At 34.6% G+C, this 72,089-nt stretch overlaps 2 protein-coding genes across 2 annotated transcripts; both read right to left on the reverse strand.

Moving 5' to 3' along the window:
• Positions 1-11,423: 11,423 nt before the first annotated feature.
• Positions 11,424-26,276, reverse strand: LOC128551016 (fibropellin-3-like). The gene is made up of 8 exons (XM_053531264.1): positions 26,269-26,276; positions 20,637-20,749; positions 19,855-19,968; positions 18,995-19,108; positions 17,197-17,310; positions 15,977-16,087; positions 13,568-13,681; positions 11,424-11,674 (listed from the first exon to the last, which is right to left on the reverse strand). Exons 1-8 carry the CDS (start codon positions 26,274-26,276, stop codon positions 11,424-11,426), a joined length of 939 nt encoding a protein of 312 aa, XP_053387239.1.
• Positions 26,277-26,565: 289 nt separating this feature from the next.
• Positions 26,566-57,184, reverse strand: LOC123542975 (ficolin-1-like). The gene is made up of 3 exons (XM_053531075.1): positions 57,071-57,184; positions 29,109-29,270; positions 26,566-27,369 (listed from the first exon to the last, which is right to left on the reverse strand). Exons 2-3 carry the CDS (start codon positions 29,248-29,250, stop codon positions 27,110-27,112), a joined length of 402 nt encoding a protein of 133 aa, XP_053387050.1. The 5' UTR covers positions 29,251-29,270; positions 57,071-57,184; the 3' UTR covers positions 26,566-27,109.
• Between the last annotated feature and the right edge of the window lie 14,905 nt (positions 57,185-72,089).

The raw sequence follows: 72,089 nt of genomic DNA on the forward strand, positions 1-72,089 counted from the left end.
AAATTTTATTCAATTTAACAGTTCTTTTAAGTCTGTCTTTCTGTAAAGTTTTTTTAAAAATATTAACATCTTGTAAAAAATATTTCAAGATATATAGGGTTTGGGAAAAAACTTTATGCCCTTTTACTTCAGATTTTACCTTAACGAAAATTAAAGCTACTTTTTTCCCTTTTTAGCTCCCCTTCGCGGCAGCGATTCTTTTTAAAAGGACGATTTAATAGAAACGAAAATAAAGAAATATAAGTCGCATACGTTCTTGTAAAACCAAACATATCTTTTCGGTTAACCTCGCCCGAACAACCAAACCTATTCAACAAACTAAAAACAGACTCTCGATACCCAAAAAAACAGGGTCTTTTTCACAGGGAATTTATGTCATATTATACATTTCTTGTGAAAAAGTATGTTTTTTTTCGAAGTCTAAAGTCCTTTTCTCGTTTTTTTTTTCTTATTTTCTCTCCTCCTTTTTCGTTTCCCAAAAGGTTTTAATTAGAGGGAAAATAGTTTCACGCCCGTTTCTCTTTTTTAAAGTAGCCACTGCTTTCCTTCCAATCTCGATACACCTTTCAATTTTAGCCCTGATTTAAAATAATGTTAACCTGATTTCCCCCACCACAAGTCCATGAGTTATATTACTGAATCCAAAAACCCCAACCCCCTTTGTATTGATACATACGTTCCCGATCATGTGTTTCAAAAAAAAATGTAAACATGATCTTTATAAAAAAAAACCATGACATACACCAATTCTGAAAACAAAACCTTTTAACAAGAAATTAATAAAAAGCATATATTACAATTTAAAAACAGAATTTGCATGACGGTTTTAAAAAACCAAAATAGTGATAAAAACAAAACTTTTTTAGAAATTTAAAACCCTGGGTATTATTTTTGGAACCTTGACTTCAAAAAAAAAAAGAAGCCTCTGTTGTTAAAAAAAGGGGACTGTCAAAATTAAACCCAGGCATGAAAGGATCCCCTTTTTATCATACGAAAGATTATCAATAATTTGTACTGTTTTTTTGGGTCCCAAAATATGTAAACAACATAAATTAATTTGAAACAAAAAAATAAATTTGTATAAAAACACAAATGGGTTTTATTTTAAAGCTGCTTTTAAAACCCGAACATTACCACGGAGCCCTTTGAACATTTTCCAAAAAAGAAAACACTCTTCAAGGCGAATGGCGACTTAACCGTTAAATTTGCATCTTACGACGTAGACGATCCCAAAAACTGATGACAGTAAATTAAAAATGAGTACACTTTTTTGTTTATTTTTTTTTTTTAAATAAGATTTAACTTTTTGTATCGATCACGTTCTTTTTTCCCATTTTTTATGCCATTTAAAATTTAAGAAGGACCTTGCTTCTAATAACAAAGATGGTTTTTGAAAATCTTCACTGTTTTGGCATGAAAATACTACCTTATTAAACATGAACTGCGTGTTTTTCGTGCCCCTTAGAAAAAGGGAAACTTTGTATATAGAAAGGAATCTTTAAAAGGAAATTTTAAGTGAAAAAATACATACAAATATATTTTGTATCAAATGTTATAAAATTAGTTGAAACAAAAATAAATAACCTTTAAAGCAAAAACGCTATTCTTTTTTAAAGTCAAAAACTCAATTTTCATAGTATGATAGATCCTAACCTAAGTTTCTTCTCGCGTCATTCTGTTTTAAATTTTTAGGAAACTAAAAACCAAACTACAATTATGAGCGTTTTAATAATTAGGGGGAACTTTTATTCTTTGATTTACTGAAAATCCTCATTAACTAAAAAGCGGTCAAAACGTTGTGAATTTTTTTATAAAACTTGCGCATGGCGCCGGTAACTAGTTCATTTTAAATGCTTTTGTACATTTTTTGGTTAAGTATGAAATCCAATTGACATTAAGAACAATATAAAACATATTCATTGGAATTATAGTATATTTAATTTGCTTCGGAGCCCCCATTTTAAAAAAATCCGATAAGGGAAAACTCGATTGTTCGTCATTTTCGACTTTTAACGATGGGGGGTTTACACTATGGTTCATCACAATATTAGTGTAGTTTTAAAGCCAGGGTTTCGATTCAACTTTTTTAATTATTTCATGTAGAAAATGCAAATTTGGTTACTCAGAAACGATGAGAGAAAACTGTAAAATCCGTTTAAAAAATTGCATGCACCTTACCCCAATTTTCGCACAGTTCCCTTACCATCGGACAAAATTGTTTTTTTTTGAAAACACAACTGTGGATCTGCTCAAAACCAACAGATTAATAAAATGGGAAATAACCTTCAATCAAAAAATAGCTACAACCCCCGGGAATTAGGTAAAAAGACCATTTTTGCAAGCGCATATTCCTTTTCCCGTGTTTACCGGAATTTTCCATCGATTCGAATTTCTGACCAATTCCCGAAAAAATAAAGTGCGTTTCCAAATGAAAGGTACCGGGAGAGGGGAAAACAGTGGAGCAGGGTTTTAGACTGTGTTATTGCTAGTAACCTTGAAAAAGCAAAAAGTAAGAAAAACTCACATTTTTTGTTTTGGCCGCCATTTTTTTTTTCCCTGGTAAGGGTGATCGAATAACCCCCCTTTTCTGGGTCGTAGAAAAATTTAGGGCCGCAAAATCGCACGTTATCTATAAGAACACACATATACATGGACGAAACACACTTTTTTTTGTCAATATCAGCAAAAAAATTTTAAATTTTAAAAAAATATTCGTTGATAGTTATGAAAGTCGGTATTAGTTTATTTTGAAATTTAATTGTATTTCAAAGGCATTTTACCAACATCTGAATGCAATGGCTGTGTAATTTATGGACTTCATAAGTTTCCGTGTTGCAGAAATTTACGTAAACCCGGCTTTTCCATGGGGGTTTGTGTATATCAAGTTTTACAAAAAAACTTTTTTAAGATACTTTTATTTTTTAAAAAATTTTTAAAAGTTTTCCATAAAGAAAAAAGTATCGCAGTTTTAAAACAATGTTAACAACTCATTTGCAGAAACATCGTATTTTTAAGAAAAATAAGTCCCAAAACTGGTTTTTTTCGTAAATAACCCCATTTTGAGTTATATACAGCCTTCGTATATTTTGTTTCGCATAAGAACGAAAAACTGTGTTATCTCAATAAAAAACACTTGGGAACTTACATTTCGATTCTAACCACAAATAGTATCAACGGTTAGAAAAAACGGTAACTACTTTTTTTACCGCGCTACTCACTTTGACGGATGACAAAAATTTCACGCGGTGGTTTTTTGCAGAATAAACCCGAGAAGATTTTTTCTTACATTATGGGTTGTTCCTTGTTGTGTTAAAGAATTTTAAAATATAAGAATTTAAGATATTTTTATCTGTCTTACCTACAGAAAAAGGGTTTTCATCCGAATGTATTCTAATGATAATCCCCCGGGCACGGTTCCATGTGATAAAAAATATTACTTAGCATAGTGGGGAGTTAAAAGTAAAGTTTTATGACTAATCAAGTCTATACAATTATATTTATCAAATCTGTAAACAAAACTGAAAACAAAACAACCCCTACCCCCAGGAAAAAGAGGAGGGGGCCATGGGTTCTTCGGGGGCAGAATTGGCCAAGGGCAGCGCGCTTAGAAAAAAAATACAGATATAAATCATAAAATCGTTTGCAGGGATAAAATAAAAAAAAGTTCAAATTTTCCAGTAAAAAGCAGCGACTTCTGAGGTCAAGCAATTTAATGACATATCCAGGGGTAATATAATACATGTATCTCATTTGGATTATCGATATATTTACTTCTGAATCCCATATCGTGAAAGTCAAAATCACAAAACTAAGATGGTGAAAGTCGAGAAAGCGATAGTAAAAGTCGAAATCACGATATGTAACTGCCTGAAGATATGTACAATTAAAAGCGGTTGCAGTGAAAACTTAAAATCATTGAAACAAACTCATACGTTAATGTCTTTTATGTGATTTTGACATTTACTATCATATTTTCAACTTTCACCATCTTAGTTTTGTGATTTTGACTTTCAAGATATGGGGTTCAGAAATAAATATATCGATAATCCAAATGAGACACCGTATTTTAATACCACTGGTTGTAGGTGTGGATGGAAATATCCAACTCTTGGAAGCTTCTTTTGGTAACTCGGCTGAGCCTCGTTACGACCTACACAGTCATCCTGGAGCCAGAAAATGCAATTCGCTCCTCTATACGGTAAATGATTGTCGAACTATGTACTGTTCTCTTCATCCACGGTTTTTCAACATTCAGGCAATGAAAACTTCAATTTTGCATCTTAAATTCACGTGATGTTTACACAGATATACAGTCAGATTAAATTGAATGTTTTGTAACATTAAATATTAACCACAAAATGTATACAATCTGTTTGCAAACGACATTCGCGTTATTTACAAGTAAGTTATTCCGATGCACTGAACGGTTAAATATCTAAGTTTTAAGAACGAACCGTGGAAAATCAAACGATAAACGACAGGACTTCATTGCTTATTTTCATTCTAACATGCTTATTTAAACACAAATTGAATGATAAAAAGCAATGAGTCGGACATTGACATCATAACGTTCAGGTCAACAATGATTTATCGCAGTCCTCACTCTTTTCTCCGACTTTGATTTTTTTTTACCAGTTTGAATGTTTTTATTTTACAAAAAAAAAAGTCAAGGTTGTGTTACTTTTAACTATTCTCGTATATTTATCAACCTGTAAACAGGTAAAATATGATACCTTATGACCTTGAAAGCTCGACTATGAGATAAATGATAAATTTGCACGCCTTTATGCACTTTAATGTGATTCTTGTTTTAATTTCACTTATAAATAGAAAATGTTTGTTATTAGTTCAATATTCCATGCACCATTTTCAAGGCTAACGAATAAAAACGATAGAATATTGTGTTCGTGATAAAAGATATCTTAATCTTAATATTAAGTAAATAAAGTCCCGGGCTAAATTCATAAAACAGTAACACCTTTGCCCATTGTGGCAGTAATTATGTTTCGGACTTTGATCAGTTACTTCAACAGGAGGCTTTCCTATATTTTTGAGGATATTGCCTGATTTGGTTTTAGATTTAAATTTCTATGACTTATAACTGAAAGCCTTGAAAACATATAATAGTTCAATGACCTGAAACAAGTTGTTTTGGGTGTTGTATGTTGTTTAAGAACGAGAAAACAGATAATTTGCTACATACATGTATTTGCACAAAAGACCGTAATTATTAATAAGTTAAACTTATTTGAGAAATGACGTTTAAATACAATATTATATTAAGTATGGTTTCGGACCTTATAAGAGCCATTTAATAGTTTCTTTTCAGTAAATTAGGTCGATATATCACGTTTTCCTTTTCAAATTAATAAAATCTAATAGGTTTAACATTTTTTTATCTTTCATTAATTGAATAAAATATGTATTCACGGTGTTTCAGTTCCTTTTTATGTTACAATTCTACAGTGTATTTTCTCTTGCTATATCTGTCTCTGAATCGTCGACACTACAGTACAGTACTGATCAGGTTAGGTCAGGACAATACAAACACAAATGCAGGCCTAGGTCCTGTACAGGTACTGGGAAATGTACAGTACAGTACAGGTAATGTAAGGTACAGGTAAACATACAGTACAGTGCAGTACAGTACGGTACGGTACGGTACGGTGTGGTGCGGTGCTGTGATGTGCGGTACGGTACGTAACGGTACGGTACGGTACAGTACAGTAGTACAGTACAAAACAGAACAGTACATGTATTTACAGGTAAATATACAGGAATTTTGCCGGGACCTGATGAGCGAAGAACTATCCGAGTTTGGGCAGTACAGTACAAGCGCAGGTAAAGTACAGTGCAGTGCAGTGCAGTGCGATGCAATGCAGTGGAATGCAATACAATTTTGATATATGGTCTACCTTACAAATGGTACATTCAATATGGAATCACATAGTGCACAAGGTAGTAAGACATGGGAGCGTTTTGAAATTACTTGTAAAAGACTCTTAAATATCATTAATGTTTTCATTGTTTCGTCTCAACAGCATTGATTTATTTCAAACACTAACAAACAAAACGAAGTACAATAAAAAAATCAAAGAGGTTTGGATATGGACCAATTCATTATGTACCCATAACATTTGTGCATACTAACCACCTGAGCAGCCGCAGCTTTAAATAATTTTATTTATATTTTCACATACATTGTGCTTTGTTTATTACATTTACTTTTATTACTAATTGCTCCTGTAACCAACAGCAGTTTACATTTTAAAGTGCAGTCACGGCTTAATGCACAGGGACGACCTATGTAAATGTATACTGTAAATTTACCCTGATCAAAAATTACACTGATGATATTTGTACTTTAAAGTTGTTTATCAAGACACCAGACATAGTGCATTCAGTCACGGCTTTATACCCAGTGACGACCAGCACACCTGAATATTGTAAATTTACCTTGATGAAAACGTATCCTGATGGTACTTGTAAATTAAAGGTGGTTAATCAAATTTCGGCATGTAATGGCAATCTTAATATCTGCTAATATAAAATCATGAGCGTTCATATTACATTTGCACTGGAAATATCATTAAAATTTGAATTTCCTATCCTGGTTTCCCAACCAAGAAAGTGTCTTCTTAGCATAAGTAAAAATTTAATAAACATACTTTGCATATTAAGGAAAGACGTCAATGTAGACCTATCGTGTTATTTTTCTTAACCATTAAATATTAAGCAGAAATTCACAAGCAATGAAGGATACAAAACATATTTACCTCCATTTGCCTATCTATCTATTTATCTATCTATTCAGAATCTACATGCAGTAATTTAGGTTCAAAATGCAAGTTAACCTTTACCCCGATAGATTTCTAAAATGGTCTGGTCTATCATTCAATTAGGGCGGTACCACTTGTTTATCAAAGGGGTTTTCACTGAAACTTTACTGACTGAATAGCGAACATGGATGTGAAGGTTGATCTTGGTTTGCACTGGTCGCAAAGTCAAATTTACTTGCCACTAGCAAACTAGAGATAATATTGAAATAATGAAATTTTGATTTTTTTCATATTCTAGTGGGGATGGGAGTGGTAATTACTTTAACAAAAACCACTAAAACAAGCACTTCTAATTGGGATATAACTATATACAATAGATTTATTTGATCCTAAAATACTCCTGTATCAGAAAATTACGAATTAAAATGTTATTAAACTCCTTCAAGCAAAAATGATTTATGCAAGTATATGTGCATGCAGTTTAACCTTTAGCCTGCTGCCGGCGAGTGATTTTGTCCTTGCGACCAGTGCAGACCAAGATCAGCCTGCACATTCGTGCATATCTTTTAACAGTTAATGGTACTGTCCAAATTGAAAGATGGCCAAGTTCATTATAGAAATTTAGCAGGGTAAGGGTTAACATCATAATCTCGTTGTGTTCGTATTTATTTGCATTGTATACTTTGTTTAACCTTTACCCTGCTAAATTACTAAAATGGACAGTTCCATCATTCAATTTGGACAGTGCCACCTATTATTTGAAGGGGTGGTCACGGTGAAATGATTCAGACGACATATTTCATGGTAAAATCTTACATAAAGTCTAAAAAGTGTAAGAGAAGTGTCCCCCTTGGAGCATAGAGCACAGTCATAGAACTTCTATAATTCTATGTTAATGCACTTGTTTCTATTTTTTTCTTGTTTATTTTGTGTTTGTTAGTTTGTTTGTTTAATTTTTGTCTCAATAACTCGGGAGTTCTCTATAGAACATGTTATTAAAATATGCTGTATTCATCTTTCACTAAAGTATTTCATCTTTAAATAATAACTTTAAATATAGAAAATCCTCTTCAAATGTAGATGAATATATAAACTACCTACATAGGTAGTGTTGCATTTCACAGTTGATTGCCATATTGTAACAGTCATTTGTTAAATAAATGCTAAGCTTTATAGGCGGTGCCAATCCATGCGTGTTTAATTATCTTTTATCAAGTCTTCTTAATAAAAAATAACTAAACACGCACGAACTTATAGGTTTCTCTACTCCTTAAATAACTCAGAACATTACGAAAAGTGAAACATATCATAAAATGTGACTGATCGCCTTTAACACAAATGTTTTATGCAAGTATCTGTGCGGACAGCTTCTCATATTCTCTTCTCAAAAAAAAAGAAGAAGAAAAAATCCGAAAAAAAAACTGGGATATAAACCTTTTGTGCATTAGATCAACGTTTTCTTTTTCAATACAAGCATGCATTAATAGTAAAAGTATGCATTAATATTAACATTGCAGAACACATTGAATACATGGGATAAAAGAAATGCCAGTCGGCATACTTTAAAAGGATAATGAAGTACAAAAGTTCACAATTTAAAAATGCCAATATTAGCACTTTATACATTCAGTGCTTTTTTCTGCTAAAATCAATACATAGTTGACAAAATAACAACATTAAAAACTCTTGCCTGATTATCTTCAAAACTTAATATAACATACATGAACAGTCCAATGTTCTCATTTCCAGGTAACAGATCTCTCTACGACCACGACGTATATCGTTACAAAAGCAAATTGTCAACATAAACTTAAACTTTGGTTTATTGTGTTTGCCCGAAAGACAGTAAAAATATAAAGAAACCTAACCAAAGTCTTTCAAGTTCGCTCACAATGGAATATGAAATAGCACCGCTTAGAACTGTCTTTCAGCCTCTTCAAGCGAGCTAACAAACACAAACGTGGAACTCACCGTAGTTCTGTCGGTCCGACAAGGCATTGGGGATACCAGGTTCATATCGTAACATCTAACAAGACACCCTAGATAGGCCTGAAATAGAGAATATGTTTTATCACTTCAACAAGTGTCCAAACTAATACGCTACCGACCGTTGAGTTAATCGCCAGTAAAAGTTTCGAACAACTGCGTCCTGTATGGAATACACCAGATTCAAGCAGTAGAATAACTGTAAGAATACAATATAACACGTATGCAATATTTGAAGCAAATTTCACCATTATCAGATTAAACTGAGCTAATATAGGAAAGTCATGGCCAGTACCAGTAAACAGGACCAGTTCGTGATTCAAGTATATGATTGGTTAAATTTAGAGGGGTGGGGCGCCACGGGGAGATGATCAGTTTATGTCTAATTGGCCTTATTACTTATCCCCTGTCCGTGCTACTGACCCTCGAATTTCGACTTTGGTGAAATACGACCACCCCCTGACAAACAACAATGCCAAACGATGACATGCTATTTTTTCGAAAGAATATGATAAGAAAGACTGATAAACAAGTCATAATGTAAAACTGCAAGAAGCATATCTTTATGGCTGTTACTTCTGTTGAATGATTCATTTTCACGCCGCGTATATTTGGAGGTTTGACAGACATTAGACATAATCACGATGCCAAGCATTTGTAATATGACAGACATAAGACGTATTTGCGGTAACAATAATCTGTGATTTGACAGAAATTATTCGCAATGGTTTTATAAACACAAGACATATTTGTAACGACAAAAACGCTTGATTAGATAGACATTAAATATATTCGCACTGACAAGAATTCAAGATTTGATAGACATTACACGTATTCACGGTGACAAGACACAACACTTCATGATTTGATAGACATGAACAATAACGCGAAAAACAATAATATTAGTTTTTAAACTCAAATTGGGGACAAAAATAGTGTAATTCCTTTTACTATTGTGTATAATCCAGCGCTTCCACGTATTGGTAACACTATTAATAAATACTGGAGTATTTTGAACCTATCAAAAAGCTTTACAACTAAATCCGTTTATGAGAACTGTAAACCTGTTGTTGCCTATAGACGTCCGAAAAATTTACAAGACTATTTGATAAGTTCAGAGTTCAATAAGCAAAGTGATAAACTTTATCTCTCACAGAGATGTAATGGTAGCCGATGTTCGCATTGTACCAATATCGAAACAGGTTCAGAATTTACCAGTCAAATGACTGGTCAAGCATACAGTTTACATCATAACGTAAACTGTAAAAGTAACTGTGTAATTTATTTGATTACTTGCAAAAAATGTGACAAACAGTATGTGGGACAAACTAAGCAACCTGTATCAAAACGCATGAACAGTCACCGATTTGATATTAATAGTTTTACTGACCCTACTTTTTCCTCAATGGTTGCATCACATTTCAATTTACGAGATCATTGCTTAAAGGACTTTTCTTTTATGCCTATTGATGTTGTAAGAAATGACATTGATCGTCTCTGCAAAGAAACAGTGTGGATACATAAACTGAAAACGCTCTATCCAGATGGTTTAAATTCTAAAGTTTTATTTGATATTAATTGACCAATTAACTAATTGTATTGATCTACATATATAGATATGTAATGCCGAGTATATCGTTGTTTTTTCCTATTTCTGTTTTTTATATACATAAGTATAGGAAATTTTGTATAAACACTATCCGACAATTTACTCGGTATGTTTGTTAAATCCGTTTAAAGGAACGTTATTTTTAATTTATTTAACATTGTAAATAATGTAGATCTAAACTTTGTATACATTTTACCGCCTTTTTACGCGACGTTGTTTAACGACGTCACGTCCGTTGTCTTTATTGTTATTCTTCCCTGAGGAAGGCTTAACGCCGAAACGTTGGAAGTTAATAATTATCTATGAACAAACGCTACACGTGTTGTTGTTGATTTTTCTTATTTGTTAATGATATTTTTAAAAATATAAATTTTATGGCCAAGAATATGTTTCTCTATTTTGAGTTCTTCCCCGTGAAAATCTTCTAAAACTGTTTTTATTTCAAAATTCTTCTGAAGTTTTAAAGAGAGATGTTGATTATAGGCTGAATGATATATCCTGAAAGTGGTTTTTAACACTGAGATATGTACAGGGTGTCTGCAATTTACAGTTATGAAAAAAATGACGAATATTAAAAAGTAGGAAAAATATTTTGATAAAAACCCGAAACAACAACAATAACACACGCACGCACGCATGCGAACACGCACACGCACACACACAACAACAACAACAACAACAACACATAAAAGTTTCTATCACCACTCTATGACTCTAACACAAATATGTAATACTAATGGAATTGTCATATATATAAAGAAATGAAGAAAAACCCTTGTTCATCAAACAGACTTAAGTAATTAACCCTTAGCCTGCTGGCGGCAAGTGATTCTGCCTTTGCGACCAGTGCAGACCAAGATCAGCCTGCACATCCGTGCAGTCTGATCATAGTCTGCACTGTTCGCTATTCTGTCAGTAAATTTTCAGTGAACACCCCTTCGAATAATAAATGGTATTGCCCAAATTGAATGATGGACCAATCCATTATAGAAATTTAGCATGGTGAGGGTTAAGCACTTGAATCTTTGAACGTTACACTGGTAACACTATCAGCATTCTATAACATCACAGTTTTCCCATTCCTTAGCGGCATCAGTTGTAAAACACCAGGGGGTGTCATAGCTACTTTCCGGGTTTCTGCAGTAATTTTGGGCGTCAGCAAGCACGGTTTCCGGGAAGTACTGTAAGTCTGTGCACGTGTGCGAGTGAGGGGTTTGGGAATCCCACCTCTGACACTGTCGTCCCGTTAGTGTCAGGTTTATTGTCCCAGTGTAGTTCCATGGTGACCCGGTGAAACAGGCTGAGTAAAAAAGATAATAAATCGGTAAAAATAATTTACAAAGTTTAAATAAATAAATAAATAAATAAATCATATTGTTCGTGGCTACAGATATGAGATACGAGTTGCTGAAAGAACTGCCTATCGTAACAAGGTATAATGCAAGGAGTTATACTTTGTTCCCTTAATGTTTACTGTATTTCATAAATAATTAACTGCTTGACAAAACCATGCTACAGAAAGTTGGTGACTGGCTTTCATTTTTTGCTCTTATTCGTGGACTGACAGGGAGTATACTCCTTTAATCATAAAAAGGAAGTAATAGAATCAAAACAAAAGATCCGAGATACAGTTTCCTTAATCATAGGCTGTGAATGAAATGTAGTTAAACTCTTAGGTATGGGAGGTTATCCCATGTTGTAAGCGTACTTTAAAAACTGACAGGTGAGAATGCATTTTATTCCCTTAAGTGACCTACATATTTTTGTAGACCTAAGCTATTTGATCAGTTTTTTTAAAACTCTGCCTAGAGATTACAAAGTCCTGCTCTTGAATATACAGGCTATATACTTTACACATATTTTTGCATAAAAACTTCTTATTTCACTGGATCTGGAAGAAAAATCGCTGTGTCATGGCCGGATAATTTTTCATGCTTCGTTGCTTACACTCGTTCGACAGATTTCGCTGATAACGGTGAATGTATTGAATCGCATACATCTTTTACAATTGTTAACTTTTGATATGTCACAGAACATAAATCTTGGACGTTTGTGAACATGTTGGAAATGGTTCGTACTCGAAACAACTCGAATGTTAAATTTTTGTTCTTGAAATTGTGTTCCTGTTTAGAAAATTAATATGCAAAAATTTGATTAATGTCAGGCTTGAATTACAGACAAATAAAACAAAACGTCCAAGAACCTTGAATGCATGCTTTGGTAGTGTTGTTTATGTGTGCGCCCCGGGTATAGATATTAACCGTTTCCAAAAAAACAACAGAATGGTAAGTAAAACTTGTACCGGAATCGAATAGTCATCTTCTATGAAAACGATACATTCACTAGTCTTCGTATCATGACTTTTAATGCAAACATAGCGAGAATACACCTATATTTTGTGTATTAACGTCTGCAAAAGCCCTTTGGATATGTTTGTGACCGAAACCGAAAAATACTATGAGCTTCTGCAGACGTCAATACACTAGAAACGTGTATTATCCATACATCATTCTACATATATATTTTGTATAAAGTAAACCTTGAAAAATTTAGAAAAAGACCAATTCAAAAAACGTTAAATACCACCTTAATTCAAGTCAACAAGATCAAACGTGTAACTTACACTGAAATGACTGTAAGTCAATTGTTAAATAAATCATGAAAATTCTGTACCAGATTATTCGAGCAAGAAATTCAGAAAGCTGTCGATCTTGCTAAAATTGAATATTGGTAAAATATTTAATTTCATTTTAATGGCCAATATTTTTATGCAGCTTAAAGTTTCGTAATCAGTTCCTTATTAGTTTCTTTTTATCTTTTCAAAGATTTGAATGACATAAAAAATTACAGTTTATATACTTTCTGGTTATAATATTATAATATAATATTACGAATGATGAAGATTTTATCGAATAAAATTTTATAAAACTTAATACGTTTCCTTAAGGGTTTATCAATTTACTATTAATAAGTTAAAATCTAATAAGATATTTGCCTTTTTAATAAAAACAAAACTTCTGTTGTGCACTTCTGTGACTTATTTAAAGATAGTTAGAAGTGGTATAATGAATCGTGCCAAGATATGGAGACTGCAGAGTGGGAGTACGCGCGTAGGGGTGGCGGCGCCCTTTAAATAACGTGAATCTGAAGCTGACCAATCAAATTCAATAATTCAATAAAATGGAACACAAACCTTGTTCACAGTGTAATCCCGTATATTCTGGCAGGCACGTGCACAGATAGCCGAAGAGCATATTAACGCACGTACCTCCATTCTGACACGGTGAGCTCGAGCATATGTTGATTGCTACAAAACAAAATTATGTTATAAAACACTGAGCATAACATCGTTCTAGCTGACAGTGTTGAAATGAAATGAGTGACTGTATACTGTAGGCAAAAGAGAGGTTTAATAAAAATGATTATTATATTTTGATTATCAGAAATATTTTCAACCTTTTTCACACGTGGCTAAGGGAGAGTGACTGCCAGGTCATGTGACCTTGCTGATATTTTGATTGTCATATAAGGGCAATTAACTGCTTCAATATTTAGCAATATCATTGCCTCCCTTGTTATCATATAGTAGTGACGTCACTATGCTAAAGATGAAACCGTTAAATTAAACGAATTAAAAACATTTTTAAACATGTACATGTACAAATTTTGTTCGGTATAATAAAATAAATATCATATGGCAGCGTATGTGACATTGATATTGTCAATTCTCGACACAGAATGGCACCACTGGGCTTCCGCCTCGGGTGACATTCTGTCATCGGGTTGACAATATCAATGTCACACACGCTGCCATATGATATCCATATCACCTATATCAACTTGCAACAACGAAACATATAACGTGACAGAACGTAATAATTTAATTCGAACTAGCCCAAGACATCCACAAAATCATGCTGGTTCGATGACGCGCGTGAGCCAACATGAAATCAAATGTTTCAGTGTTTGTTGTAGTCGTACATTTGTACGCACCAATAACAAATATTTCATGTTTGCACACTGGCTTGCGTGCCGATATGAAATGAAATTTATCATTATGAAACACTTTTCAGTATGTCGTCCTAGAGCGAGCACCACCATGAGACCTTTATTTTGTCATGGCGCGTTAAACGTTATTCTGAAATACTTGTTAATGGCACAGGTTTACACGTTAGCTGTGTTATTGCTCATAGTTCGTTGTAAAAGCACAATGATATCTTATAATAGAACAAGGCAGTCTGAACGACAGCTAAATCGTCTGCCACTGCTATGGATAGTGAAAGGGTAAACCTTTGATTTTAGCTGTGACCTTGACCTTGAACTGACATGGATGACTCATGAATTCTGCACAACGTCTTGATGAGGTGATCATTTGACCAAAGTTTCATGAAAATCCTTCAAGGGGTTTAGGAGATACAGAGCTGAAACCTTTGACCTTCAGTTGTGACATTGACCTTGAGTTGACATGGCTGACTCATGAGTTCTTGATGAGGTGGTCATTTGACCCAAGTTTGATGAAAATCCTTCAAGGGGTTAAGGAGATACAGAGTGGACAGCAAATGGAAGGCTCAAACCTTCGACCCATAGTTGTGACCCTGACCTTGAGCCGGCATGGTTGACTCATAATTTCTGCACATCGTTCTGATGAGGTGATCATTTGACCCAAGTTTTATAAAATTCCTTCAAGGGGTTTAGGAGATATAGAGTGGACACCAAATGGAATGCTCAAACCTTTGACCTTCAGTTGTGACCTTGACCTTGAGCCGACATGGCTGACTCATAAGTTCTGCACATCGCCTTGATGAGGTGATCGTTTGACCCAAGTTTGATGAAAATCCTTCAAGGGGTTTAGGAGATATAGAGCGGACACAAAATGGAAGGCTCAAACATTTGACCCTAAGTTGTGACCTTGACCTTGAGCCGGCATGACTGACTCATGGGTTCTGCACATTGTCTTGATGAGGTGATCATTTGACCCAAGTTTTATAAAATTCCTTCAAGGGGTTTAAGAGATATAGAGCGGACACAAAATGGAAGGCTCAAACTTTTGACCTTGAGTTGTGACCTTGACCTTGAGCCGGCATGGCTGATTCATGGGTTCTGCACATTCATCTTGATGAGGTGATCATTTGACCCAAGTTTTATAAAATTCCTTCAAGGGGTTTAGGAGATATAGAGCGGACACAAAATGGCAGGCTCAAACGTTTGACCTTGAGTTGTGACCTTGACCTTGAGCCGGCATGGCTGATTCATGGGTTCTGCACATCATCTTGATGAGGTGATCATTTGACCCAAGTTTTATAAAATTCCTTCAAGGGGTTTAGGAGATATAGAGCGGACACAAAATGGCAGGCTCAAACGTTTGACCTTGAGTTGTGACCTTGACCTTGACCTTGAACCGACAAGGCTGACTCATGAATTCTGCACATCGTCTTCATGAGATGATCATTTGATCCAAGTTTCATAGAAATCCTTCAAGGGGTTTAGGAGATATGGACCGGACACGACTTTGTTACGGACGGAATGGTGTGAAAATCATACTTTTTCTTTATAAAAAGAAATAAAGATCATTTCAAAATTATGTAAATGGATAGTCTCAAACCGGCACAGTTTATTCCGTAAAACCCAGCAGTGCATGCACAAGTGTAGAGATTTACGCCACTGACACACGTGCCTCCATTCTGACACGGGAGACTCGCGCATTCATCGATGTCTGAAAGAAGATTAATCAATCAAGGATGTAACAAACGTGCGTACATTGAAATACACTCGAATATTAAAATAAGAAAGTTACTGTGATACAGTTACTATGAAAGAAACAAGCCATTTTAATTTTATTTACTTTTTCATATGAATCAGAAAAGTAAGATGAGATAACTGGGACACAATGTATCTTAATTAATCGATTCGGAGAAGACATTTGTCGCCGAAGGATCGAATTCACGATCTGGGCGTTCCCTACTGAGCTAACCGTGCCCGCAATCGAGGGAAAATTTCTCCCCAGTCAATATTCTGCTCAATAATGTGTATACTAGTATAAAATTTACGAACTACGTCACTTTATTGTGATTATATATTAGGATTATTATAACAGTAGCTGCATTCGACTATAATAATAGTTTTTCAGCCCGGATCACACTAGGCGCGGGGTGTTGTCCGGTCTGACAAAATGCACGAGTGACGAATAAAACATCCCAGTTCAAGTTACTGTTACTGAACCTTTTATTATATACTTTCTACTTTTTGTTTCTTTTAGCAAAATATGACAAAATACACATTTTCAACATAAATACACCACACACAGGAATATATATATATTGCAATTTTTGATTGCAACCTGTTCACATCCGTGAAAGCATTGATTACCGGCCGTTCAAAACCGTTATTTTATAGCAATAACAGTAAGAAAGATAGAAATTCTGATCATTTTCTATATTTAACTAAATATTTCTGATGAATGCTTTTAATGTACTTTTAACACTTTTATTTTATCACAGCAGAGTTTAAGCAACTGGTTGCCAAATCATAAAATATAATAAAAAAAATATCAGTTTGTTGAAAAATAAATTTCATTTCCTATCACAGTTTTCTATCACAGTTTTAAACTAGTAATATTTTAAAGAGAATGATAACATAAAAATATTTATATTTGTTGATAAGCGCTATTTATAGAAATAGGTCCGGAAACATGAAAGACAAAGGTACAATACGGATTTTTTTCTGCCTGTTCGTATTCAATCATGAAATACAAGCCGCATTTTTTGACATAATTTTTAAAGGTATATTAAAACTTTAACTGATCATTATTGAAAAGCTCCAAACCTTGTTCACAGTTTACTCCGGTAAATCCAGCAATACATGCACAGGAATACTCATTTATTCCGTCGACACACGTGCTTCCGTTCTGGCACGGGGAACTCGAGCATTCATTGATATCTGAAAATGAAAAATGTGTGTAAATGATTGGTGTTGAAATAAATGAACGCATATTTAATTGAGTAGATAGTTTAAGAAATAAACAAATAGATATCCTATTAAGCTGTTCTGCAAAATAATCAGAACTATTTTAACCTTAAGCTTGCTGTAAGCAAGTTATTCTGCCTTATCGACCAGAGCAGACCAAGTTCAGCCTGAAGACTGATACACTGTTCACTATTCAGTTTGTAAATTTTCAGTACAAACCCCTTTGAGCGATAAACAGTATTGCTCAAATTGAGTGACTAACCAGTCCGTTTTAGAAATTGAGCAGGGTAAATGTTAATGTTAACGATACTTTGATAGAGTACATTTTATTACAAGATCTTCCCTGATTTCTCGTTGTAGCACTGATACAATACACCATTGGAAACAATCTAGTAAACAACTCCCAGTCTAGTAAACAACTCCCAGTATAGTAAACGACTTCCAGTCTAGAAAACAACTCCCAGTCTAGTAAACAACTTCCAGTATAGTAAACAACTCCCAGTCTAGTAAACAATTTCCAGTTTAGTAACATGAACTTTTCAGTCTTTCATTATGCATTGATTACTTTTTAATCTATCGTCAATAAACGACGATTTGTTTTATTGTTATATAAAAAAGAATATGTTAGGTAGCATCAAAGCAAAGTTTCTATGCAAAACATTGTGTTTTATTACTTTTTCCATAAAGGTCAATAATACTGGCACATTAAAAGCAATGTGACATTTTTGTTCTTATGTACATAGAGGATATTACATGAGTGTCATTTCATATTAAATTTACGAGCTGAATACAATTATAATCGATTTCATTTGACAAGCTTAATAAACTCAACATGGAAAGTCACAAATGTAATATTCTTTTTATCACATGTTAGCTTTTCCTGTTGAAACATCAAAAAGTATACTTCCTTTAACTATTATAAACAAGTCAATTTGACCAACGACTCCTATACTATAAACTACGTCAACGTCAAAGCTTTATTACAGAACAGAACAGAATAGACTTAGTCTAGCGTATTATGAGTTTTATGTAATGGCTTTATTTTACACTCCCGCGATGTAAAACATGTGATAACAAACAAATAAAGACGTTTTGTTTTCTTTTTCTGTATTTACGCCATTAGACTCTATACACAACTTGAAGACTATGTAAACTGTATATCAAAAGAAAATGTTAATTAATTAATTTTAAAGATGTATATGGACCGGGGTGTTATTAGATTCTGGGTTATGACAGTTTTCAAATAGTGAAGTTATTAAATTATCTAACAGTTCTTAAGCCACAATGCATGTTTGATGTTTTCCGCTAAGTGCCCCTCTTTAATTGTGCCTCGCTGTTCCAACTGAGGCAGTTTGCAAAGTCCGCTGAGACTGAGCTGATCTTATACTAGTCTCATGTTTTGTTCCGTTTGATCGAATGTTAAGCAGCAGAAAGCCCTATCTCACATTTATGGTCAGACAATGGTACGAAATGGGTCGCTTCGCACGCTCCAAACTATGTCAATGACAATAAATAGCTCAAACAAATGGAGAAAACAGTGTTACCAATGAAACAGAAATGTGCAGAAATCCTAGACTTGATATAATATGGTCAAAACATCTATTATCGCATAAAAAGAAGAACACAACAACAACAACAACCATCTGAAATATCCTACCTTGTTCGCAATGTATCCCGCTGTATCCAGGTACACAAGTACATGTGTACCCGTTCAACATATCAACACAGCTGCCATTATTCATGCACGGTGAACTTTGACATTCGTCAATATCTGTAGGTTGTATATGTAAATTCTTTAATGCATTTTGAAGGAATTTGAAAAGCACAACCTAATATTTGCTTCAATGTAATTCAGATTTATAATATTAAGGAGGACACGACAGACAATTCAGAATAAAAACGTGATTCGGTATAAGCAAAAGTACACAAAAGCTACGACCCCATCATTTCCTCGTCCCCACCAGATTAATCGTATATCAGTCGTGAAAACTGACAACTGTACTATTCTCAAAGTGAATATATAAATATTAATTTTGAAACACTAGTCCTCGTAATGTCCGTGTGTATATGTATTAAAGCTTATTTGTTGTCGCTATTGGTAACCCACACGGGCAACTCCTCCAGAAGAATGTCAGTAATTTCAGCATGAAGATAATGAAATATTCTATAGCTGTTAAGCATTCCAGAAGTGCATGAGTCCCTAATCGAAATAGACCGCACCATGAGGAAACCAATTTAGTGCATTTGCGACCTTCATGGATCCAGACCAGCCTGCGCATCCGCGGAGTTTGGTCAGGATCCATGCTGTTTGTTTTCAAAGCCTAACCGTTAGCGGACAGCATAGATCTATGCTGGTCGCAAATGCACTATGTTGGTTTCCTCATGGTGTGGCTGAAATGTATTTTTTTGTTGAAGGAGAGGGGGTTCGAACTCACTATGGTACGGTAATCATATCGATCAAAACTAGCCACATACCTTATGTTCATGCGTTTTTAAGATACAAAGAATAAACTATACCTTGCTCACAGTTCAAACCAGTAGACCCTTCAGGACAGATACATGAATATCCGTTCACTGTGTCAATACATGTCCCTGCATTTTGACATGGGAAACTCGTGCATTCATCTATGACTGAAAGGTATATATTATCTATTAACAATATGTAGGGTAGAGTAAAATGATGAACCTATATTGTTTTGCTATATGAGCTAGCTTTTATAGTGAGTTGTAGTGTCATCCTTAACTCTAAGAGGTCCCAGATTCGATTCCTAGTCAGGACTGAACTATCTATGTGTTACAAAAAAAGGTGACTTATATAAAATGATAATCAAATATTGTTGAAACGCATGGTATTTAGAAATAATATATACCTTCATTATAAAGCGAACATGTTAACGTGAACATCTTGAGTCAAGAGTCTACTCTTGAACTAATATGAAATAAGGTACTGCCTCAATCGGGAATCGATCCGACTTCAGCTCATCCCATAACATTTGAAAAAAATACTGTCTAATGACAGCACGGATGGTCGACAGTAAATATCTCATTCGGTATATCCCATGTCGATCCCGATTTTCGCCGCTACGCGTAGGATCGATTCCTTATCAATTTAAAGGTAGGTTTTGGAATAAAAACAACACTGCTCGTATTTTGTTGTACATATATCTAGTTACTGACCTTATTCATGTGCACATGCCGGAAGTACACACTCTTTAATTCGATAGTATATTTCTCATTGGGTATATCGCAAGTTACCGTAGAGTGGTCGATCACGATTTTCAGTAGGATCGATTACCTACTATTATAGTCTAATAATATGAAATAAGGCACTGCCTCAATCGGGAAACGACCCGACTGCCAATATTTGTACTGATGTGCACTATGAGATGAGACAGCGATGATCAGAGACCAACTATAAGCAGAAACAATATATGCCCAGAGCCCAACTATGAGATGAGACAGCGATGATCAGAGACCAACTGTGAGCAGAAACAGTATATCACCAGAGACCAACTATGAGATGAGACGGCGATGATCAGAGACCAACTGTGAGCAGAAACAGTATATGACCAGAGACCAACTATGAGATGAGACAGCGATGATCAGAGACCAACTATAAGCAGAAACAGTATATGACCAGAGACCAACTATGAGATGAGACAGCGATGATCAGAGACCAACTGTGAGCAGAAACAGTATATGTCCAGAGACCAACTTTGAGGAGTGGCAACATTTGACCAGAGACCAACTATAAGCAGAAAGAGTATATGACCAGTGATCAACTTGGAGGAAAGGCAACATATGACCAGAGACCAACTATAAGCAGAAAGAGTATATGACCAGTGATCAACTTGGAGGATTGGCAACATATGATATATATGATTGCATTGATTGATTTTGTAGCATTTGTCATGTCTTGTCAACAACATAATTATTGTTTAAAAGCAAGCTAAATTTCAAAAGTAAAGCACTTTATATTGGCAAAACGGCAAGAAGCGGGTTAGCTGTTTTGTTCATTATACGAGGGGTGATCGTGAAGTTCTTATAAATTGCTCATAACTTATTAATTTCAATTCCAGTACATCTGAAACTGCATTATCAAAAAGATTAATTTAATTGCAGATAAAATATGGAGCGAAATAATAATCGGCCAACTATAGCAACAATTAACGGTATTCTTGTCAACGCAACAGGTGGTGACTGAAGCGGTAAAATTTGTAAATTTATATGATTGCCTTGTTTTATTTTGTAGAATTTTTCATATCTTGTCAACAACAAAAAAATTATTGTTTAAAGCCCAAGCTAGATTTCAAAAATAAAAACTTTATATTGGCAAAACGGCAAAAGGCGTGTTCGCCATTTTGTTTCATTGTAGCATCTTTTTACCATCTAGAGAATGCTTGAAATATCACTGTCAGACAATTTACCTCTAAGGATATACAGATAACACTCGATATCTCGAACTAGTTTTTTCTGAAAATTCCGGCACCTAGAAGAAATTTTTAATTCCTATCTCGAAAACAGGTGGACAAATTATCTCAAAATAAAACTCCTGATACCTTTGAATTAGAGATGCCGAGTTTCAGCGGATACCGAATTTAAAATTATGTGAGTCGGAAGTGTAATAAATTAAGCTATTAATTGTTTATTTCTTACGCATATTCTAAAGTATTTCATCACTTCCGTCCTCTCAAAGTTACACGAGAATAACGTGATCATGATTGCACTGTATGACCTGTCACATGCTTATTCAGTTATTGTTTAAGGTTTAGGAGTAAATCACCAAAACACAGAAATATTTTATAAACGAATGACATCGTTACCAATATTTTACCTGACCATTACATGTTCTGCCGTACTGTCCCGTACAGAAAATATTCTGAAAAAGTTGTCCCCCTTTGAAAATGAATGCCATTTGTAAAGAAATAAAAATAAACAATCGCTGAAAACTGTGTTCAACCTAGTTATGTGAAATTTCAACACTCGCACGCTATTACAAATGCATCAAAACAAACATGTGTAACTGTTCCTTGGAAATGGTGAGTTTTTAAAAGCGCTTGACTGTCTGGAAGTGGGCCTGTTTAAACAGTTCTTTTTTCGGAATTCAATGCTTATATCAGTATACTGACACTTGTTTTGTAGAGTAATATAAGTAATATACACGCTATCATTACAAAAACAACAAAACAAGTGTCAGTATACTAATATAAACATTGAATTCCGAAAAAAAGACTGCCTAAATGGGACCCACTTCCGGGCAGTCAAACGCCTTCAAAAAACTCACCATTTTCAAAAAACTGTTACACATGTTAGTTTTGATTCATTTGCAATCGCATGCGAGTGTTGAAATTTCACATAATTAAATGGAACACAGTTTTCAGCAATTGTTTATTTTTATTTCTTTACAACTGGCATTCATTTTCAAAGGGTGACAACTTTTTCAGAATATTTTCAGTACAGGACAGTACGGCAGAACATGTAATGGTTAAGTAAAATATTGGTAACGATGTTATTCGTTTATAAAATATTTCTGTGTTTTGGTGATATACTCCTAAACCTTAACACTGTTCTCGTTTACCTTTTAAAGATACACAATGCCTAATATAGTAGTCGCAACTTGACCGCGATGGTTGACCTTAGGCTGATTATTCATATCGATTATTTCATTGTAGAAATCAAGGATGCTTAGGGTAGCTGTGTATATTTATATGGAATTAGTTTGTACACATTGCAGTATCAAAGACTATATACTTACATTTGATCAGTTAAAACCTTCCAATACACTAAGTAATAATTACACAAATTTATATTTCCCTTTTCTTATGCAGCTCATGTTTTAAGTACACTCCTTTTCAATGATAGGTTGTGCCTCATTATTTATTATAATACAAAGGTCAACCATCGGGGTCAAGTTGCGTCCACTATACAGCAAAGATACGAATTTGTTCGCTTTTTTATTTTTCTGAAAACAAGTGTGTATTATGAACGGTATTTTGCCTTAATTACATACAGAAACACTCGGATGTACAATATCGCATAAGGGTACCATTATGTGTAAAATCTTGAGTATAGGCTTACTGAAACATCTGTATTCAAATCTGTTGACATGCAGTTACATATATTTTATTTAATGACAAAGTTTGGAATTTTCAAATATTAGGGTAAATTCATATTTCCCAATGGAATGCGTCATACAACGAAAAAAAAATATTTGTCTTGTGAACGCACTCTGATATTGTATAACATATCAGATTAAATTTATTCTTATAATGCAATACAGAACAAGTATAATAGATAATGAATGTGACTTAAACGCCCTATAGCCTATGTTATATAGTAGATTTTGTTTGTTCGGGTTTTTTGTTTGTTTTTTTTTTTGGTTTTACGCCGTTTTCCAACAGTGTTTCAGTTATGTAACGGCAGACAGTTAACCTAACCAGTGTTCCTGGATTCTGCCCAAATACAAACCTGTTCTCCGCAAGTAACTGCCAACTTCCCCTCATGGATTAGAGGTGGAGGACGAATGACTTCTGACACAATGTCATTTATTTAATTGTTATAGAGGTCGAACTCACGACCACCCCGCGTTTCTTAGATCTGCGCTCTCCCTTTTGAGCTAAGCGGGCTAGTATTATATATATCAGAGTGAGAATTAATTCTTGACAATATTATACAATTATCGACTTTTTCATAGGTCGATATCAGGATTTATCAACCCGAAAAGAGTTATATTCACCGAGCCGAATTCAACCTATGAAAAAGTCAATAATTGTTTTATTATATGAATAAATGTAAAGTCAGTCTTGTTATTACAATTGTAACTTTAATAAAGAAATAAAGAATAAATTTAGACCAAATCAGGCTGATATTGGTTTTCCAAGCACCTACTTCGATCTATTTTTATTTTCATAATATTTATAACCCAAGATAAGTTGATATGATATATACTCATTACTTTTCGAACCGTTTTCAGCCGATCAGAGAAACAATAGAATACAGTCATGTAATAATATGCTATATCATATAGAAAGGCTGTACCTCCGTTTTGAACTTCTTTAATGTCCACAAGAAAATAATAACAATGATAATGATATCTTTATTTCTAGAAGATCAAACATAAAGAAACATAACATAGTCTATTTAAACTGATATAATGTCTAAATTATTAAAGGATCTTCCTGTAATCACGGTGTATGTACATAATAAATCATGACATATAAATCATTTGCAATTATAAACATATTTTTTCCGGCTTTATTATCAAAGTTAACACTGAATTTAAGTAATAGCGTGGTTACTGAAATCTGTGTTACAATCAAAATGTATTTCCCAATGTTGTAAACAATCCCTAACTAGGAAAATAAGCTCGAAAAGGAGAACTACAGAAAAACGTTGTTCTCAATAATTTCAACATGGACAAATCAAAATTAAAGAAACAATTTAATATATGGCCAGTGATTAATATTTCTAGAAACAAGGAGAGTGTGGGTTTCTTTTCTTGGATCCTTCATCCTATTTGGACATGTGACTGCAGGAATGAATTTGATACTAACTCTATCACGTTATAATACTTTATTCGTATATAAAACGTCAGCCCAAAATAATCTTTAAAGTGTAAAGAATAAGTCGAAATATTTTCTCGTACTGGTTAACATGAGCCTACCCTTCATTTTAAATTCAATCAAATAAATTTAACTATTTGAGCCGTGCCATGGGAAAACCAACATAGTGGCTTTGCGACCAGCATGGATCCAGACCAGCCTGCGCATCCGCGCAGTCTGGTCAGGATCCATGCTGTTCGCTAACAGTTTCTCCAATCCCAATAGGCTTTAAAAGCGAACAGCATGGATCCTAACCAGACTGCGAGGATGCGCAGGCTGGTCTGGATCCATGCTGGTCGCATACCCACTATGTTGGTTTTCTCATGGCACGGCTCATTTATATTGTATACCCTTTTCAAATGCGCTCATTTGACTGGTCGAAAGGGGTGCAAAAAGCGATATTGACCCGCAAAAGTGATAATGACTCTTGTGATATCACTTTTTCTTAAAGTTGTATGAAATATGGACCAGTCAAATAAGTACATTTGAAAAGGGCATAATATTACAACTATCATGATTATAGACTTATACTTCGGTCAATATGTGTTTTTACCTCGGACTGCGTCCTCGGTCAATATCATTTTTACAGATCCGTAAAAACACATACTGACCTCAACAAAAGTCAATAACTGTATCATAAAATATTCGATCCAACACGAACAAACTGTACTTACCAATATATATTTTACTTATTATTATAAATATTACTTTAAAATCAGTTATCCAGAGGGTTATCTTAATATTCCGTGGTCCAATGTGGTCCTGGGATAAAACCTTGTATGTGAAAAGAATTGGAACAACTGCCTTACCCTTGAATGATTGTAAGAGTCTACTTATAGGATCTAAACACTTGGTTTTGTTGTGCCTCTATGACTTCAGCAGTTTTGATTACATACCTTATATGAGCCGCGCCATAGCTTTGAAAGCGAACAGCATGGATCCTGACTAGGCTGCGCAGATGCGCAGGCTGGTCTGGATCCATGCTGGTCGCAAAGCCACTATGTTGGTTTTCTTATGGCGCGACTCATATTTTTATTTCAATGCAAATGAGATGTAAAACCAAAAGTTTTAGTCCTTTCGGCCCTATAAAATATAAACTTTGTTGGTGTGCCGTAAAACCCATGTAAAAAATATTACTCGGGAATGGTGATTTAACCCTTCTTCACATCAAAACGTGGCTAAACTAGCATTTTGGAGTAAGTTATATTAGGTAACAACGAAATTGACTTGGAAACTATGACCCTTCGATCATTGCCTAATGAAAAATGAATCAAGCTTACTTGATATTTAAATAGCCCAGGTTTTATTTTCTATTTATTATGGAACTTACGGCAACATTTTACTATTTTTTCGTTCTCAACAGTAAATTTTTCTATTTGTTTATTTCAATTTTCATCGCACATTTTGCAATGTAGCACATACAAAAATATCATTCCACGACAAACATTTTATTCTATCTTATATGATAGAAATCGTGCATTTCAAAACACATAGGTGCACATTATTCGCTAGACAGTCATACGAGATTAAAAGGATAGCATTTCGAGGGGTGAATGCGAAAAAGTTCTAAGTGCTTCTTTATTTATCTGCACTTAGACCTCTTTCGCATTCACCCCTCGATTTTATCTCATGATTTCATAGTTCAAGTAGATTGTTCGCATTTTTGTTTTTTGGGAGTGGGGATAGCTTAAAGGTGAGGAAAAAGTCTTTTTTACTACTGTAGTGCGCTATTTACCAAGTGTTCGGACATAACTTACTATAACCTACTATAGTGTTTGAATAAAAAACAAGAATTTGCTCACTATGTGATATAACAAAGTGAGATAGCTCAGTATATGATGAAATAAAAAAAGTTACAATATACATGTACAGTTTTGGTTTACCATGTCGGCAAAAAATGAAGACAGCGCATGATGTGACTGAACATTATTTTTTAACGGGGCTTACATGCTTATTTCAAGGATACCAATAGGTAGTCTTGTCTTATACGAATTCGAAGGTATGTATATCTCAATATTTTCAATAATGTCACGTTGGGTTCTAATATAGTTAGAGACGAGTTGCGCACGCACGTCGTCAAAATCGTTTATAATGAGAATAAACATTAATGGGTATATTTGTGTATCCGCCTGTTTTGTGAGATTTTTTTTTCTGACAATTTAGAAATGTTTTCACACTCTTCTAAACATCATACGAGATGTAAGTAAAGACTCGAGAACCTTAAATTTGTAATATATCATCCCGTGATAGCCACATGTTGTTGTTCCAGGTATACAATACTGCCCGTTCAGGTGTACGTACATGCATACACTAAACCACCAAGCGCCTTCATTATACGATGCACAGTTCCCACTAGATGAATCCTGGTCCTTGTCATGGGTACTAAATTTTGCATTATTGTTAAATGACAGCCCATCAGCTGTACTGTCAGCTGTAAAACGCAATTGGACAATATTATATCACACAAAGTATCTTTGGAACAGAACATCGTACCTAAACAAATAGACATACCTGTTAATTAAATTCGTAAGGAGTTTAAAATATAGTTGTACATCAGTGTGACAATTTAACCATTCATGACATTGTTTGTTTATTGTTGTTGTTGTTGTTGTTGTTGTTGTTGTTGCGTGCGTGGGTGTGTGCGTGTGTGTGTGTGTTTTGTTGTTGTTGATGTTTTTTTTTTATAATTTAGGCACATGTAAAACCTAATGCAAATGCAAAGTAAGAATTGTGTACAACAAAGGGACATTTCGACATGTCGTGCTCTTAGTTTGTAGGCATATGCTTACCCAAAATGCAAAACGAATATGCTGTTGAAAATCCATCGAACAGTGAGAGAGTGGAATGAAAAAGAAAGAACTGCCACTATCGAAAGATAAAGCTAAGTCTATGGCTTTATATGGATTTTATTAAAGACATAATAAAAAAAAAGAAAAAAAAAAACATTAATAAAATGAGAAAATACACAAATGCTTAAAGCTTCTTTTAACAAGAATGTTTGCTCTCTCTCTCTCTCTCTGCCGAAAGATCGAAAATTTTCTTTCTGTACCAGTAATAAATAAAGTCAATGTGACTAACGTGTTCTATAAATGACAAGATGTTTTGTTGCTAGCGTAATATAAAGAATATACAATTCCGTTATTTTACTCCCAAGTCGGAAGGCATATAAAATGTAATGACACTTTATTGCCATTTTGCAGCTATTAATTTACTAAGAGGTTTCTATTATCGCATAAAATATGTTTTGTTGTAGAGATGTGGTTGTTATGCAAAGGTACCATTAAACATAATATCAAAGATATTGCTCATTGCAGAGCTGGAAAAGTCTTCTGCGCATGTCCGAAAGTGATTATCAATACTTTTTTTGGAACGCACGGCAAAAAATGCAAATTATCGCATGTCCGCACGCATTTAGTGTATAACACGTATAGTATATTGAATAAAGGTTAGGGTTAGTATTACCATGGTTACAAAATATATACATTAGATATACTTTTCATTCAAATTGCTTGAATCCGGAATATACCGGAGTCTGGAATTTAAACAGTGAGTCACAGTCTTTAACTTTATGCAATTTAAAACGCTGCGCAAAAAATTTAAAGGAAAACACCGAGACTGTAAGTTTATAAAGATACTCATAGCGGCAATATGAATTGTAAAGATAAATCATAATCATTAATGTTACTAACAAAATTAAAGCAAGAAAACTGCTTAGCATTGGAATTCTTCATCATACGAAAATGGCACATTCTATGCTAAAATGGCTTACATGTCATTATAAATGATGGCTCCTTTGAAGAGGAGATGTGTTACTTTCGCTTACACACAGCTTGTAAGTTTAAAACTAGTCTCTGACAACTGTATCAGGGAGTCGACTCTTTGGCTCAGTAGTAATTTGTCTTCCACCCGTGCGACCTGGGCTCGAATCCCGCCTCAAACACTTGTGTTACGCTCTTAAGTCGTAAGATTACTAATATCTAACTTTTATGTTTTCATATATACATTCTGTGCCAAACTTGGGGGAATGAACATGGTTTAAAATTTCACCCAAACTATGGGCGAGTAACTTGAATGTATGTTCAAATGTGTTTCGAAATAATTTTTTCAGTGAAATAAAAGTCTAACACGAATATCTTATTCTTGGTTATAAGATGTACATGATTTACAAACCTATAGTTCCAACTCCTAACGAAATCTGCAATGTGTAACTAGGACCAGCTGATATTGAAAAGTCCTGGAAGGTTGTGTAGCCTTCGTCTCCGGAAACAGACGAAACGTCAATTCGAAGTTCTGATGGTCCCTGGGCTACCATTTCATGAAGAGATTTTAGCCCTGAAATGATAGACCTATACTTGTTCATTAGTCCTTACCTTGCTAAATTTCTATAATGAACTTGTCCTTCTTCAAATTTATACAATACAATAAACTGTTAAAAGGGGTGCTTACCTAAAAGATACTGGCTAAATAGCGAGCAGTGCAGATCATGGTCAATCGTGTACACCATAGTAAGGGTTAGCTGCTTCTAAAGTTCAATAGAGAAAGAGCAGATCTATAGATCGCGGGGTCTTGAATTTGCATCCGGGCGAAGCGTATTCTCTGCGTGATGAAATGGTAACATACATTGTGTGTGTGTGAAATTATCCGTCCTCCATCGCTAAATAATGTGTAAGTAAGTTGGCATTTGCTTTCTACTGGTACAGAATATAGTGACTCTGGTTAAATGAACTGCATGACGTTACATAACTGAAATACTGTCGAAAAAGGGCGCTAAACCAAAACAAAAACAAACAAATTGATACAAATTTTGTATCACGCTTTGTATCCAATTAAAGTTTTAAAATATATTATTAAGATGTTTTCAATGCATGAACAAACACAAAATGAAATGTTTTAGTAATTTCTAGATTGGTATATCAAACAGTCTCTATTTTGAATTCATACGTTTTCCATGAATAAATTATGATTATATTGAAACATCTATCAAAAAAAACTATTGGTGCAGAACAATACGGATAATCTAGCAGGAAAAAAGACTAAAGGAAATTTATATAGAGATCAATACTGGTACTGATGATAAACCCGCATAGAAAATGAGGATTTTTTACCTGTAACTTTTTATATTTCTGCAAATTGTTATCAATTGGTGGTATCAAACTAAAGCTTATGTTTTACTGTACAAACGTTGACTTTTGATAAATTCAACCACTTTGTCATTTCAAAATTTTCTTTATAAAGGCCCGCCAATTTTAATTTCCAAGGACAATAATTGCAAAAACGTAAGTACTTCTAACGAAAAGGCTTTGAACTTAAAATATACGAATTATACCCAAATCTACCATATACCTCCACAACATTCATCATTCGATCATTATAATTTCAATAAATAAGCTATTATAATATTCTGTTTCCCTGGGAAAGGCCGATTCCTATGGGAAACGTCTTTCCCATGGGAAAATGGCTTCCCCGAGTGGACGCGTTTCCCATGGGAAACATTTGGAATCATATCCCATCGAATAATTCCCATGGGAAAACCTGATCTTTTATATTTTCTTATAAACTATAGAAAAATATCATAGCTTTTTATAAAAATACGTTTTATGGCACTGCTTGTTTATTTGTAAAAAAAAAATAATTTAGTTTTCCCCATGGGAAAGAATTCCTGTGAATCGCATATGAAATATGTTTCCCAGTGGGAAAAGATATCCTAAGGAATACTTTCCTGTAGGAAACGTTCCCTAGGAAACATTTTCCATGGAATGAGCGTTTCCTATAGAGAATATTTCCTGTAGGAATTTTTTTCCCTATGGAAAAGTTATGCAAAAAAATGTAGCCGCCTGCTTATTCAGCTCTACAAAGCGCGTGCTCGTGAGATCGGTCCTGGTCGAGCGGCATCCGCACTATCGTTCTCCATTACATTTTGATTAAAACATGTGTCTAAAAGCAAAGTGTTAATAAATTAATCCCTTTTTTAAGGCTCCCCTTAAAAATCGAAATATATTATAAAGAACAAAATGCGACAATAATTTTCATCCTGTTTTAAGCAAATAATTTAAAATTCATACACGAAATAGAAGGGTCGGAGCGCATTATCTCTCACAGTGCGAAAAAATAATTTCAATTTTTTCACAGTGTGCCGATGAGATATGATATTTAACTGATATGAATAAAGAAGTATGTTTCCGATTAGGTAGCATAAAATAAAAAAAAAGTCTATTGGGAAATACACATTCACCTTCAAAAATGAACCTTTTGGGCGGATTGATATACTAAGATTGTTCTGTAGTCGGTTCATCTCGGCGAATGTTTAGTGCGAGTAATAACCCTATTCACGTAGAAAAATCTAACAAAGACTGCACAGTTTATTAGTAAAGTATGAACACATACACAGAATGCGCATAACGTTAGTTCGAACACCAAGATGATTTATAGTGTATTAGCAATTATTTTAAATTAGTACGTATCTTTTCTATTGGTTTTGAAATCTATTTCGTCCCATACCTACAAACAAAGAAATGTTTCGGCGTTCAGTCTAACCCACTGCGACTATTTAGTACATTAACTTGGTAATGTCATTTAAAAAGTCAAAACATGTATTCAGTAAACTATACACCCTTTAAGTACACTATTTAATAAATATTAAACATGAAAGGCTCTATGAGAAGATTTTTTATCACATGCAAGATTTGTTATGCTAAACATAAAATTCTTCTTTTCATTGGGGGATACCGCATGTTTTTTCGTGTTATACAAACGTTTGTAGAATCTCGAGGTTTTCTAAATAGATATTACACAAATGGACGACATAGTTAAAGCTATTGAAGCATAAAGCGCATAAAACGAATCAGAATGAATAAAGTAACTCTACCTCAACGTCATTTAATGTTTCAATGAAATCCCGCAGGGGATATATGTTCATTTTCACGTTGACGTCATGTTCCATTGATTTATCCGTTAATGTCGTACTACCTTGCGCTTTACCCACGGAACGTGCATAATTTAAAATGTTTTATAACATCACGTTAATCTCTCAGTTAACACATGTTTTCTCTTTTCTTAAAAACATCCCCAAAAGTTACAATAAACACAGTTTTATGCTAGAAGATCTACGAAGACCAATAAATCCGAATCAAACGACGCTAACGTCAGAACTGTATTACACTGTGTTTATTTATCGATGGCTTTAATTCATTCACACGACTCAAACATCAATAAAAATCATATTGTAATTGCAAATATGTAGGTACATACTTCTATAAATTCAGCGTCACTGAAAAGTTACCACCTAATACATCCTCTTCTTACTATTTATACAAGATCGACGTCACTTTTTCATGGCCTGTGCGCGCTCTATTAACTCATAGGCCCTTCTGATCAATGTTTCCTAACCCATTTCAGTCATGACTGCCAGATAACAACACATACGACTCCAAATTTCACGACATGAAAGTCGCGTCAACCAATGCCAATTGGACTGATGGCCGTGATCGCGTCCTTAAAGCTGGCATTCTTAGCAAGATATTCTAGTTTTTTAACGTATTCCTTTTAGTCAGTCACAAACTGTCATCAAGTGCGATAATTATTTGCCGATAGAAAATTCGTACTGTCGACATTGCTTGCAGAAAAATCATTTACTATGCGACACGTGACAGAACCCGTGCCTCAAACGGAGTTACTCAATTGACAAATTTTTTAAACTATGACGTCTCACTGCGTCAGAGAGGTCGTCTATTATGCCTTTAAACTCAGTTCCTGCGATTTTTTAAAATAAAAGGCATTACGGTTAACTTTTCATGACGCTGAGTATATAAAAATTTACTATGCACGTTCATATGTTAAAACATGCTATAGTTAAGTATATCAAGCATCCGAATAAAGCGGCATGCTAAAATTAAAATTGCGTATAATGGAAATATGAATGCGCCACGCGTATTATAACAAGCACATTAGAATTTCGCCATGCGCGCGTTAAATTAATACGCGTTGGTAAATATTTTCGCGTCAGACTATTAAAGTATAATGAACGCGATATCTAGTGCACTAGAATGTGGGTGCACGCTTAAAATAATACGTCAATCTGTCCCCCCTGCGTTACTATGTGAGTGCCAAACCGAACAGGGTTATTCTGTATAATTTCTTGCAGGAATATTTGCGTTGTTTTTTCAACGTTGACGATACCGTTTTGGGCAGAAATACTTAACAAGTGCAACGGAACGCAGATAGACATGCAAATGTGTTATACTATCACCTGAGCGCGAGAATCTCTCTGTTAAAACAGTTTTCTCTGTAAAACTCCCCAAAAAAGGACAAGAACACATTTTATGCTAGAATATCTATTATTGACCAATGAATCCGACTTACAACGAACGCAACGTCAAAACAGTAATTGCACCATGTTTTAATTAGCTTTAATTCCATTCCCACGACACAAACATCAAGAAAAATGTATTGCAAATGTAAATACATTATTAGGTACATGCGTATATATTTAATTTTACTCGTGCACGTTCAAGTTGCACGCATATTTTAAATATACAAGCACTCAGAATAAAGCTGCAAGCAAAAAATTATACCGTACCATGGTAAAAATATGGTGTCGCGCGCATATAATCAAGCACCTAGAATTACGCCAGCAAGCGTCAAATCATACTGTCGTAATATTTACGCGAATTCTTTTAATGTAAAAATTACACGCGTATATTTTAAGTGAAGTTAGACATTGTTTATCATTTCAATATTTTTTTTTTTTTTTTTTTTTTGATTCTTAACGTCGCAAACCGACACATGATAGGTCAATATGGCGACTTCCCAGCTTTAAATGTTGGAGGAAGACCCCCAGAGCCCATAAGTAGCTTTAGTTCAACACGAGCGGGCACCTTGTAAGAACCCCGACTTCCCTAAGCCAGCTGGATCTCGTATATTCAAGTCAGCTAGACTGTGCGTACACGCATTTAATATAACGACCACTTGTAATATTTTAAACGCTTGCGTAAATATGGGGTGAACGCCTACATGGGCAGTCAATTAATTCCGGCTATAAACAAAACATTCGTTACTTGCAGTTGATTGACAAAGAAGCAGCAATCACAAGTGAGTGGATAAAATTTCATGTGTCTTTAAAAACCCATAAAGAAAAGGTCAGGACTTATAGTATGGTGGAATATTGAAAATAAATTAAATCCTATAACGGATTTTTGTTAAATTATATATCATGTTAACATCCCAAATTATATTGAAATTATGAACTCAAGATTCAAAATATCACCGAACCACACAAAAGAAAACTCATACAAAGTGTACTAAACTATGTACATGTAACATGTTTTTCTATACCATCATTTCATTACTACTGGTAAAAATCCTCACCCGAATTGACTAAAACTCGCGTGGATCCTACTAACACGCTGCATTTATTTTAGTTTCAATGTCTTTAGCATCTGTCAAAACGACTGCCATAAAGAGTTATGGCCATGACAGGAGATAAAGTTCGTGCGCAGGAGATAAGATGCCGAGGTCGTGCGCAACGTGAATATGTCGGCTTTTTCGCCGTTATAGCCGTAAGTCTCGAAGCTGTACGGAAAATATTTGTCCGTCTGCTAGACTACTTTGTCGGTACAAATTGTTTATGCTCAAAGCCTATGAAGTTGAGCAAATTTCAACAGTGACAAAAAAATCAACTGAGATTGTAATTAAGACAAATTAAAACAAATTAATTGTTTGAACTCAAGAAAACGCGAAACCTAGATCCGCTTCGTTTAAATAGCGCTATGGAGGAGGTATTCCCAAGTCCATATTACTATACAAATCCTTTAATTTTCATCGCAAAAAAAATACCTAAAGCATCTATTCCATGTTTCCGTAAAATATATCTGTCAGTAATGGGATTTTTAAAGCATCTTAAGAATAACATGCATTAATGTCCAATAACCTTGATACTTTTTGCTGAACATCTGGAGACTTTGTTATTGCCGAGGCGGTCCGGTCCGAATATCCGACTCGCATCTTTTTTGTCGTCATATGGGATTTTTTAATAGTTGAAACAAAAAAAAAAAAATCATTTTCTGTTATTTATATAATATGAACCAACTTTAATTTGAAAGACTACCCTTGATTAACTGATAAATCGCTTCTTTCCCGAACCAACTTTGTATATATTATCTGTATATCTTAAATTAATGCGGTTTTGGACATTCTTTAAGCATTTGTTTTAAAAAAAATGCGATATCTATTATTTGTTTAGCTCAAGAGTGCACACAATCACATTAAGCATAAAATAATTGAATTGTTAACAAATATCGTAAATTACCCTTTTGAATTTTATAATGTATTACAATATTGCCTAGTAAACAATATCCGGTCAGTGTTGTTTCAAGGCGGGCTTAAAAGATTTTTACCCCAAATTACTATAAGTTGATAGTATTTTTATGTTTATGGTTTTTGCGTTGCTAATATATGTCCTTTCACTTCTTCTGTCTTTTTATAGTCTTATCCTTTCTTGCTGATTTTTTTACGATTTGTACCCTTATTTTATGAATCGTATAGACAGTAGGAAAAATCAGTACAAATTTTAGAATTCACCTAAAATCGTTAAAAGAGGTTGTTCCGTACATATCTTTACTGAGTAACGATCCTGGCCCAAATTTCAACGAAAAATCTGATGTATTACTTAATTAATCTGCAATTCTAAAATTGAGATATTGACGAGTATTGTTAATTAATGTGTTTTTTCCCTGTAACAATAAATTTATGGTTTAAAGTATACTATGTATAGTATTGTCAGCAGTACTATATCAAGTCACGCAATATTATATTTCTATGTTAACGATATAAAGAAACTTAATCGTCTTTTAGAAAATACCATCTAAAATTACAATAATGATCTTGTCTATCTTCATTTGACATAAATATTAATTTTGAAAAGGTGCTTACCAAAAAGTAAATGGCTGAATGGCAGACACTGCAAATCATATCATCCTGCAACGAAGTGCCGGTCATCAATGATCACACTGATTGCAAAGGAAAACAAATCGTGTCCAGCATGTAAGGATTCCTTTAAAAGTATTCAGTCTTATTTCTTACTGCTTTTTCTGTAAAGATAGCGACCGCTTCCAGATCGTTCGACAACAAAATACTTTTTAGATTCTTGAAACAAAAGCTATAATTCTTATGAAAGCTTTTCAAAACGCTTACTTACAAACTTTATGTTATGAATACAATGAAGAATTTGTTGTTTTTTACTACTTTAACGTTGGAAAATCGAAAAACGTAGGGATTCAGAATTTGAAACGATTTAGAAACAAAAGCTCATATTCTAATGTTCATAATATGTGAAAGAAAGCGCGTATAGAAGGAAGATATACGCTTTCCTAACTTATTTTAGATAAAACACATCATATTTCTTGAATAGGTAGTAAATTACCAGACAGGTCTTGTGCGTAAATATTTCTTTTCTGTACATAAAAACGTTTAACATGATGTTTTCATGTATAAAAAGATAGTAAATCTAAGTGTGCGATGTATAAATTATGTAATGCATCAGAAATGACCAAAGCTGTTAATTACCGCATCCCCCTTCCCCCACCCCGTGTTTTACTAACAAACAACAACAGTAGTATGAAATCAAGAATTCGTCCGGAGAGCGAATGATATTGGATTATTGGTTTATTGATTTTTAAGATAGGTAGTTCAGTCCCGCCTTATCGGTTTTCGAGATTTTCCTAAAAGTTGTAATGAATGGCAATCATGAAACAGATTCGATCCAGGGCCGGTCCCCCAAAAGCTCGTGTCCTCCTCCTATCTCATCCGGTTAGGGGTTAAGTATTCTTAAATAGTGTGGCACTGAAAAAGTGAATCCAAATCACCAGAAAGCACCATTTTCATACCTTAATTTCAAAATAAATTCAGAGAAGTTGGGTACCCTTGCATATCCCGCCATGACATCGCGCCCCCTTATTTTTCTGAACCGACTTGAAACAGCCTATAAAAAGTGTCCTTTCCTTAATCGTTTTTAGTGTCATTATTTTGTTTCCCCAGTAAGTGTGGTAGTGCATCGTGTTCATTTGAAGTGATACGTCTGTTACTGCAATCGAGAATCGATAACTACTTCATAATTTTAAACTAATTAATTAAATGTTACAGCTAACACTTTACATCAATACCATCAGCAGTCTAGTTCAGATCTGAAATGCCAAACTATCGACACTGCATAATTAATCTTCATTGTACTTGTTGTGTTTCTCATATTCTGCGAATAGACACGGCATTTTGGTTTTCCTATAATGACTCTCTTATCTACATACCTAATGCTACTTATAAAAAATGTTCAGTATTGATATGTTTTTAAAACACTGACTCAAAAAGAGACATTATTATTACAACTTGTTACTAATGTGATTATTCCGTTAGAAATCCAAGTGTTCCGCCCTTTGAACTTGCATCGAATCACATTTTAAAATGGAAAAAAAAAATGGTTGTCGTCGGAATCATCTTGATCTGGAACGAGCAGTAACGTGATACATTTCGATGTGCACTCTATAAATCCAGCTGAAAACCAGGTATAACAAAATTTACATTCGAAGTAGATATCAAAAGTAATTCACTCCCACCATTAAAAAATTAAATTATGAAAAGTATATCTTACAATTTGACCGTCAAAAGAAGCTCCCGTATGTTAATTACAGCTTAATTATCACTATGCCATTATAATTTAATTATGCCTGACTTATGATTGTAAAATATCTAAGATGAATGTTAATTTTGAATGATTATTGATAGTGTAAATTGTATTGGTTGTTGCCGTTATTCAAAGACCATATTTAAAAATATAGTATGACTGTACTTGGTACTGATTATATACTTCAGTCTACCATTTATAAATAAAGATGTATGATGAGGAAGGAGAAGATATTGGAATAATAATAAGTATTATTATTATTATATTATTTATTATTACTATTACTACTAGTAATACTAGTTACTATAATTATAAATTTTTAAAAGAAACAAAGAAGTTAACTTAATACATAAATTATGATTTCGTTACTAATCTTTATAAACGTATATAACGTATATAAAGCCGTCTAACGTATAGTAAAAGAAGCCGTAAAAATACCTCTAAAACAGTTGGTAAATATAAAAATAGAAATTTACTGACCGTTAAGATTGATCTAATTAAAAAAGTATACGACTAGAACTAAAAAAATTGAAACTACAATTGTATTTCGGTACCTAATATCTGATATATTAGCCAATCGGGGATAAAATAGTAGCTGTTTAGCCCGCCCACTATAAAAAATCAATAGTCATACATATACTGGTTTCTTAACAGAATACTGGAGTTAGTACCCGACCGTCAAACATTTTAGACCAATGACAAGTTAGAAATTGGTGTTTGTCCACTGATCATAGCATCCTGACCTTCACATTGTATGCAAACTAATGCAATAAATATAATATTTAATTTCCGTTAATTTTTACTAAAACATAAGGAAATATGAGTTTTTGAATAGTTATCTAGTGTAAAATACATGCCATATTGCTGCACAATATTTAACACATCATTGTTTTTGGATTGAACGCCGTTTTCCAACATATTATCAACTATATAGCTAGATTCAATCACACAATAAGTATTCATGACTAAGTCGAGAAAAGTTAATAAAGAATTGATTTGGGTTTTTTAGAACGATACCTTTTATTACTTTGTGGGAATAACAAATCGAAAGACAAGAAGGACGTATATATTACAGTCCTTGATTGCTCATAACATTCTCAAACCATAGCGTTCAAAACTTATGTGATTCGAAAAGAAAAAAAAAATAATGAAAACCAATTTTCTATAGCCCGGAACAAGGCCTCGAACATTTATTATTACAATGCCTAATTACACCGAATCTAATAACTCCTTTAAAAAGAGGAATAAAATGGACTTAAGATTTGTTCGAAAAAAAGAATTCTCATCCAACACATTAATATGATAAAAATTGCCTAGCTAAAAAAGGTTTTAACTTCTGCGCTTCGTCCTTAATTAATTATGATGATCTAAATCAGATGCGTTTAAAGTATGGCTTTTTTCATACTACATAGCATGATAAAATAGTACAATATCAAATAACTTAAAATGCTATCTTTTCTATACAGAAATATATGGCAATTTGAAATATGTACCACTAGTTTTATACTATATGAACTGATACGGTATTCGAATTACGAATGGCTTTCTCAAGCATTTTAAATTTATTCTAAAGCGTAGAATACAAGATAAAGAATTATGATATGCTTTACAAATCAGTAAGTTCGCACAACACCGCCAACCTTTATCTCGCGAGATCAAAACGAGATGGTATTACAGACGACTTTGTATAATACATTTGTTACATAGTAAGTGACACTATCAAAATATTATAATACATGAACAGACACCGCTTAGATCTCCGGAGAGAAATGATACTCTAGCTACTTCAAAAATAATAAATAAACAATGAACATCCTCAGGTAGTGGATATATTAGATATAAAGATTTAAGGACGACATACTATTTCTTATTCATTTAAGATAATTTCGGGTTTATAATCTACAAATGTTATCAAATTCGACAATTCATTTTTAATACAATAAGAGCCGAGCTAGAAATTAATATGATATCAGAACTCCTGAAATCCTCAAAAATATGCTCGTTTATTGATTTGTAATGTAGTACAAAATGTACTTCTCGTTTTCAGCTATCCATATTAAATTGAATACATATAAAAAATATAACGACATACTTTGATAAGGGCGCAGTTTACTCAACATTTTGCCGGAGACTTATAAATTGCATCTTAACTAAAAATACCGACAGACAATTAGAGCATGGAAACAACAAAAAGAAAAGTAAATGAGTGTACATTTGCGATGGGCTCTTGTCAATATTCTGTGATCGATCTCTGTCGCATTTCCGAGATTTCAAAAAAGGTATGTACTGCCCCGAGGCACGCAGATGCTGAAAAAATGTCGGTAATTCTGTGATATATGTATGAAGTCGCACTGTGGAAGGCGCATATAGCTGCAATGCTATTTAACCTCATGTCTCAGAATTTTAATTGAAGAAAATGAATGATTTTCAATTAATGTTGTTATAAAGCATGCCATTTATATAACATATATTATACAAAAAAAAAAAAAAAATCAAATCAGAGAGATTTTTTTTTTTGTCGCATCCATGTCATTTCTTTCTTTACGTACAAAGTATTGGCAATATTCCTTCTAAGCAATTTGTGCATTTTCTAGTTTTCACTGAAAGTCATGTGCGTGTAAGCTGTATTTACGTTCGAAGAATGCCGCATTGCTTTGTGAGATTTAGTTTTAAAAAGTTGTATAATCAGAATCAATCAAAACTGATATATAATTATTATACCGAAAATCTTCATTCCCACTAAATTCGCGCTAATAGGAATATACTGGCATTTGAGTTTCTGAGTTTCAACAATTTAAAGAAGAAAACAACTATTAGAAATTGTCAAACTTGATTCCGACATTCTCGCAAACCAGATGTCTACCATAGTACCCCGGTTCGTCTCGGATACCATGTCGAACTAAATACGGGGTGGAGCAGCATGATTTTTTCCGCCTTAGAGTCAAATCAAATATTCAGAGTCTTTACTACCGTCTGAGTGCGTATCGTCTAGAAATTTAAAACAATTGTATTTCATTCCGTTGAGAACAAAGGGAACAGATAAGCACGTAGAAAAAATATAAAGAACGAATGAAAAGGTATATGTAGTACACACACACACAACGAACGAATCCTTGTTTCGCATTTTGCAAAACTGTTTAATTTCGAACATGCGCCCTGTGGCTGACACGCGGCCATTATCCGGTCCAATCCGGTGCTTGTGATCATGTTGTATATTGAAAATTGAGGGTCCTCTAATTAGCGCAGGCTTGATCTTATCTTCCATACCGGCTTCGGTGTTGTTAAGTAAGTACTTATACGCTATATGACTTTTAAATTTAAGATGAAATTCCAGTTAAATTTTTAGTGTAAATCATTAAATAATAACTTACATTTTTTTCAGTATTCGACATATACACTTCGAAACGAAATTGTGAATATGTTCAAATTCATTTTTTCAAAATAAAATAAAATAAAATAAAATAAAAATTAAAAAATGATAATAGATAAACGATATGACAAATATATATTTCTTTTGCGGAAGGTGGGGTGTATAAATTCTCCAGGACTATCATCTCCTCTCCATAATCTGACTAAGGCAGACAAAATATCTTTTTCATCTTTATAAAGCATAAAAATAATACACCTATATCAAATTCATTTCATCTAAAAATGGTGTCCAGGAAGGATGAAATTGGGAATCGAACCCGGACCTCAGCGGCAATAAAATCTTCCAATAAACTCGGAACGGCCGTTTAATATCATAAATAAGCGGTTTACGTCACAAACGCTTTTCAGTTTTCAATGAAAATATTAGAAATAACAACCAATTCACGTGTATTCCATAACAATAGTGTGCCAGTAATTAAGTTTCGATGGTGCCTTAAGAAATATAGCATTAACATCCTGATACCTAATATGTTCTTTTTTTGGTAAGGTCTGGTGCCAGTGCCTTTAAACCTCACTGTGCGACTACTGATAACACCTTAAAATTAGAAAAAGAAAGAAATACGAAATAGGTGAGATTTTGTCCAGACAACTAATTTTATAACTTTGGCCTTAATTTAATATCACAAAGTACCAGGGGGTTTGAATCTCTATATGCACCCCGTCTGGGGGTACCATGTAAGGCTTAACGGCACTGGTGCGGTCAATAGAGATAATATAATCTCGGTGGAAACGTGTATAAACATATCAAAATCCTAAACTTCTTTCAAAAGAGATGGCGTCAATAATCAGGGGGGTTGAGCTAGTATATGCACCCCGTCTGGGGATACCATGTAAGGCTTAACGGCACTGGTGCGGTCAATACAAGCGATATATCCTCAGGGTGAAAGGCGCTATCTATTAAAGTTGCTAGGGTCGGGTCACAACTATGAATAGCAAGAATTAATTTTAGAAACAACATAGTAACAGGAGCCGACTGTTTCTGGAGCATATAAAAAAAAAATAAGCCCGAAAGAGTTTTTAATATTATAATTTATTATTATTATTATTATTATTTACCAGATTTTTATAGCGCTCTTTTCATCTATAAAATAATTTCTATTATATTAATTTAAATTTTAGTTAGTTAAAATATGTATATACAAATGTTATTTTTATTGTTCTATATATTATAATCAAAAGGCCAAATACTTTCTTACCAACCAGGATCTTTTAAATTATTTTGATTTTAAACATATACGTATTTTTAAGCCATAACTAGGCTAATTTTAGACAATGATTTTAAAACTAGGAGACATATCCTTGCAACCACTTTGCATTTCGGCAAGGATGGTCACCTGTTTTTACTAAATTAGTTTTAAATATATTTTTATAACTAAATTTTATTAAAACTTTAGGCAAAATAAAAATCAGAAATAAGAGTCTTTGTGTTTTCGTTTTTCGGCAAAGGCCGATTCTGATTTTATCAAATTTTAGCTAGCTTTAACAGTTTTAACCAAATTTTATTCAATTTTAACTTTTTTATATAGACTTTATAAGAACTGAAATAAAATCATGATAACGGAAACAACAAAATCGACTAAATTAAATTAAAGTTAGGCCAGCAGTGTATATATGTGGAAGGGACCTATGGTGGCATAAGCAAGACCCAGTCCGAGAAAACAGGTATTAGAAAGACGCCACCATAGGAAAATCCAGTAGTAATGATGACCAGTAAACGAACCGACGGAAACAGACAATGGTAAACAAACAACAGGTAAACAGGTAATTTTAAGTAAAAATTTTCACGCGTAATTTAGACGTCAGATACACAGGATTCGCGTGTAAAACATTTATTAATTCATAGTTTTGCTCCAAATTTTCAGTACCGCTAAAGAACATATGTAGCTATAATGCTAGAGCATTTTTAGTAAGATAATAAAATAAAAATAAGCAAAATCACATAAAAACGGACGAATTTTGATAAAACCAACTGTAAAATTTCATACAGCGCGATCGTAAATAACTCTTTTATATAAGGAGTAAAGAAAATAATACCGAAATTACCATTAAATATAGACTTTAGACTAGCAAGTGCAAAAAACAGATCGGAAAAAACATTTAAAAATGACAAAATGGCAGCATTTTAAAAACATAGAGTAAAACAGTATCGTTTAAATACATTGAATATTTAGCGCATATAGAGTAAGCATATTTATCGTGCAGTAGGCGTGGCGTGTAATCTATAAATAACCTCTGTACTGACAAAAATCGGACGTATATAAATGGTCTTTTTAAAGGTGTTGTTAAAGTTTTAAAGTGGTTAAAGTTATAATATTAATAAAATAAAACTTAAGAGTATAGATAAGGTTCATGGTTAGTGGCAGTTTTTCTCTAGCGTTTCATGAGTGTACGAAAGGTAATCGCGGTTGTTACCCTAGATGACAATGTTTAATTATTTATCTCAAAATCTATTCATTATTTTGGCAATTTAGACACAATTTAAGGTGAATACAACAATTAAAAACATTACAAAAAACAATAAAATACTCCAGCCAAGACCCAGACATGTTCCAAAACTAACACCCGGGCCTTGAAATTAAGGTCCCCATTTTACTATATCATATGGATCTAATTTATTTGGAATCAATCCAGGCACCGACCTGTATCTGGCAACGGGTCTCAAAATTCAAATCTCGCTGGGCCTACGATTGATTAGTTTGACTGGAAACAGTCATAATTACGCAGCGCAGCGTAAACAAATAAGAATGAATAAAACAAAACAAAACAAAAAGGATAAACTAGTAGTAAATCCAGTAGGGATGACGTGTAGTAAACAAGCAGACGAGAACAGGCAACTATAAGCATGCAACAGGTAAACAGGTAATTTTTAGTTAAAAATTATATCGCGAAATTTAGGTGCCCCGTACACAGCAATATCTTGTCCTTTTTAAAGCAGATAGGCATTTATCACAAAATCTGAAATCATATATTTCTTTACACATTTTGCAATATTGTTGTTTGTCACTAATATATTAACCCTTTATATACGTTTTTACATAAATGTTTTTAGACGTGCTTTACAATTTACTATACATTTTATATGTTTATACGTATTTTTAAGCCATAACTAGGCTAATTTTAGACAATGATTTTAAAACTAGGAGACATATCCTTGCAACCACTTTACATTTCGGCAAGGATGGTCACCTGTTTTTACTAAATTAGTTTTAAATATATTTTTATAACTAAATTTTATTAAAACTTTAGGCAAAATAAAAATCAGAAATAAGAGTCTTTGTGTTTTCGTTTTTCGGCAAAGGCCGATTCTGATTTTATCAAATTTTAGCTAGCTTTAACAGTTTTAACCAAATTTTATTCAATTTTAACTTTTTTATATAGACTTTATAAGAACTGAAATAAAATCATGATAACGGAAACAACAAAATCGACTAAATTAAATTAAAGTTAGGCCAGCAGTGTATATATGTGGAAGGGACCTATGGTGGCATAAGCAAGACCTAGTCCGAGAAAACAGGTATTAGAAAGACGCCACCATAGGAAAATACAGTGGTAATGATGACCAGTAAACGAACCGACGGAAACAGACAATGGTAAACAAACAACAGGTAAACAGGTAAATTTTAAGTAAAATTTTCACGCGTAATTTAGACGTCAGATACACAGGATTCGCGTGTAAAACATTTATTAATTCATAGTTTTGCTCCAAATTTTCAGTACGCTAAAGAACATATGTAGCTATAATGCTAGAGCATTTTTAGTAAGATAATAAAATAAAAATAAGCAAAATCACATAAAAACGGACGAATTTTGATAAAACCAACTGTAAAATTTCATACAGCGCGATCGTAAATAACTCTTTTATATAAGGAGTAAAGAAAATAATACCGAAATTACCATTAAATATAGACTTTAGACTAGCAAGTGCAAAAAAACAGATCGGAAAAACATTAAAAAATGACAAAATGGCAGCATTTTAAAAACATAGAGTAAAACAGTATCGTTTAAATACATTGAATATTTAGCGCATATAGAGTAAGCATATTTATCGTGCAGTAGGCGTGGCGTGTAATCTATAAATAACCTCTGTACTGACAAAAATCGGACGTATATATAAATGGTCTTTTTAAAGGTGTTGTTAAAGTTTTAAAGTGGTTAAAGTTATAATATTAATAAAATAAAACTTAAGAGTATAGATAAGGTTCATGGTTAGTGGCAGTTTTTCTCTAGCGTTTCATGAATGTACGAAAGGTAATCGCGGTTGTTACCCTAGATGACAATGTTTAATTATTTATCTCAAAATCTATTCATATTTTGGCAATTTAGACACAATTTAAGGTGAATACAACAATTAAAACATTACAAAAACAATAAAATACTCCAGCCAAGACCCAGACATGTTCCAAAACTAACACCCGGGCCTTGAATTAAGGTCCCCATTTTACTATATCATATGGATCTAATTATTTGGAATCAATCCAGGCACCGACCTGTATCTGGCAACGGGTCTCAAAATTCAAATCTCGCTGGGCCTACGATTGATTAGTTTGACTGGAAACAGTCATAATTACGCAGCGCAGCGTAAACAAATAAGAATGAATAAAACAAAACAAAACAAAAAGGATAAACTAGTAGTAAATCCAGTAGGGATGACGTGTAGTAAACAAGCAGACGAGAACAGGCAACTATAAGCATGCAACAGGTAAACAGGTAATTTTAGTTAAAAATTATATCGCGAAATTTAGGTGCCCCGTACACAGCAATATCTTGTCCTTTTTAAAGCAGATAGGCATTTATCACAAAATCTGAAATCATATATTTCTTTACACATTTTGCAATATTGTTGTTTGTCACTAATATATTAACCCTTTATATACGTTTTTACATAAATGTTTTTAGACGTGCTTTACAATTTACTATACATTTTATATGTTTATACGTATTTTTAAGCCATAACTAGGCTAATTTTAGACAATGATTTTAAAACTAGGAGACATATCCTTGCAACCACTTTGCATTTCGGCAAGGATGGTCACCTGTTTTTACTAAATTAGTTTTAAATATATTTTTATAACTAAATTTTATTAAAACTTTAGGCAAAATAAAAATCAGAAATAAGAGTCTTTGTGTTTTCGTTTTTCGGCAAAGGCCGATTCTGATTTTATCAAATTTTAGCTAGCTTTAACAGTTTTAACCAAATTTTATTCAATTTTAACTTTTTTATATAGACTTTATAAGAACTGAAATAAAATCATGATAACGGAAACAACAAAATCGACTAAATTAAATTAAAGTTAGGCCAGCAGTGTATATATGTGGAAGGGACCTATGGTGGCATAAGCAAGACCTAGTCCGAGAAAACAGGTATTAGAAAGACGCCACCATAGGAAAATACAGTGGTAATGATGACCAGTAAACGAACCGACGGAAACAGACAATGGTAAACAAACAACAGGTAAACAGGTAAATTTTAAGTAAAAATTTTCACGCGTAATTTAGACGTCAGATACACAGGATTCGCGTGTAAAACATTTATTAATTCATAGTTTTGCTCCAAATTTTCAGTACCGCTAAAGAACATATGTAGCTATAATGCTAGAGCATTTTTAGTAAGATAATAAAATAAAAATAAGCAAAATCACATAAAAACGGACGAATTTTGATAAAACCAACTGTAAAATTTCATACAGCGCGATCGTAAATAACTCTTTTATATAAGGAGTAAAGAAAATAATACCGAAATTACCATTAAATATAGACTTTAGACTAGCAAGTGCAAAAAACAGATCGGAAAAAACATTTAAAAATGACAAAATGGCAGCATTTTAAAAACATAGAGTAAAACAGTATCGTTTAAATACATTGAATATTTAGCGCATATAGAGTAAGCATATTTATCGTGCAGTAGGCGTGGCGTGTAATCTATAAATAACCTCTGTACTGACAAAAATCGGACGTATATAAATGGTCTTTTTAAAGGTGTTGTTAAAGTTTTAAAGTGGTTAAAGTTATAATATTAATAAAATAAAACTTAAGAGTATAGATAAGGTTCATGGTTAGTGGCAGTTTTTCTCTAGCGTTTCATGAGTGTACGAAAGGTAATCGCGGTTGTTACCCTAGATGACAATGTTTAATTATTTATCTCAAAATCTATTCATTATTTTGGCAATTTAGACACAATTTAAGGTGAATACAACAATTAAAACATTACAAAAACAATAAAATACTCCAGCCAAGACCCAGACATGTTCCAAAACTAACACCCGGGCCTTGAATTAAGGTCCCCATTTTACTATATCATATGGATCTAATTATTTGGAATCAATCCAGGCACCGACCTGTATCTGGCAACGGGTCTCAAAATTCAAATCTCGCTGGGCCTACGATTGATTAGTTTGACTGGAAACAGTCATAACTACGCAGCGCAGCGTAAACAAATAAGAATGAATAAAACAAAACAAAACAAAAAGGATAAACTAGTAGTAAATCCAGTAGGGATGACGTGTAGTAAACAAGCAGACGATAAAAGGCAACTGTAAGCATGCAACAGGTAAACAGGTAATTTTTAGTTAAAAATTATATCGCGAAATTTAGGTGCCCCGTACACAGCAATATCTTGTCCTTTTTAAAGCAGATAGGCATTTATCACAAAATCTGAAATCATATATTTCTTTACACATTTTGCAATATTGTTGTTTGTCACTAATATATTAACCCTTTATATACGTTTTTACATAAATGTTTTTAGACGTGCTTTACAATTTACTATACATTTTATATGTTTATACCTTTTTTTATTTATTTGGGTTTTTTAGAGATGCTTTACAATCTACGTTTTCAAACCGCTTGTTTTCGGCGATATATGGCCTTTTTGTGTCGATTCGCCGTAAAGTCTAACTCACTCCCCGTACACAGGAAACGCTGGTAGAGCTTTTATTATTCAATAAATTTGCTTCAAACTTTCAGCATCGATAAAGGACAAATATAGCTAGAATATCAGGGCATTTTCATTAAGATATAAACATTAAATTAAACAAAATTACATAAGAACAGCCGATTTGCAGTAAAATTACCGGGGAAATTTCATACAGCGCGATCGTAAATAGCTGTTATGTTTTGAAAGTAAATAACTTGAAACCACTGCGATCATTTAATTAAGACTTTTGGCTGGAAAAGGCAAACAACAGAATAGAAAAATCTTTAATAATGAAAAAATGCCATCAATTTAAAAACATACAGTAAAGCGAAATTGTTAACTATAATGCGAACAGTAAATATTTAAACTGTGCCATGAGAAAATCAACATAGTGGCTTTGCGACCAGCATGGATCCAGACCAGCCTATGCTTCTGCACAGTCTGGTCAGGATCCATTCTCTTCGCTAACAGTTTCTCCAATTCCAATAGGCTTTAAAAGCAAACAGCATGGATCCTGACCAGACTGCGTGGATGCGCAGGCTGGTCTGGATCCATACTGGTCGCAAACTGTAGTGTATCATCCTAATGGCTTATCTAAAGAATGTGAGATTATATATTTATGTTTACTATGTTAAGAGTTCAGATTAATCTGCGATGCTGTACTAGCCACATGCTTAATAAATATATAAGCTAGAACAGGTCTTCATGTGATATCTTACAACCACTATGTTGGTTTTCTCATGGCACGGTTCATTTATCGATATGACCTATAATAGGCGTGGCGTGTAATCTAAAAATAAACCTGTGTATGGAAAAGTATCGGAGGTAAATAAATTGTTTTTATAAAGGTGTTTATAAATTACGGTGTTCCGTTTGGTTTATACATATTTTATTTTTAAGTCATTACATGGATAATATACAACAACTGAGATAAGGGAATTAGACAGAAAGCTAATTAGCTTACAGTTGTCCTTTCCCTGAATAAAGATGTACATAAATAAGCATTCATGACATGACTGTTTACAAGTAAGTAATGTAATAAATAATCCAGAAATAAGGAAAATTTAGTGGTAAATCGAAAATGAGTTAAGTAAAGGAATAAAAGAAAACGAAACAACTTAACTATTATTGTTAACACTTAAATCTAAAGGTAAAGTACAAAAGATCGTATAGCAGTTTTATGAAGATAAAATCATTAAAGTTGTGGAATTCATATGTGTATATATAAATATAAAATACATCATGAGCACCGGATGTATTGTAAGAGTAACCAAACAGGCTAAATTAAATATACCCGAAAGGGAAAAAAAAAAAAAAACGAAACGCGGACAGTTTATGGGTATTCGTAGAAATACAAATAGGAAAAAAAAAGAAACAGAAGGGCGAACAAAAAAAAGTGTAGGTAGATGTTGTTAATTTTTGTAGCTATGCTGCACCTTAAATTGGTAGCAACGCGTTTTGGTAGTCGCTACCAAAACGCGTTACACTCAACGAAATTTGGTAGTTTACAGAATTGTAGTACCAAAATGCGTCGGATATGTACACATCCAACGAAGAACGGTATTAATAAAAATCTCATGATTTGCAAAAAAAGAAAGATATTTTGTGACAAATCGACAATAGTATTTCAAAGAGTGTCATGACTGAACTTAATCGCTCATCCGACCTTGGCCTTTCAATCTTGAAAATAAATTCAGTCAAGCAGGACCACTGGAACACACGTGAGTCTAACTTTGACGTATAACGAGAGATATTGAAGGAACTTGGTACAACTGTTTACCACAAGTATTTCATGCGTCGGGCGCATGACCCGACCCTTGGGCAGGTTTCACAAACGCTCGTAAGTAAGTATAAACTGTCTGAGGTTAAAATTCTAGCGATTCATGAGAAATGGTCACACAAGATGGGTTGTGTAATACCTTTAGAAGTATATGCAAGGTAGACATGCAACATTTATCCACCAAAATTCTTTAGAAGTTTTCAATGTTGTTTAATATAGTGAAGTGAAATGCAATTAAATAATCCAATCCCGTAGTGAATTTAATTCCTGTGGGTTACGGATTAATTTATTCACCGAGTTATCGAGGTTGGTCTAGTAAATATCAAGCACTTGTATTTTTATACCGGGCATAATTCTCGTAGTTTCACCTGGTGCTGGAAATTTTTTTACGTACACCCCGGGGAGTAGGACTGCCGTTGGACTGAATGCACAAATGTAAACTCCTGAATTGTTACATCTGTTTTAAAGTTGAGGTTCAGTTGCACATTAGCTAAGCGTCTGTCCATTACTGGACTAAATAACATGTGCCTTATCATAATAACTGAATACTTTATGCGACTTGGAACAAGAACCATATTATATAACATTAGGACCTCCACAGAGGTGGCGTCGGTACCAGAGTCTAAGTTGGCGTCCGCTTATAATTTTACATGTAAACAGATCCTTCGCCAGAGAATACTGAATATTTAGCGCTAGAGACGCAGATCCTTCGCCAGAGAATACTTCAAATATTTAGCGCTAAAGAGTGCAGATCCTTCGCCAGGGAATACTGAATATTTAGCGCTAGAGAGCGCATATTCTTCGCCAGAGAATACTGGATATTTAGCGCTAGAGAGCGCTGATCCTTCGCCAGAGAATACTGAATATTTAGCGCTAGAGAGAGCAGATCCTTCGCCAGAGAATACTGAATATTTAGCGCTAGAGAGCGCAGATCCTTCGCCAGAGAATACTGAATATTTAGCGCTAGAAAGCGCAGATCCTTCGCCAGAGAATACTGAATATTTAGCGCTAGAGAGCGCAGATCCTTCGCCAGAGAATACTGATTCAGTGCCAGAGAGAACAGATCCTTCGCCAGAGAATACTGAAAGTTTAGCGCCAGAGCGTACATATTCTCTTGATCCTCAGATAAAGTGTACCGATCCTCAGCCAGAGAATAGAGATTCTCAGCCGGATACTTTAACTTTGCTACGATTACTTGAGAGACAGCGTGATAGGAATACAAAATTGCGTACTCCTTCTATATTTCGCCCGTCCGTCCGCCCGTACGTCCACACGGACGTCAGTATGTCCAGTAAGTTTGTGATATGCGATTCCACCTATAGTCATGCAACATTACAGGAATATACATCAGCATGTAAATTTGTGCACCTGGGTTTTTTCGTCCGGCTCTGCCCAGGGAAAGCAGAGTTATGGCCCTTGTTTATTCCAACTTAGGTATGAAACATTACAAAAATATTTTTTCAGCATGTTAAGTTGTGCAACTTGGGTTTTACGTCCCAGACCACTCAATGAAAGCGGAGTTTTGTCCCTTAATTTATTGAAAAAAGCTATACATGTATTTATGCTCAGCAAAAACTATTCCATCTTCGGTCATAGAAATATTTATCAGCATGTGAAGTTGCGCACATGGGGTATTACGTCCCAGACCACTCAATGAAAGCGGAGTTATGTCCCTCAATTTATTGCAAATAGCTATTATCAATTGGAGCGCGGCAAAATTGCGCAATTCTTTGCATGTCCGCACCCATTTAGAATATAATACGCACAATATACTGACTAAAGGTTAGGATTACTATCACCATGGTTACAAAATATAAAATTTAGGTTATTTTTTGTTTATATTGCTGTCAACTGTCAACATTCGCAATTTTGAGTTATTCGAGGGGCATAGCTCCAGAGCTACTGAAATGATCTGACTGGTTATCAACCTTGGCCGAGATATATTGCAAATCAGCATCCTGACCAAGTTTGGTGGATATTGGATAAGAACTGATCTCAATACTTGCAATTTTAAGCAATTAAAGGGGCGTACCTCCAGAACTACTGAGACAATTCGGCTGATTATCGAACTTGCCCGAGATGTGAACATTCTGACCAAGTTTGGTGGGTGAACACTGAATAAGAACTGCTCAAGTTAGATAGTGAACAACCTCTCGAGCAGCCCGCCCGCCGCAGGTGTTCTCATAATACGTCGTATACAAATGAAGAAAAACACCAAAATCCGCGATAAATATTTCGAGAAAATCATTCGCATTTATATATGTAGATAAAAATATGATACATGACATTGTTTACCTTTTTGCGGAGGAAGCTTCAGTTCAGAGTAAATGATATATTTTTCGTATATATACATCTTAACACACAGAACCAACCATTTCCATGCGTTTTCCGGGGAGGACCCCAGAACACCACTCGCATGTATACACCAAAAATAAAAATCTAAATCTAACGTTGGAGAATTCAGTTTTTAGAAAATTATTCGAGTAAGCCCCCGGCCACATTCTACAATTCTTATACGCTGTGTTTCAAAGATATTTGTGGTGGACTCTCGAAACCCATCACCTTTAAAAAGAAGAAAACTTTTTGTGTCGGAATAATAATAATCTGCCATGTGTTTACGAATCAGATAGAAATATCCGTCCCGACGGCACCTGCGCATTGGACGGTAATGAGGCTTGCATATCGTATACATTCTAGCATTTTATTCTGGCAGATTATTTTTCTTGCATACCGTATTTTGCAAATAACATGTAGAAATACTTAGGTCTACGTAGCACTCTTTCTTATAGCAGAGAATGAACACAAAGCGCGGGAAATTAACGTCCGTAGGCAGAAGTGACGTCATGATGTTTTGCGTTACGTACAATAACAAAGTTCCGCTTTAGTTTTATCGTTTGTTGCGTAACTTTATGTTCTTACGGTAAACGAACGTATTTTGAATCGAGAAATATACTGTAAGGAATGGAGAGAAACTATCAAGGTACCTGCTCTTTTCGTACTTTACATAAACAATATATTATCAATGCATGAACCACTGGTTGTCATTAACAGCACGAGAGTCATCTGGCATGGGGAGGGGGTTGGGGTGCCAGATAGGTTTTGCCGGCATGAGGGAAATCACCGGAAACGGCAGTCCAGTGTTTAGGAATAATAATATCTGTCATGTGTTTACGAATCGGATAGAAATATCCGTCCCGAGGGCACCTGCGCATTGGGCGTTAATGAGGCTTGCCGAATTACTGCCCATGCGTAGATGGCCATACGTAGATGGCCGATATTTCCATCCGATTCGTAAAGATATGACTGAAATTTTTCGTGCATATCGTCGACATGTTAGCATTTTATTCTGGCGGATTATTTTTCTTACATACCGTATTTTACAAATAACAGGTAGAAATATTTTCTTTGTAGCACTCTTTCTTATAGTAGAGCGCGGGAAATTAACGTCCGTAAGCAGAAGTGACGTCATGATGTTTTGCGTTACGCACAATAACAAAATTCCACTTAAGTTTTAGCATTTGTAGCGTAACTTTATGTTCTTATTGTAATCTAACGTATTTTGAATCGAGATATATACTATCAGGAACGGAGAGAAGTACCTGCTTTTTTTCGTATTTTAACATAAACAATATATTATCAGTTCATGAACCACTGGTTGTCATTAACAGCACGAGAGTCATCTGGCATGCGGGGTGCCAGATGGGTTTTGCCGGCATGGGTAAAATCACCGGAAAGGCCAGTCCGGTGTGAAAGAAAAATACATCTAAGACCCCTAAAACACAGAATTCACCATTTATTTTTATGCGGGATGTTTAAAAAATAACAAACCTAGGTGGAGGACCCACGTGCCATTCTCACAGTTATACTTCGTTTAACAGAATTCAACATTTTCGTGCTTTAAAACTCTCGGTGGGTTATCCCTCCGACAACAATATATCGCATAGGAAGCGTCGTATGAGGCCCTTTCCAAACGCCCAGGAATCTACATTTTGGTTGTTTTTATACGAAAACTATATCTCGGCAGGGGAGTTCCAAACCCCCTCCCCCACCATTTTTATAGAAGACATTCCCTCCTTTTATCTCTCTCCTTTGTGCATTATGTAAAAATGAGCACAGCCCCTGACTTAAAAATTAAAAAAATACGTTTCAACCCATGATCCTTAACTAATCATATGTACCCTTGCATCGCATTTTGTCGCTACCAAAACTCGGCCGAATATGCTGAGCTTCATTTCTTATAAATATTTAAGAACTCAAGATTGATTGTGAAGCCTCGATATATGGAATACATTGATTCTTTATTGGGCATAAATAATATGTAATCTCCGAAAAAAAAATGTATTCCGTGTTATTTAGAGATAAAAAACAAAACAAAACAAACTGACCGCACACTACAAACGTAGTACTTTTGTGAACGAAATAAGTATGTTTCAGATTATAATAACAACACATATTTAATAGAAGATTTTAGATTAGCAATATCTTTTTAGATTTAATTCAGTACACCATCTGCGTATAAATATAAATACTATATTTTCATATGTGATAATGACAGCAAACCAGCATTAATGTGGATTTGTTTTAATCGTGACTGTGCTATTGCACGACCTTGTCACAGTGCAGACTCGGCCACTACTACGATAAAAAAATTGAACAGGAGTTTGATGAAGGATGATAATCAATAGAGCCTTTGTCAGTTTTTTTTTTGTAGTTTCACAGTGTTTTAATTGTATGCTAAACACAAAAAGGGGTTATAGGAAATATGCATAATGAATATGATTAGAAAACCACTCTAGTACCAGCGCAGAAGCTATTGCAGGAGCTATTTGATGAAGTAGCGTCATGAGACAGAACGATTAATGAACACTTTTTTCACTTTAGGATTTAAATTAAAGCTAGTGGTTTTTTTTATTCACTTTTTTTGAGATTTTTTTGACATTAGAACGTACAAAGAAGAGAGAGAATATTAAACTCTATTTTAGCCCTTACCCTGCTGAATTTCTGTAATGAACTTGTCCATCTTTTAGTTTGGACAGTACAATGAACTGTTAAACGGGGTGCTTACAAAAGGATACCGACTGAATGGCGAACAGTGCAGATCATGATCAGACTGCACGGATGTGCAAGTTCATCATGATTTACACTGGCCGCAAAGGTAGACTCAATCGTGTCCAGCATTATTAGGGTTAGTATGAGGAAGACTCAAGACCATTCTCTATTTCCCATTTGAAATACTCTATTTAAGAAATAATATATCTCATTCAGTGATTTGTCGCTGAATAAATCATTGTTTGGAATTCAGATGCGAAGGAATTATATCATGAGGGCGCAGCCCGAGTGATAATACGCATCTGAACGACAAACAATGATTTATTCAAGAGCAAATCACTGAATGAGATATATTATTCCGATTCTAACACGTTACCAAGGATTTTTAAGTACATCCTTGACGACATTCATTAAATATTTGCACGTCAATCGGTTTCTTTTCCAGCGCGCCGCTATGCCGTTCGACGCCATGACGTAATAATTGTGACGTCAGAACAGTGATTTTTGTATAACTGTTTTCTGCCTTCCTTGTTTAATAGGAAAATAAATCGGACCGTGTTAAAATTCCAATTTGATGCCAATTTAAACGATAGTATCGACGACTTCCATATCTAAAAAGGTATTATTCAGTTTAGAATATTCAGTTTCTTATAAAATATTTTCTGTGGAAAAATGTACACATGACTTATTTTATATCAAATATTCCCACCGGAATTCATTCCCGTCGGAAATATTTCCCATGGGAAATATATCCTGAAGGAAATATTTCCCATGGGAATATTTTAAAAGTCTTCCCATTGGAAATATTTCCCATAGGAAATGATTCCCATAGGAACGTCCTCCCATGGCCAAAATATGGGAACGGTTTCCCATGGGAAAATTTGTAAAATGATAAAATGACAAATAACTTTTTCCAAAGTCATGTTATGATGTGCCTAGTGTAGAATAAGTTTAAAAGATAATGATTTATCATTTTAAGAAACAAATATATTTCCCATGGGAAATCCATTTTCCCATGGGAAATTTATCACATGTTCTTCCCATGGGAAAGTTATTTTCCCATGGGAAAGTGTATTTCCCATGGGAAAAGACCGCATTCCTATGGGAAAATAGCATTTCCCATGGGAAAGTTAAGTTTTTAATGTTGACTGCTGCTTTGTTGGTGGCATAAAATCAAATTGAAAAGTATGGCGTGCATGAGAATTTGAAGTACTTTACTTTTGCGAAAGAATTTTTAAGATAGCATGTACAGAAGTACTTGCTGTTTTTGCCACATATTGGCGTGGCAAATTAAAATTGGCGGCCATTTATAGTATTATATTGAAAATTTACCAAAAATGCAGCAAAGTCATACCGGATAAAGTAATGATAAGTGACGCAATGTCAGGCATTCATTTGTTAACAATGAGTATGCGAAAAAAAAAATACTCTCTTCCCCAGTAATTTTGGATAAATATATTTTATACAGATAAATCTATCTCATTTATTTATACAGAATATTTAACAATTTTGTCTTTGTTTACACCAGTTGTTTCTTCAATTATATAAATAACCGATTGCAATAGAATAATACCAGGTGGTCAACTTTATCATCTGCCCGGGTTTTATCATCAGTGTCAGTATATTAAAATAATGTAATACGTTTTTGTTTTTATTTCTAAAAAAAATCTAGACGTATTGATTTTGCACTTCCACTACCTGTCCATGAACAGGCCCTGTCAAACCGAGCCAGCAACAATTTCATATTTTGTCGTGTAGGGCGATCTTTCTACTTTATATGTCTTTGTATGAGAGAATGTATGTGTAAACATCGTAAGGATCTTGCATGCCTGCCTGTTAAGAGCTTAGACTGGTTTTTGTCTAGGGACAGTGTGGAATGAAAGACTGAGTATTAGCGAGGGTGTTAGCCAAGCTGTCCCAAGGGTTGGTACAACAACTGCCTTACACAGACAGACATGTTGGATGCTTTTTCTTGCCTATCATATTCAAAAAGGTCGTAGAGAAGTGCCTCTTTGACGTCACTTAAAATCACGCTGATTTAGACATGGTTATTCCCTAAAGAAAGAAAATGATATCTATCCCCAAAATGTATACTTTCCCCGCTAGGCAGGCAAGAAAATATGCTTCACAATATTAAGTTGCATTAAAGAATGATTGGAACGCGTATGTGCATCCATACATAAAGAAGAGCAGTTCAAGAAGAGTTATGGTTATTAATAAGTCTTTACTTCTTATAGCTGTTGTCATTGAAACTATTTACTGTTCTTTTCAAAACATTATACGCAACTTACCTAACCAGAACTCGCCATTTATATCTCCAAATCCATTTTCATAGTCAACAAAAGTCCTGTAAAAATCAACTGTCCCATCAAATCTGTTTTGGAAAACCTGTAATGAAATGATTCCGAAAAATAAGTATTCTGTTGTAAACTGATTAATTGTGACGATAAAAGACCCGTCACAAGGTGATTGTATTCATTTGTATTTCCATGATGCATGATTTGCACAAAATAATGAAAATAGCAAGTATCTAGTTGCAAACTGAAAATGAAATGTATAAGGCCAAGACAATGGGTTTAATGTCTAGATATATTACATTCAATGTAGTAGTATACACAGTACTTATTATGTTGAGATTATATGGCATCCGCGCAGCCTGGTCAAGATCCATGCTGTTTGCTTTTAAAGCCTATTGCAATTAGAAAAACCGTCAGCGAACAGCATGGAATTTGACCGCGTCCGCGCAGTCTGGTCTGGATCCATGATGGTCGCAAAGCCATTATGTTGATTTTCTCACGGCACGGCTCAAATGCTGAAAAAATAGCCTTTCGCCGAAATAAGCATAAAAGTCTACTCCGATTGCAGAACAATATGCTAATGTAACTTTCATGTTAATTAACAGAAAAATCTAAATATCGAGAGTATTCTCTCAACAGGAAAAATAATACACATAAGAAGCCCTACGGGTAGCTACAATCTAAACGTTTGCCATGCACATCATTAGATTCTATGGCGGTTACACCTATCGTTTTATAGTAGGTTTATCGCTGGAGAACAATATTTACAAATAAGAGACTTGAATTTTTAACAAAATTTTGCATTTTTCCCTTGTCACTTTTCTTGATATGTTTTATCTGCTGACTTTTTATCTATCTATCTATCTATCTATCTATCTGTCTGTCTGTCTGTCTGTCTGTCGGTCCGTCTGTCCGTCCGTCCGTCCGTCCGTCCGTCCATCTATATATCTATCTATCTATCTATCATCCATCCATCTATCTATCTATCTATCTATCTATCTATCTATCTATCTATCTATCTATCTTTATCATCTATTCATTTATTTAATTCTTGTAGAATGCTTGAAGTTCTGAAATATATTCTATTTTACACGCTTTTATGCCATTGTGATGTATTTCGTAAGATCGGCGCACATAAGCAATGCCAGATAGACAAAGCCAAACGAATGCATAGCCGGTTGCCAGCGACCAAAGTGGGACGAATTGGTCCCCAGTGCCATGTAATAACACAAATAATATGCTTATCCATCAGAATACAATAAGACATATTACTATGTATCATTGAATTCCAATCTTAACAAAGGCATATTTAACTGGTCTTGGAAGCTTTGATACAGTAGTTGCAGTTGCTATAGAAATTAAACTGACATTTACATCGTTTGCCTCACTAGTAACCATAAATTGCGAAATGCTTGTAAATTATGGGGCGGGGAGAAATTAATATTTTTGTTTTAAAAAAATCAAAACGCGTGTTGCGTATATTTCGTATTAAAAGCTTTAAACAATGTTGCATCATTTTAATATTTGATAATCCACTTGTTAAAATGTATATCACCTAAAGTACTATTACAAATAAATATTATATGTTACTTCTTTTAGTCCACCATGCATGTAGTAAGTTTGCTTTTACCAAATGTAAAAGGTCTCTTTTCTTTTCAAAGCTGACAAATCTGCAAGACAAAACGTATTGTCAAAGTGATTACCACCGGCTAAGTGAATGAATCAATACTTGCAAGACAGTCCTTCTTTCTTCATACCTGCTCTTGACATTTTTCACTGTGCTGCAGTAGCCCCTTTTCATGTAAATTTAGACGAAACATTAAATTGCAATTCTTCCGAAACCAATCAGTATCAAAAAAACTTCTACATGAAAGTTACTATTTACTTTAAAACGCATCCTTACTGTTTGGCCCTAATACTACAAGTTTACTGCACAACGCACAATTACTGTCTAGCCCTACCTGCTACATGTTTACTTAACAACCAGTCTTATTTCTACATACTTACTTCACGTCAGTCATAATTTTGCCCAGCCCTATTACTGCATGTTTACTTAACCTTTAGCCCGCTGGCGGCATGTGATTTTGCTTCTTGCGACCAGTGCTGCACTGTTCGCTATTCAGTCAGTAAATATTTACTTCACAACGCTGACTTACTGTCCAGCGCTACTACTACATATTTACTTCACAACGCTGACTTACTGTACAGCCCTACTACTACATATTTACTTCACAACGCTGACTTACTGTACAACCCTACTACTACAAATTTACTTCACAACGCTAACTTACTGTACAACTCTACTACCATAAATTTACTTCACAACGCTGACTTACTGTACAATCCTACTACCACAAATTTACTTCACAACGCTGACTTACTGTACAACCCTACTACTACACATTTACTTCCCAACGCTGACTTACTGTCCATCCCCCGCCATCCGTGTCCATGTCACAATATACTGTGATAGTTGTAGCAGATTGCCATAGTAATATTTGATATGTTCCACTGATAGCTGTAGGGACATTATCAGCAATCTCCTTACAATCCGAGTAATCTGAAACATAGCTGGACCGTAACAATATTAACTTCACAACGCTGACTTACTGTCCAGCGCTACTACTACATATTTACTTCACAATGCTGACTTACTGTACAACCCTACTACCACAAATTTACTTCACAACGCTGGCTTACTGTACAACCCTACTACTACAAATTTACTTCACAACTCTGACCTACTGTACAAACCTACTACCACAAATTTACTTCACAACGCTGACTTACTGTACAACCCTACTACCACAAATTTACTTCACAACGCTGACTTACTGTACAACCCTACTACCACAAATTTACTTCACAACGCTGACTTACTGTACAACCCTACTACCACAAATTTACTTCACAACGTTGACTTACTTTCTCGTTTGGGGCAAACCCTTTATTTTATCTGGGGACCAAACGCCGCTCTTCATGGAATTACACGCCTCAACACGTGTATCATTGACGGTTCCATGTTCATCGCCGTTTGAATACATCTGCGGATGTCTCTAAATTGCTTTTTTGTACTTTTAGCATGTATAAATGTTGAGTTCTGCTCAACCCGGGGCTAGAGGGCGTGGACGGTAGCATGCATTTCCACTACCGTCAATGAACAGGCTCAATCAAACCGAGCCTGCAAACATTTTCGTTTTTGTTGTGTTGAGCGACCTGTGGAGTTTCCACTTTTTTATTTTACTGTACAACCCTACTACTACAAATTTACTTCACAACGCTGACTTACTGTCCAGCCCCCGCCATCCGTGTCCATGTCACAATATACTGTGATAGTTGTAGCAGATTGCCATAGTAATATTTGATAAGTTCCACTGGTAGCTGTAGGGACATTATCAGCAATCTCCTTACAATCCGAGTAATCTGAAACTTAAAAAACTTTAACAACTGAGAAATAAGTAACGGTAATTGTTTCAGGCACTTATAGTAATAGCGATTCTATCACGCGTGATCTTGTTAGCCCTGTAGCAAGAAGGCAGTAGGTATTGTTTACAAACTGCCAATTTCACTAAATTTCTTAGTCGTTAAAAAATGATTCGTATCAAATATAGTTTCTGAATAACCTCACATGATTTTTCCATACTAAAATGTTGATCAGATTGCCCATCAAAATTATGTTTTTTATGAGTGAATTTCAATTTCGGCCATTTTAAAACATTTTGTACACCTGGGAAGAATTAAGTTTTCATACCTACCCAGTCCATGAATCCATGATCTGTCTCGTCTCGTCTGTTTGTGCATTTTTAGGACGAATAAAGTAAGGGCAATGGAACTAAATTAATGTGATTGTGTAATACAATCTTACATTGGTAAAAACATACTTTTGTTCAAGCCTATGCCATCCGCACATTCATCGTTTCCAAAAGTTATGTTGAACCAGAGGCATAAAATGGTTTATATTTGTCCTGCTGTTTATCCCTCATAACTTATAAGAAATAAAGTATTTTTGACATAACTTTGATTTTAATTTTTAGTTGTAATTGCCAAAGATAATCTGTCAAAAGGTCTATAAGGCCACACCAAATAATGTCTTGGGCATCGGTCCCCCCACTCTCCTCCGATAAAAAGAAGCCATGTATTTTTGGGGCAGCTTGTCAATAAACTTTCAATATTTAAGGATCTCTGTTTTTCTCTGTATTTTCAAGCCTTTTTATATGTTTTGACAGTGTTTGTTGATTCTTGTGACAAGGTTTGGTTTTAATGCTTTTTGTCAAATCGCTTCTCGCCCGTTCCAAAAATAGGTGAAATCCAACAAATATATTTTTTTTTCATTTCGATTGCCCGCTTCTTTCTTATCGGAGGAGAGAGGGGGGACCGATGACCCAGAATTATTTGGTGTGGCCTTATGGACCTTTTGACAGATTATCTATGGCAATTTCAACTTTTTCGGAACAAGATTTCTCATTGAAAATAAGTTGTTCAAGCTTACATCAGTAACTGCCGAATACGTTTATCATATGCAGACATAATATTATAAACGATGAAGGATGCACTCGATGCCTTTCAAAATCTATTTGTGCATACATATGCAAACATTTCGGGTAATTACATCGTACAAATTAGCACATTAACTAATAACTAATAACAATTACCCAGCTACTACACTTAAAACCTTTAGAAATAAATCAAAGAGCGTAGCATTTGTTATGAAATCCCTCAACTGCCCGTGGAGTGATTCGAACCTGGGTTGCTCGGATTCTGATCCAGTGCTCTAACCGAACTAAGCTAAAGAATCGACTCCCTGACGCAGTTGTCAGATAATGACTTTAAACGTGAATGTTTTACGTAAGCGACCGTAACGCTTCCTCACTTCTAAGAAGTCAGCAGTTATGATGACGTTTAAGACTTATTGAAATAGAAAGCGCCATTTCTGTCACGAGATATAACCCGTTTCCTGGACGAGCCCCCCTCGTACGAGTTTTAGCCGCGATATGTCAAAGAGCATAGCTAAAGAGCCGATTGTCAAGAATTGGCTTTTAACATTCAGGCTATAAGTGAGCGGCCGTAACACTACATTTCAAATACCTAAATATATCACCAACTGTAATCAAAGGTATGCTTAATGTTCTAACAACCAATCTTAGTGTACAAGAATGTCAGACATATACCTATTTTTTCACAGGTTGATGACTCCCATTCTCCGGTAGCCAGACATATGATACTGGACTTGTCTGTCTGGTACCCGGTATCACAGGATACAGTTGCAGTATCAAGATACGACATTTGGTCAATGTTGTCTAGGGTTGAAACGCCATTTGGTACAGGGGGCAAAGTACCACACACTACAAAATATGTACCAAATTTTGTTACCAGAATATTCATTACATTTTCTACAGTTAAATACATGATGATCAGTATCGTTGGCGGAATTATAAAAATACCAAAAACTGTAAATATTGTGCAGTTGTCTTGTGCGTACATAATGAGTAAGTATTTACAAGTTGTCTCAAAAGAAAAAAAAATGTCACAAAACTGATGCGTTTTATAGCAGTAAGCAAATTTACCTGAAACAAATAATTACTTGTATTAGAAGAGTTGGTACCGGCTTGATTTATTCCCTATGTAATAGGATATAATGATAATTGCAGTATCAAAGCTATTGGTAATTGATTGTAACTATTGGTGAACTTAATAAATCTCGCACGTATTTAATGTATTATGCTATTGATTATATAATGATCTTTTTCACGTGACATAAAGTCAATATTTTTACACAAATTTTATTGATAACATTTTACATTATTATTTAGAACACAGTATTTACCCTAAGGGGTACTAAAAGTTTTAAGACTCTATAGTTTTCACTCAAGTTTATTAGTGATGTCAAGAGTTACAACTCCATTTGGTACGGGATACAAATTGCCACATTCTTACGTCAAAATGTAAAACAAATAGATTCTTTTGAACAAATAAACTTGAGTGAAAACTATAGAGTCTTATTATTTAGATTATAGGCACAAACCTATCTTTTCACATGTGGACAGTTCCCATTCTCCGCTTGCCTGGCACATGATACTGTTTTTGACCGTTTCATATACCATATTACAGGTTATTGTGGCGGTATCAAGGTACGACATTGCGTCAGTGATGTCAAGGTTTGCATGTCCATTTGGTACGGGATACACGCTACCACATTCTTACGTCAATATGTAAACAAATCGATACTTTTTATCATTTCTAAAGTAAATGTTCCTTTATTTCTCCAAAGATAGCCAGAAAGTTCGTTAACAATTTACTTAGGTATAAATGGAAATGTTGACCAAAGAAACCCACAAACATTTAATCTTACAATAGGAAATTCCTTAATTGAATGTTTTAAGAATTTATCAATATTTATAAATGGCATTAGGAATTAACCTTTCTTTTCACATGTGGATATTTCCCATTCTCCGCTAGCCTGACACATGATACTGGTCTTGCTTGTTTCGTACCCAGTATTACAGGATATTGTCGCGGTGTCAAGGTACGACATTGCGTCAATGTTGTCAAGGGTTGCAAGTCCATTTGGTACAGTATACACACTACCACATACTGACGTCAATATGTAAACAAAATCCATACTTTTTATCTAATACTTGTATCAGTATAGACTGGAAGTATTATAACAATCTTTAAACTGAAAATGCAAAATTTGAAATGCTAACACTTTCTTTCTAAAATGACTCACGTTAAAAACTTTACTATAGAAAATTCCTTATTTGAATATTTATCAGAACTTATCTATATTTAATACGGAAATGACATTTTACATAATTAGAGAGTAGGAATTAACCTTTTTTGTCACATGAAGATTGTTCCCATTCTCCGCTTGCTTGACATATGACACTGGTCTTGTCCGTTTGGTACCCCGTATTACAGATTATTGTGGCAGTGTCAAGGTACGCCATTGCGTCAGTGTTGTCAACAGTTACAACTCCATTTGGTACGGCATACAAACTGCCACATTCTTACGTTACAATGTGAACAAATCGATACGTTTCAATATTGTTAAAGAATAATGTCGTTTACATTTTTCGTAAAATAGCATATAAGTTTCATAAAAGTCCTGAAAATAATTAACCAAAAATAGCAACTTCAGCACTTTCTGATTTCCCTAAAGTGATTTACGTAAAAAAATGGAAAATAGAGAATTCCTTATGAAAACACTTTCAGAACTTATGAATATCTATAACAGAATTTGAAATGACATTTAACATAGATAACAGTTATTTACCTATTATTTCACATGTAGACAGTTCCCATTCTCCGCTTGCTTGACATATGATACTGGTCTTGTCCGTTTGGTACCCCGTATTACAGATTATTGTGGCAGTGTCAAGATACGACACTGCATCAGTGATGTCAAGAGTTACAACTCCATTTGGTACGGGATACAAATTGCCACATTCTTACGTCAAAATGTAAAACAAATAGATTCGTTTGAACATTGTTTATGTAAACTGATGGTTTGAATTTGCCTTAACAGTAATGACATTTATTGGGCAAAAGCAGGAATTTAAGCATTTTCCGATGACCCAAAATGACTCTCGTTGTGGGCAATGTTGCATTTTCCATTACTGCTCATGAACAGACTCAGTCAAACCGAGTCTGCAATTTTCACTGTTTGCCTTGTTTTCAGTGCTTCCGAGGGATCTACTTTCCAGATTTTATTAAAAACCCGACAATAGGAAATTCGTTATCAAAATAGTTTCAAGCTCTATTGATGTTTATAAGACAAACCTTTCTTTTCACATGTGGACAGTTCCCATTCTCCGCTTGCCTGACATATGATACTGCTCTTGTCTGTTTGGTATCCCGTATTACAACTAATTGTGGCAGTGTCAAGATACGACATAGCGTCAGTGACGTCAATAGTCGCAACTCCATTTGGTACAGCATACACTATACCACATACTGGCGTCAAAATGTAAACAATCGACATTTTGCAACATTTTTAATGAAAACGGTTGGTTCTATTTCTTTAACAAGAGGGTCATGATGGCCCTATATCGCTCACCTGGGTACCATTGCCCTTAATGATAAGATCAAGCTTTGACATAGATCACATGGGCATACACATTAAATATCATCAGGATAAAAACATTCGTGTAACTGTCCCTTTCGACCTAAGGGTTACATACTAGTCAGGGTCAATCTCCATATCAAGTTTGAGGGTCCTAGGCTCAAATGCTGCATTTTTGCAACCAATCTCATTGAATGCTGCTGAGGTATATTCATTTACATAAAATAAAGGGAGGTTATTTGTCATAAATTCAGTCAAAAGTTATCTACCCTGATTGTCCAAGTCCATCTGATGGCATAAATGACATTTCAAATCAGCAACGTTATTGGTTACTGAGATTCACCTATTTTAATTTGAAACAAAGGAAGGTAATTTGACATAAAACAGTCGACATTATCTACATTGATTGTCTCAGTCTAACAAAGACATAAATAACCTTTCAAACCAATCTCGTTAGAAGCTGTTAGGTATATTCATTTACATAAAAAATGAAGGGAGGCAATTTGTCATAAATTCAGCCAATATGTATCTTCAGTGATTGTCCAAGTGAATCTGATGGCATAAATGAAATTTCAGATCAGTATTTTCATTTGTTTTGCAAATATACCCATTTAAATTTGAAATAAAGGGAGGTAATTTGACATACACAGACCATAGCTATCTACCCTAATCGTCTGAGTCCAACTAATGACAATAATGAAATTTCAAATGAGTCATATAAGTACTTACTGTTAAAAATCATTTTTTATTAAAATCAGGGGAGGAAATAAGATATAAAACAACTCCAGATCTGAATGATTCATCATGGAGTCCAAGATTTATTATTGTTGAAGATATTTTGCAAGTTAGTATCAAATCAAACCATAAATAAAGTCTCTTTATGGCTGCAAAAGCCAAAACAGCAAATGTTGGTTCTTTAACTCTGGAACAAATGACCGGATCTGGCCAGTTTTCGAAAGAAATCAATATATCATGCCAATACAAATTGTGTGCAAGTTTGATTTAAGTTGATCACAAAATTATCTTGTTCACAAGCCAAAAATGGCAAATCTGACCAGTTTTCGAAAGGAACTGAGATATTATGCCCATACAAGATACGTGCAAGTTTGAATAAAATCAAATTAAAAATGTGGTCCCTATCGTGTTCATGCTGCGTTCACCCTTATGCTGCGTTTACACTTGCCACGATATCCACGATGTCCACGATTTAAAGAAAAGCTCGGAGCTCCACGATTTATTGCACGGATTTTGTGATACTACGCTTTCCTACGCTTTCTTACGCTCTCAGTACGTTTTGTTACTACCTGCAGCGTTTTATTACGATTCTGGTCGAGATCTGCCACGATTTTCATCACGTTCTCTCAAGTTCTCTTACGATTACCACGATATGCTATCACGCTTTGTCACGTTCTGTTTAGATCCCTCACGTTATCAAGTTTTGTTAAGCTCTCCTACGATTTATGGTCACGATTCGATCAAGATTGTCACGTTTTGAGCACGACTGGAGTATAAATAGGAGTCATGGGTCATCCTCTCATTCTCTCCAGAGATTTCAAAGAGGAACGAGCTATGCATCAAAGAGCTGAACAAAATGCTGAATTTGCATTTTTCGCGTATGCCTATAATAGTTACTCGTCGGCAGCAGCAACAAGGGACGGAATAGGGCTGGATATAAAAGAGAGAAATGAGAAGAAGAAATAGAAAGCCTAAGACCTGGTGGGTGAGACCATGGTTAAGTGGAAACCGAAGGCACAAACTGGGACAATACTCTCAACTTTTCACAGAACGTGTGAAGATGTTTGCTCCAACGCCAACTATGTAAGGATGCCTGCAGATCTAGTGGAACTTAGAATCGTGTTTCCACGTTCACCAAGATCCCCATACGATGGAGCATCAAGGTCTGATGCGCTACGTTAAGGTCTGTTAAGCTGCATTACGCTCTACAACGATTTCCACGTTCTATCACGTTCTCTCAAGATTTAAGATAAATCGGGGTAATCGTGGCAAAATTTTTGACTGTCAAAAATTTTGTCACGATCCTTACGATCATCACGATTCCACCAAGTTCCCTCAAGATCACCACGATTCGATCCCACGAGCCCCCACGCTCACCACGCTTCTCTCAAATCGTGGACATCGTGGACATCGTGGCTAAGTGTAAACGCAGCATTAGCCACGATGTCCACGATGCCTACGATTTGAGAGAGGCGTGGTGAGCGTGGGGGCTCGTAGGATCGAATCGTGGTGATCTTGAGGGAACTTGGTTGAATCGTGATGATCGTAAGAATCGTGACAAATTTTTTGACAGTCAAAAATTTTGCCACGATTATCCCGATTTATCTTAAATCTTGAGAGAGCGTGATCGAACGTGGAAATCGTTGCAGAGCGTAATGCAGCTTAACAGACCTTAACGTTGCGCATCAGACCTTTATGCTCCATCGTATGGGGATCTTGGTGAACTTAGAAACACGATTCTAAGTTCCACTAGATCTGGAGGCATCCTTACATAGTTGACGTTGGAGCCGACATCTTCACGCCTGAGTTCTGTGTTGAAAAGTTGAGAGTATTGTCCCAGTTGGTGCCTTCGGTTTCCACTTAACCATGGTCTCACCCGCCTGGCCTTAGGCTTTCTATTTCTTCTTCTCTTTTCTCTCTTTTATATCATGCTCTATTCCGTCCTTTGTTACTGCTGCCGACGAGTAACTATTATTAGCATACACGAAAATTGCAAATTCAGCATCTTGTTCAGCTCTTTGATGCATAGCTCGTTCCTCTTTGGAATTTCTGGAGAAAATGAGTGGATGACCCATGCCTCCTATTTATTCTCCAGTCGTGCTCAAAACTTGACAGTCTTGATCAAATTGTGGCCATAAATCGTAGGAGAGCTTATTAACAAAACTTGATAACGTGAGGGATCTAAACAGAACGTGACAAAGCGTGATAGCATATCGTGGTAATCGTATGAGAACTGGAGAGAGCGTGATGAAAATCGTGGCAGATCTCGATCAGAATCGTGATGGTTCCGTAATAAAACGCTGCATGTAGTAACAAAACGTACTGAGAGCACAAGAAAGCACAGGAAAACGTAGTTATACAAAATTCGTGCAAAAAATCGTGGAGCTCCGAGCTTTTCTTTAAATCGTGGACATCGTGGATATCGTGGCTAAGTGTAAACGCAGCATCACAAGTAAATTGTGAACGGACAACGGACAACAGACGACGGACGAAGGGCGATCACAAAAGCTCATACTGTCACTACGTGACAGGTGAGCTAAAAAGAGCATGAAAGTTAAATACAACTCTTCTGACCATTAAGCAAAAATTTCAATGTCAGAAATTTTAGTTGTCTCTTTAACTTTTAAAATAGAAAATTATTTATCAAAATAAATCAAAAAGGAATCGGTATTTTTTATTTATAAAGTTCGCGTTAACAACCTTTGAGTTCATTACCCTTTACCATGCTAATTTTCTAAAATGGACTGATCTATCATTCTATTTGGCAGTACCATTTATTAACTGAAGAGGTATGCAATCAAAATTTACTGACTAAATACCGAACAGCGCCGACCAGAACGAGCCTGTGCTGATTTGTCGCAAATGCAGAATCATTTGCCGTCAGCTGACTAAAGTTTAAGAATGTTTCCAATGCATTTCCTTTAGTAGGGGAGAACGTGTAGAGATCCCTAAAATTTCATAAAGACGACATAATTGTAGAAGAAATAATATAACCTTTCTTTTCACATGAGGTTGATTCCCATTCGGTGTTGGCCTGACACTTGATAATGGCCATGTCTGTCTGGTATCCCGTATCACAAGATACTGTAGCAGTGTCAAGATATGACATTCTGCCAGTGGTGTCGAGAGTTGCACCTCCATTTTGTATAAAAGGCAGATTACCGCAAACTATGAAGTAAACGAAGAATAAATGAGTCGTGCCATGAGAAAACCAACATAGTGGCTTTGCGACCAGCATGGATCCAGACCAGCCTGCGCATCCGCGCACTCTGGTCAGGATCCATGCTGTTCGCTAACGGTTTCTCTAACTGCAATAGGCTTTAAAAGTGAACAACATGGATACTGACCAGACTGCGCATATAATACACGTTGGTTTTGTCATGGCGCGGCTCAAATTTCGATTTTTTCATACATACACTAGACAGAGGAAAAACATTTCATAAGTGTCTACTTTCCATTCTAACACAACCAGCAAATAACCAACATACATTTAAAGTAATATCTATCTCTGGTTATTCTGCAATAAACCACTCGCATGCAATGACGTCATTCAATCTAGGTGCGTAGCACGGTCGTAAAAAGTAGTTACTATTTTTCTATAACACTGTTGATACTTGTATGTCGTGTTAAAATCGAAAATGATAAGTTCCCAAGGGTGATTTATTGTTGTATAACCCGGGTGTTTCGTTCTTATGCAAAACAAAATATATCACCATAGCCTACGGCCTTCGTGATATGCTCTTACGCATAAGAACTGAAAATACGGGTTATTGTACGATAAACCAAAATTAAATAGAGCTAACGTTAAAATATGACAAAGTCTAGATGCCCATTTTACTCTAGAAAATACCGTGTTCTTTAGTTTTCTTTTTTCTTTTTTCAAAATTTCTCGATAATTTATTTAAAAAATAGATGGCCCTATTACTATTTTGAATATTTTTTAAGGTATAGGTCCATGTTTCAGAGAAAAAAGTTCGAACGTCATCAAATCATAGAAAGAAAGCACTGTTTTACTTGAAAATTAAACAGCGTATAAAACATTTAAATTATTCTACAAAACCATTGTCAATTTACTGATATATGTATTGAATTCCGGAAAGGGACTGCATGAAGGGGCCACACTTCTGGACAGTTCAGCGCTTTTAAACACCATTTTTTAAAAGCTGTTTCGCGTCTTCGTTTTGATGCATTTGCAACATCGTGCATAACTAGGTAAAACATCGTTTTTGACAATTGTTTACATTTTTTCTTTACAAATGGCATTCTTATTTTAAGGGGGACAACTCATTAAGAATATTTTAAGTATCCAACTCCTGTGGGACAGAACAGTAAAACATGTATTGGACAGATAAGTTGTGTGTCAAGTTGCTGTTCGTTCGTTAAAAAAATCTGTTGTTTTGTGATATACTGCTAAACCTTAACATGCTATGTACCTGTATGATATGAATGCCAGTAATTTATATCTAAAGAGATATAAAAAGAAATATTTGTTGTTACTAAAAATATGTGCATGTTTCAATAGTTAGGTTAATATGGTTAATATATCTTTTAATATGCACTTAAATGGTTAATATTTAAATGCTTGGATTTTATGAAGAATCCCGAGTGATTGGCCGATGCCCGAGCCCGTAGGGAATGTACCAACGTATCCACAGGGATTCTGAAGATGTTATGACATAAAAAGTAACATGTTCAAAGGCTATTCTATCATAAGAGACGTAAAAATACGCTAGAACACCCGAGTTGTTCTTTTTTCACGTTGACGTCATTTCCATTTGAATTATCCGTCTTGGTGCCGAAGTACGTTTAAGCTTTGCCACAGAACGCGCATATAATATTATATTTAAAACACGTTTTTCCAGCACGTGAACACGAGAAAATCTCTATTAAAACATGTTTTCTCTTTTGTTAAAACAAACCCCGAAAGGTGACAAGAACATTAGTTTAATGCTAAAATACCTTTACAAACGAATTGATATTTTTTTCTCGCCCTCGGTTATAATGAACATGTAACGTGGTACTATACAATTAAAGTGGATTATATCATCAAGATGGAAGGATATACAAGCGGCACATAATTTTCATTGATTGTATGAAATATTGAAATTAACCTTTCTTTTCACACGTTGTCATTTCCCATTCTTCACTGGCTTGACACATAATATTGCTGTTGTTAGTCTGGTACCCAACATCACATGTAACAGTGGCTGTGTCAAGGTACGACATTTGGTTTTCGTTATCTAGTGTTGTAACACCATTTGGTACAGAAGGCATAATATTGCATACTATGAAATAAAGAGGAAATAATTTTATAGTAAAAACAGATACATACGGAACGTATTGTCCGTTACTGAAAATAGGATATACTGGAATGGATTATTGTTATATACGCAACAAACTTCCCAAAATTCATACAGTTAAACTTGCATCATTTAGAAACCAAGTTTAAGCACATTTCCTAGAACCTAACAAAAACGCTACGTATACCTCATTGCAAATGTAAGCACATTTCCTAGAACCTAACAAAAACACTACGTATACCACATTACAAGTGTAAACGCATTTCCTAGAACTTCACAAAAACGCAACGTATATCTCATTTCAAGTGTAAGCACATTTCCTAGAAACTCACAAAAACACTACGTATATCTTATTGCAAGTGTAAGCACATTTCCTAGAAACTAACAAAACACTACGTATATCTCATTGCAAGTGAACTTCACAAAAACACTACCTAATTCTCATTGCAAATGTAAGCACATTTCCTAGAATTTCACAAAAACACTACGTATATCTCATTGCAAATGTAAGCACATTTCCAGGAACCTAACAAAACACTACGTATATCTCATTGCAAGTGTAAGCACATTTCCTAGAACTTCACAAAAACACTACGTATACCTCATTGCAAGATAAATTAGCTATTTCTGAATGTGGCATTTTGTCAGCGAAACCAAGAATTGTATCTCCACAGTTAGTTATCATAATAGAGGATCATTTGTAAGATGTACAGGAAGCACACTTCCAGTCAGATATATAGATATTTATATCTCCTTTTCCGTTTACACGACACCTATTCAAGCTCACCAAACTGTATAAATGTAACTATACATTATGGATAATAAGCAGAAAAGTTTATTCGGTTATATATACTGTGTCTTCGTAAAGAAAGAATGGATATTTATTCGGTACCCATTCTGTAGACGTTAAATGAAT

The sequence above is a fragment of the Mercenaria mercenaria genome, chromosome 19 (genome assembly GCF_021730395.1).
Source record: "Mercenaria mercenaria strain notata chromosome 19, MADL_Memer_1, whole genome shotgun sequence".
NCBI lineage: Eukaryota > Metazoa > Mollusca > Bivalvia > Venerida > Veneridae > Mercenaria > Mercenaria mercenaria.

Bases quoted from the DNA above. Each gene is read 5' to 3' on its own strand.
- LOC128551016 (XM_053531264.1), bottom strand. The intron at 19,109-19,854 runs GTATAGTTTATT...TACAACCTACAG, and splicing joins TGGTTTGAACTGTGAGCAAG to ATATTGACGAATGTCAAAGT. The intron at 16,088-17,196 runs GTTTGGAGCTTT...ATCTTCTTTCAG, and splicing joins CGGAGTAAACTGTGAACAAG to ACATCGATGAATGCGCGAGT.
- LOC123542975 (XM_053531075.1), bottom strand. From the start codon at position 29,250: ATGGTAGCCCAGGGACCATCAGAACTTCGAATTGACGTTTCGTCTGTT. The intron at 27,370-29,108 runs GTTTGTAAATCA...TGCGTTTTACAG, and splicing joins GTTAGGAGTTGGAACTATAG to CTGACAGTACAGCTGATGGG.